At 42.5% G+C, this 72089-nt stretch overlaps 1 protein-coding gene across 2 annotated transcripts; it reads left to right on the top strand.

Annotated features, from left to right (window-relative positions):
- Positions 1 to 47657: 47657 nt before the first annotated feature.
- LOC147619271 (SOUL heme-binding family protein) lies at positions 47658 to 69320 on the top strand. 2 transcript variants are annotated; one of them, XM_086772930.1, is made up of 8 exons: positions 47658 to 48017; positions 48442 to 48528; positions 49484 to 49554; positions 49633 to 49734; positions 49840 to 49944; positions 50035 to 50167; positions 50401 to 50510; positions 68957 to 68992. In XM_086772930.1, the coding sequence occupies exons 1-8, from the start codon at positions 47705 to 47707 to the stop codon at positions 68975 to 68977; spliced, it is 942 nt and encodes a 313-aa protein (XP_086629056.1). In that variant the 5' UTR covers positions 47658 to 47704; the 3' UTR covers positions 68978 to 68992. The 2 variants fall into 2 exon arrangements, with proteins under 2 accessions (XP_086629056.1, XP_086629055.1); XM_086772929.1 differs by lacking the exon at positions 68957 to 68992 and adding an exon at positions 69016 to 69320 and having other exon boundaries at positions 47664 to 48017.
- Positions 69321 to 72089: the final 2769 nt, after the last annotated feature.

Below are 72089 nucleotides of genomic sequence, written 5' to 3'. Positions count from 1 at the left end.
TTCTAGAAATTGTTCTCCGGCTTCATGATCCCTCGAGTGGTAAAGTGGCCTGCAATATACTGATTTGTATCATTAAAAAAAAAAAAAACTGCTTTGAACTTCCGTTTTTAGGGCATTAATTATTTTGATGATGGTCGACTAACCGTTCAATATTTATTTGTTTCTAACGCTTTGAACTTCCGGTTTTGGCCTAATTCAGATCATATGGACAGCTTTAATGGCAGACAAAATGCATCTTCGAAGCAGATCGCCTTGAAAATATTACGGGAATGGTACTTCTTTCATAGGCTGTTTGTGTCTAATCTGACTGGTTGTGGATTTATTTATTTATTTATTATTATTTTTTTGCAAGTGTGAAATTTTGTGGACAGAAACATCATGATTTCTCTTTTCTATGTGAGTCCACAAAGCACATGTTTTGGGATTTGAATTTATTAGGTATTCCCTATACCCTCTCTCAGAGCTCCTCAAAATGGGAACACCCTCTCAAAGCTACTAAAATTTCAAAGGAACCAGGATGGGAGGCTCGTCTATGACTACTGCAAGGAGTACATGGAACACATCCTTCACCTCCATGGGAAACTCAAGATTGACGACCTGATGAAGTAATTGACCAATTCAAGTACATCAATTGTTCAAGTATTGTCTTGAAAAATTGGTGTCAATAAAAAATGATATTAAGTATTGAAAAAATGAAGCATGAGAGTGTCGGAGAAGACGGTTAGCTGGGATACTACCGAGATGCCTGTAAGACCCAATAAGAAGGCACGAGGTCCGGAGGAAGGCCAGCGAGGTCTCGACCGATATTAATATTGAAAGAATGAGGCATAGGAGGGCCAGAGGAGACGCTTAGGTGGGATACTACTAAGACGCCTGTAAGACTCAATGAGAAGGCATGAGGTCCGGAAGAAGCCCATGCGAGGTCCCGACCACGTCACATGTAAGTCCTAAAATGAGGCATAAGGACTAGAGAAAGAGTCTTGCACTAGGGATACTACCAAGATGCATTAGTAAGACCCAATGAGAAGGCATGAGGTCCCGAGGAAGCCCAGTTGAAGATCCCTAAACTGATTCGCCTATAAGTCCCAAATAAAAAGGCATGAAAGCCGGATTGAAAAGCTCAGTGAGATACTTGTCGAGACACCCATAAGACCCAGTGAGAAGGCATAAGGTCTGGAGGAAAAGCTCACTAAGTCCCCTACTACTGAGTTGCTTGTAAGGCAAAGGAACAATCAAAATATAAATCAAAATGGAAATATTAAAAGCATAAGAAAATGATGTGGAATTGTGCTGGAGTTCTTGTACTTGCTGGGCATGAAGGGCTGTGAGCTCGTGGGTGTGAAGGGCTGTGAGCTCGTGGGTGTGGAATTGTGCTGGAGTTCTTGTACTTGCTGGGCATGAAGGGCTGTGAGCTCGTGGGTGTGGGTGACCTCCTTTTGGAGTTGCTCTTTACCTTGTTCCAACTTTGCCTTGAGGTTTGTATTTTCTTTGATTCTCCGAAAAATGGTTTGGCTCTAAGGACCACATTATTGCTCTCCAGTGCCTTGTATCTGGTCTCTTGCTTCTCCGTGGCCTTCAAACTTTTCATTATCACATCCCAATGCATGGCCTCTACTGATGTCAAGTGGTCCTTTAAGGTCCACACTTGTGTGTTTGACTCATTAACCTACTTCCAAAGGGCAGCGTTACGATCATGCAGTATGTGTGTTGTGAGGAGGTGGCAACGCCATACTTTTTGTTCATGCTTCCATGGTGCACTTGTGCTTGTGCTTTCTTCGAGTCCAGTATGTGGTAGGTTCAACAGCTCATCCAACCCTTCCTTAGTGTCTTGCATGAACTGTACATAATCGACGTTCTACAGGAAGGAAAGTTGGGGTAGTCTTTCTTCATCCTCTAGACATTTTCTTTTGCTCGGGCTTGATGGCTCTGCACTTCTTGGTCGTTTTCCTATATTTGTATGGGCTGCTGGATCCTGCATTGGAGCCGTTGCTATGTCAATGCCTTGAGATTCCTTAGCCAGCAGCATTGATGTTGCTGGTTCTGGTTCTATCTCTGTAGGTGTGTCTGCGAAGGCTGAATCCTTATGTGGGGACAAGTTCGTGAAGATCACTTGTGCTCGGCTAGTCAGGGGAGTAACTTGCTGCGTTTACTCTTGAGTGGCATGGCTGTGGCTTGTTGCTTCCCAGTATGATCTGATTTCCTGTGCCAGCTCAGCCTCTAGTCTGTGATTCTTCAGCTACATCGGGGATGACGTCCCTCATTTTTCTTTATGCCTTCTTCTTCTTCCCTTTCTTTATCTCCTTCATAATGGCATGGGTCTCCAACTAGGACAGCTTGGCCCTCTTGCATTTCTTTAGCTATTGTTAGTGTTGGTTACTCTGGCAACAGTGCCAGTTGCTCTACTGGTTAAGGCTATGGGAGAGGCCTTTTTGCCACATGATTAAGGACTTGGGCCAGCAAGAACTCGTTGCATATTTTGGACTGGTGGGCCTTTAGATAGTTCTCCATCTCTCTACGAATGTAATACGCCCAGTCCTCCTCCTTTTCTTCATGCACTTTAGTGATCCTGTTCAACGAGACCGTGTTTTAACGATCCGTTGGCTTCACCATTATCAGTGACATGGCTCTGCAGGCTTTCTCTGTAACCTCATCTCGGATATTCTCGTACTCTGCCCCATTGGAGTTATACGAACTCTTCTTCAGCATAGTGTCCAAAGGCATTTTGTCGAATATGTGGACATTGACCTACTGGTGGGAGCTACAGAGCGTCATGGATGAGTTCTTCTGATCAAGAGCTACTCTGTTATGCCGTCGGCCTTCCTGATGGTGCCACGCTTGGTGCCTTTGTCATAAGTCTTGATATATTCGGCACAGAGCTCCATGTCGATGTTCCTTGGAAGTATTTGCACCATTCTCCCAAAGCCAAATTTCTCTAGCTTTTCCTTGACCTCTACCTCTTCCAGGATTTGGAGGCACTCTGGGCTGTGGGTAATGTAGTGCGACCTTTCCGTGGGCCGTAAAGAATCTGCTTGCTGATGATGGCCCCATGGAAGGCTTGGGCATATGGGCCCAAGTAGTTTAGTTTTGGTACCCGCACTGGTTTCTTCTTCTGACTTGCTGGAGAGCTTGTAGTGCTGGCTTGGGTGACGGTGGGGGTCTCTACGGCTTTTGTTTCTGAGGCCGACATCTATACATGAAAAGAACATCAGTCTCTAGATTGGTGGGGTGGGTATCATTCCTTTTCTTTTCCTTTCTTTTCTTTTCTTTAAAAAAAAATTAATGGTAAAATGGTTAGTTGAGATGAGAAGAGTGTTAGCGTAGGAGCAATAACCAAGGTGTGTTAATTATGTTGTGGCGTGAAGGTGCAGGATCTTGGTAGTTCTGTGAACCTGCAGGTTGTGAGAAGTTATCATGTGAAAGGTGGTTACGTGAAAGGAAGATCCGTGAGATGGAATCCCGTGAGATGTTAGTTTCGTGAAATGAGGTTTTGTGAGAGTTGGTCACATGAAATATGGTTACCTGAAAGGGAGTTTCGTGAAACAGAATCCTGTGAGAGGTGGTTACGTGAAAGGGAGTTCCGTGAGACGGAATCTCGTGAGATGTTAGTTTCGTGAAATGAGGTTCTGTGAGAGTTAGTCACGTGAAATGTGGTTACGTGAAAGGGAGATGTTAGTTTCGTGAAATGAGGTTCTGTGAGAGTTAGTCACGTGAAATGTGGTTACGTGAAAGGGAGTTCAATGAGACGGAATCCGTGAGATGTTAGTTTTGTGAAATGAGGTTCCGTGAGAGTTAGTCACGTGAAATGTGGTTACGTAAAAGGGAGTTTCGGTGAAACGAAATCCCGTGAGATGTTAATTGCTTGAGAACTATAAGTTTCGTGAAACTACAGTGCAGCGTGAAGTTGCAAGTTTTAGTTGTTTCGTGAGAACTATAAGTTTCATGAGACTTCAATGAAGCGTGAAGTTGCAAGTTTTAGTTATGTTATCATTTTTTATGTTTTTGTTATCAAAAGATATAATGCGTGCAAGTGATGATACCATAAGGGATTATTTAGAACAAACACCAAATTCGGATGATACTAATGTACATGATTGTTAACGAGAAGATATTGATTGAACATAAAAATCAAAATCAAAATAAAAAGGAAAAAAGAATATGAAAAGGAAACGAGAAATGGTCCAAGCTCCCACCTTAATCAATGACTGTCGATTATGGTTGGAGAAAAACGAGGAAGACGATGCACAATGATTGAAGACGGGAGCTCAAAGCGCATAGCGATGGACACAAGAAGCGAAATGACGAAAAAGGAAAGAATTTTTGAATTTATAACACAGCCGTCGGACAGGGCGGCTACCTTAATGAAGAAAGCCACGTGGCGTCTTACGATTGGCCCGTGAAAAGTGATCGTTTCATGATGTGAACCTTTTTTGAACCAGTTTCACGGTGTGCACTGCTTTGAATCAGTTCACGGCATGAACTTTTTAGGATTGGCTCACGGCATGAACTTCTTTGAACCAATTCAGGGCATGAACTTTTTTGGATCATGAATGTGCAAGATTAATACCTTCTATTTTTTTCTTCATGCTCAGTCATTCAAACATGCATTAAATGAGTGGGTTATACCTTGGCACTTCTGTTGTTGCTACAGGCATTTTAGTTCCATGTGGGAGTTTTTGATTCTTCCTTCCATGCAATTGAACAATGTTATTACTGGGTCCTGTGGTTGGGGGCTTTTATCCGTGTCCCTTTGTTGAACTTCTTTGTTTATACCTTTAGGGTCCTTGTTCAGATCTTTGATTGAAGTGGTTATTACTGACATTGCTTTGGCAATCCCCAACCCATCTTGTTTAGTTGTCTTCTTCCTCCACACCAATGTTTGTGTAGCTTTAGCATTGGTTGGGAGAGCTGATGCTATATGCTTTTACTACCCTTTCCTTCGTTATCGGAACTGCTTGTGGACGGGGGCCATTAAGTGGGGTTTGGATACCCACACTATCGTATTGCCTTGGTAGTATCCTTGCGCTCGTAGTATATCTTTTCAGACCCATTGCTTATGAAGGCCATGTGGGATGATGGTATGTATGGAGTATTGCCAACTTGTTTGTTGTAAAGGCCAAGTCTCATTTTTGGCTCCTTTGTGAATCTTTCTTATTGTCCCCATATTATCCTTCTTCTTCTTCTTGTGGGGTTGGTTTTTGAGTTGAACCTTGGGCACCCACTTCTATGTACCCTATAACTTTAGGTATTGTTTGTTGTGGTACTGATGCTTATCTGTTTTATGAGTTAATGTTACTATGCTCCGTGTTGTTCTTTCGTCAATCATGATCTGTTTCCCTATGTTTGTCAGGCTCCATAATAAGGGTATGGACATGACATTGTTGCTCTCGTTCAACAGCACTATCCTCTTCTCCCATTGGATATTGCATTTGCTGGCGCAAATCCAGGATCATCCTAGAATCATTTCCTATTCCATGGAGCCTGCAGGCATGACAAAGACTTTCCCAACCAAGGAAATGTTAACACTTAAAAATCCCTCACAGCTTTTGTAGTTATCAAGTGTACATTGCATGCTTGTGCATTAGTGGGTTCAAGGTGTGGTCTATCTAAGGCTTCCCATGTCTCATATGAGATCAAGTTATGACTTGATCCCATATCTATTAGTGCAATGCTCGTTGCATGGCCTTTAGCTATAACGAGTTCCACCTTGAGTCGTGTTGGCTCAACGTTCAGGTCCTCCTCGTCCACGAGAGTCAAGGAAGCCATGTTGACATGTAGCATTCTCTTCTGGAGTAATTGTTTAGCTTTGGCCTCCCTTGCCTTAGCCTCTTCTTGAGCTTGCTGGATTTTTTCCTTTGCGAGTTGTTTTTGTTGTTTTAAGAGACATTCTTACAAGATCATCTTCTAGGTTAGTGGTCCAAAATAGTTTTTGAGTTTGCTTCCATTGACGTAACCCTCTGTCTGTATGCCATTAATTGCCTCAATTCTAACCGACCCCTGAGATGTGATCTCAGACACCCAGAAGGGTCCTAGGCCTCTGTATTTAAGTTTCCTTTTTCTGGTGCTTCCTACACTATACATGAGGACAAGGTCCCCTATTTCTAGTTCTTTTTGTTTCAATTTTTTGTCGAACCAATGCTTCGTGCATAGTTTCGACCATGAGTCCATGCGATGCTATCAACCTGGTCTCATGAAGCTTCTCTAAGTCGATTAGCCTTTCAGCTAATGCATTCTCTGTCTGACATTCTTGCACTGCAATCCTTAAGCTCGGAACTAGGTATTCTATCGGCATTACTGCCTCAACACCATAAGCTAGATGGAAGGGAGTGTATCCCGTTGCTACCTTATATGATGTTCAATATACCATAGGGTTGCTGTCAGCTCATGTTCCCAGTTCGTTTGACTTGCTTCCAAGGTTTTTGTCAAGATAGTACACAAAAGTTTTTTGTACTCTCTACTTGACCATTAGCCTATGGATAATAAGGAGATCATTTCTTATGGAGCACTAAGAATCCAACAAGTAAATGATCAATCACCTCATTAATGGGTAGCCAAACCTCGAGATAATTTGCTCGTATAAGAATTTTGATGTTATTCATGCATCAGCTCGCTTTGAGGCTCTTGCTTCTACCCATTTGGTGAAATAGTCTGTGGCCACACGATCACATACCAGGCTTGTGATGGATGTGCTGTGAGACTAATAGGTCCAACAAAATCTACTCCCCATTTTTCGAAGGGTTGTCTTACAATAATAGGGGTGAGCGGCATCTTGTCCCTTTGTTGTGGGATAGCAAAACGTTGGCATTCTTTGCATTTTTTGACAAATTCTATGGCGTCTCCGAATAACGCAGGCCACCATAATCCTACTTGAAGTACCTTACGAGCCGTGATCTTTCCAGCAAAATGTCCACCTGTTATCCCTGAATGAGCTTCATCCAATATCGTGACAAACTCATCTTCTCTCACATGTCTTCTTAGTACATTATCTTTACCTAGCTTATATAGTTCTCCTGCAATCAATTGATAAGGTGCAGCAAGCTTGATAAGCCGCCACATTTTATCTTTGTTCAAGGGTATTTCCTTTATGGAAAACCATAAGCTAAATAATCAGATATCTTCTCGCTCCATTCGGATACCATGTCTAGTTTGAACAAACAAGCATCAGGGAGGTCATCATCATCAACTCCAGTTGTTGGTTCCCCATTTAGAATTCTTGACATATGATCGGCTAACACATGATGTGTCCCTTTGCTTACCGTAACTATAAAGTCGAATTTCAATAGTAAAAGCAACCATCGTGTGATTCTTCCCATGGTGCAAGGCTTATTCACTAAGTATAATAAGGCTTGATAGTCCATGAAGAATACGAATTTGTTGGCCAATAGGTAATGTTGATACTTCTTGATAGCATAAACCATGGCCAATCCTTCTCTCTATGGTGGTGTAGTTCACCTCTACTGCATCATTTAATTGACGACTAGCAAAGCAGACTGGATAGTCCAATTTGAACTCACCGAGCTGGGCTAGTATGCATCCAATAGCAAAGTTTGATGCATCAATATGCACATGAAATATGAGGTCCCAATTGGGGGGTCGTAGAATTGGCATACTAGCCAATGCTTTCTTCTCAGTCGATCATAGGCTTCCTAGCATTCCTCAGTCCATTCAAAGACAATGAGTAGCTTGTACAATGGCCTGGCAATTTTAGCATAGAAAATGATGAAGCGATGGTAATACCCAACGTGGTCCATAAATCTTTGCAAACCTTTGTAATTAGTGGGTGGCGGTAGCTCGAATATCAATCTGACCTTCCTATCATCAGTGGATATACCATTCTTTGAGACATGTGTCCTAATATCACACCATGTTTGACCAAAAATTGGCACTTTAAAGGGTTTAGGGATATATGATATAATCGACATCACTCGAACACCTTCCTTAAGAAGGCCATATGATTCGCCCATCGAGAATGTGCACACAGATCATCAATGAATACCTCCAACCACTTCTGCAAGTAGTCTTTGAAGGTTGTGCACATCAATTGTTGGAATATTGCTGGGGCATTGGTAAGACCGAAGGGCATGACTTTATATGTGAATGTCCCCCACATTGTACTGAAAGTTGTCTTATGCTGGTCTTCTGATGTTATTAACACCTAATTTTAGCTTGAAAAATCCATCCAAGAAGCTGTAAGCTTCTTCATCACTAGCCACTCTCTCTAAAACATGGTCCGTATATATATAGGGTAATGGATAATGGTCTTTCCGAGTAGTTGCGCATGGTCCGTATATATATAGGGTAATGGATAATGGTCTTTCCGAGTAGTTGCGTTGACCTTTTTAAGATCAACACATACCCTAAGTTTCCCATTCTTTTTTGGCACTATTAACAATTGGTGACAACCAATCCATGTGCTCGATTTCATACATGAAATCCGCAACAACAATGAGTTTATCTATTTCCTCCTTTACAATTGTCGCATACTTAGGATTCATTTGGTATGGTTTCTGCCTGGTTGGCCTTGATCCTTCCATGATTGGAATGGTATGTTGCACTATCTCAGGTGGTACACCCTTCATCCCCTTGTAATTCCAAGCGAAACAGTCCCTAAATTCCTTAAGGAGGGCAATGAGCTCCTCTTCTTCTGTCGAAGTCAAGTCCTTAGCAACAATGAATACGAGTATGGCTTCCTCCCCTGGTCCCGCAATATGAACTTCCTTAACCTCCGTCAGGCCATCGTATGATGTGGATAGCTCATCCTCCTTAACCCTTGTTGCCATCAGTCTCGCGGTGGACCACTTTCCGTTTGTCAACAGTGTAGGTTTTGAAGTGGTCTGGTACTGAGAACAAGTCTGGTTTATCCTCATTCTCACTTTTTGTTTTAGCCACCATGACTTTTCTAGCCTCATGTTTGGCTTCTTTTGCCAAAGCTTTATTCCGTTCTCGATGCCTAGCTTTCGTAAGCTTAGGTGTTTCTGGGTCTTAAAGAGTGACTGTCTCCTTGTGTTTTCCTTCCAATGATATCTTACTCAACTCCTCATCCCAATCCTTGGAAAACTCATCGTTTACCTTAGTGGCTTCAAGGTATCTCAGCCAATGGGCATCTGTGGGTTTTCTTCGTAATAGGGTATTTTGTCGAGCAATATATCATTTTTGTTTTTGCCATCTTCTTAGGCATTGAGTGCTGGTATGGCTTTGTGTTATAGTCCCTTCTATGCTAGAGGTCTCCTCTTCTGATTCTTCATCAATGGTGTGATAATTAACCATACAGACAGAGGTCGTAGGGATCTTTCCAGATTCCACATATTGGGTCCCCCTGGGTTGCATCACATCTATGGTAGCTAGCACATGCATCCATTTTTCACTGAAGTCCGGAGGAGGAAGTGATGCATACATTTCTGTTTCCTCTTCTTCCTTGGAATTTTCCACCGTGGGCTGGCATATTTGTATAGATGTGGTCCGCTCCATTGTGACTGAATCATTACCGAACAATTGCCCTTCCATGGGGTATGCTTTTCATGTTCTCAAATCTATCTTTAAAATTTGTGAATCCCTACGCACATAAATGTGATCTAATGCCCAATCATGCACCAATTTGGATTCTCTCATGAAGGGTCTCCCTAATAATATGTCATAAGAGTTGAGCTGGTGCAGGAACTCCATTACCACAAAGGTATGATGGTAATGAAATGTAAAGAGTTTAAGTGTCACACTCTCCAAAAGTCTAACGGGTCTTGAAGATGTTCTGTCTGCCATTTTAATGATTAGATCGGCCTTTTTAGATCAGGTTTTCCACAGTTCTCCCAGCAACGTTTTGTTATGATGCTAACCCCCCACCCCACCATCTAGGAGAACCAGTGCATGGTATCCGCCATGATGACTCAGGATTGTAGCATTTGTGTCTTCTCTTTCGTAATAACGTCCCAATTGATTAACTATCTTGATGACTCAGGTTTTCCTTGTGTGTCTTAGGGTTCTTTCTACCAGAGGTGGCAAAACCTCCTTTGTAGTATAGTGTCTGCCTTCAACCCATTCCTTTATGTCTGTCCATAGGGTTGGTGAACTGCGTAACAGTTGCCCCAATGGCATTTGCACAGGTGTGGACAGTACAGTCGCGAGACTTCCTATGTCGCTGGGTTCTCGGGAGATTGAAGGTTCTTCCCAGGTGTGTGTCTCGTATTCATCCCTAGGGAAGGAATGGATGGATTCACCCAGTGCATTTTCCTCAAACATCCTGGACATTGTGTTTGCTTGAGATCCCTCTTTTGTTACTTCTGGAATAGGAATAGGTACGTCCAATTTCCTTTCCCTTGTTAGCTCATTTTGTGGATATCCCTGACCCGATTAGCCCTTAGCTTGGCTTCATGAAGCCATTGACATTCTTCTACTAAGGCCCTAGCGTCTTCGAGCTTTCGTATCTCCTCATCGGCATTGGGGTACTCACCGACTCCTTTTGGAGTTGATGGTCGCTCCCTTTTCTCCTCTAGGTCCGGCTTTTTGTGGTTGATCCCTTGATCCCCTTCTTCTCTCGCATGGGTGGAACCATTGTTGATCATATCTTCTTCGGATCCATCTTGGATTATGACCCTTGTGTCACCCGTACCCACTTCTTTCACTCTTCTCTTGGCAAGTTCTGGAAATGGTTGTATCTTCTCGGTTGATCCCTTGATCCCTTGATCCCCTTCTTCTCTCGCATGGGTGGAACCATTGTTGATCATATCTTCTTCGGATCCATCTTGGATTATGACCCTTGTGTCACCCGTACCCACTTCTTTCACTCTTCTCTTGGCAAGTTCTGGAAATGGTTGTATCTTCTTTCCCCTTGTCTCCCAATTGGGCTTGGGCTTGGGCTTGTTCAAGACATTGAGTGGTGTGATATTTCCAAGCTGCACACTAATGGTTTGGATGGTGGCCTAATTAGCAGTGGAACCACTTGCGCGGTATGGACAATCCTTTATCAAATGATCAATACCACATTTAGTACAAGTGAGTACTGGCATGTCATTGGGGTGAAGCAGTCACTTGTTGGGATTGGTGAAAGAGTATGGACCACATTCTTGTTTGGACACTTAGCGATTTGATGCAGCCCTCCATAGCCAAAACATTGTAGCGGTCCTCTCTTCATGCTCGAGTTTAAGTTCTTACCCTTTCACTGTACCATGGTTTGAAACAGAGGTCCTAGCATGTTATTCTATAGGACATAGAATTCAGGTGTGACCTCTGCAGCTTCCTCAGAGTACTCTTTGCTAAGTTCTACTTCACGTACCATATCAATATCTTCTAATGGCTCTTCAATCAATACTTGGTTGATTTTAGCCTGTGGTGGTTGTGGTGGTAGAACTGGTGGTGGTAGAGGTGAAGTGTCTTCTTGTATCCAGAACATCCCCCTAGGTAAATAGGAAGAGTTGGGTTGTCTTGCAGCAGCAGTGATTTGTCCAGGTGGTGCTGGTAAAGCCAATGGAGCTCTAGGTGCTGGCAGTTGTGCAATAGTTTGGAATCTTGGATATTTGCACATTGAAGTGTCATGATTCCCTAATTTTACACAGTGTGCACAATAGAGTAACGGCCTTGCTCTTAATTGTGGACATTCGGTGGTAGTGTGATTCAATCTATACATAGAGCACCACACAAATTCCCTACCAGCAACGGTAAAGATGGTTATGCCCATGCCTAGATGTTTCTCTTTCCTCCTTTACCTTCAATTTCTCTAGTATTGCATTACTGAGCTCGTCCACAGTCATGTTTCCGACTTGCTTGCCCCGAGCTCCAATCTCTTGGTGACTTGAGGCACGAGAAGTCGTCGTTGTTTACCGAAGATATTTTGACATCTTCCGGTAGTGGCAATTCCAGCATATTATCTTCATATTCAATTGCTAGTTTGCAACATGCATCTAGAGTGGCTAGTCGGGCTAGTATCAGATAATCATGCATCTTGTGTGTGATATGCCCGCAGGTTTCGCATGTGGATTCAAAAATCTCTACATGTTGGATAGGATCTCCCTCCCCATAGAATTTTTAGACGAGTTTGGAAATGATGTGTGGCTTCATCTAGGTGGTTCGAGATTCTAGAGCAGTGCCTAGTTCCTTAACCATTCCTCGGCCCATCTCTGCAGCAGCCAAATTCAAGAGATCCGTCCTTGTGGCCGCATTAAGGTCAATGGTTGGGTCCACCCTTGGTCTGTGAGGAATTGCTTCCCCTCTACCTAAACCTCGTCCTCTTCCCATATTGGCTCTTCTAGGTATCTCTGGTCTATGGGATGGTCTTGCCACTGCACCTTGCAGTGGCTCATCATTAGTTGCCTCTGCACGTCTTTGCATAATTAAAAGTTCCATGTCCTGTAGGAACGTAGGATGATTGATCATCTGCTCAATATCTTTTTTGGTGTACAAATAGTCCTCTACTTCACCCGCAGCTCTTGCTAGATTATCCCCTTCTTGTAGGGTTACAAACCCTTCCTTAGCTCTAGGCTCTTCATTTATGGGTTCTAAGTTTGGATTTTCTCCCTCACTTCTTCCCATGACTATCTCCGGCTCCTTACCCCGTGATTGGAGGAGGTCAGTACCTCCCATCTCCTTTTGTTCCGCTCTCGCCCTTAGAGTATCGAGCTCTTGTTTCCTTAAGCTCAACTCTCGTAGCTATCGTTCCACCTCGATCCTTTTTAGATCTACTCTACTTCTTCTGAAGTGGGGAAGAATACTTAACCCATCCTAGCTGCACTTTCCATGTCCTGTCTCATTCGAGGGGTGCCGGTGTTTCGATAGTCTTGAATTTGACATTTGGATGGACACTTCTTGCCTTGGACCAAGTCCAGCGCTAGTTGATGGACCCATGAGCACAGATTGCACTTCTTCGTCACATGACTGATTTGGAGACCAAAAAATCTACGGGCGATATCAATGATACCACTGGATCTGGTTGGGGAGGGTGGTTTCTCCTCTTCCCCAAACCCAGAGTACCTCAACCCTTCTTCCATGGACTTTTCACTACTAGTTTCACAACGGTGGTCAGGTTCCTTAAGACACTCAAGTGAGTGCTTACTGAGTGACTTGAACCCACACTTTTTTGAAAGGAAGATCTTGGGTAATTTGATGCACTATCGTCAAGTGTAAGATCATCTCCGATGAGCTTTCTAGATCTTAAGTTCATGTATGTATGATTTGATAAGCTACTTTGATGACCCAATTAAGTTTTGATCAGATTCTGTCGATTAGTTTCTAAGGCCGTGAGATTGATAAAAACAGTTCACGGCGTGAAGTGTCACAAAACATTTCACGTTGTGAACAAATTTCTGCACTTCACGTGTTTAAAAATTTTTGCTCTTGGGGTACTCCTCGTTACCTTGTTATGGGTGTCAATATTTTCAAGACTTCCTTAGCCTTTTATCCTCACTATACCAAGCTCGTGAGTTGGATTTGATTAAGGTGTGAGATTGTAGGAAAACATTTACGTCGTGAAAATATAAGGTTTCACGTCCTGAAAAATAATGGGTTCACACCATGAAAGTTTTCTAAAATGGTTAACGTCGTGAACAAAAAATGGTTCACGTCTGAAGAGTTTTGAAATAGTTCATGTCTTGAACAATTTTCTGCACTTTCACGATTCTTGATTTTGTTAGACCTCGTGGCGTCGGAGGTGTCAGGATAAGGTTACTTATTTTGGCAAAGTAATCCCGTGATTTGTCGTATTAATCGCGGCTCTGATGTTGGGAGCTTGGCGTGAAGCTACAAAAAACGGTTCATGGCGTGAACATTTTCCTATAGTTTCAAGTGGAAACTTCTCGCATCGACTAATGTGATTTTGGGTGCAAAATACTTATCCAGCAGTTCATAAAATGATTGTGCCACGTCTAAGGAGTGGAATATAAGTTCAAGGCACAGACAATGGCTCCTTATTTTTTTTTGGATTTTATGAATTTTTAGAAAAGAAGAAAAACAAAACACCAACTTGCTCATTCACGTTAATGCTTCCAGTGATGTTGATATCAAAATTAACTAGAAAAAACAGTGAAGCTCTATTCTAAGACCACTCCACCACACATACACACAACAAATACAACCAATTTCACAAGATTTTTTACTCTCACATAAATCTTATCCATTCATTTCCTACATAATGCACTACCAGAATGCAAAGGCATTCATGAATCTTATGCAATGGGAGCTAAAACTCCATGAGGAAGGAAGAAACAAAGGTGTTTCCCCAGTAGCAGCGCCAAAACTGTTATAAGCTACCACACCTCTAAGAGGGAACTCAATGTATCACCTAAAGGATGAGCAATAGATCACACTTACCAATGTTTCGAACTTGAGTCCCTTGAGGCCTCCAAGCTCACTTGTTAAGCTCCAAACCTCCATGCTGTCACCGTAGAGTTGCTCACATTGTCGCATAAGGCAATCACTTTCTCTCACTCTCCCACACAAGCATAGAAGAGGCACAATGCTAGAATACTCTTTCTCTCAATCTCTCTCAAGACACAAAGAAGAGCTCTCTATAGCACAAAGGGGGATTGTGTCTTTTCATTATGAGAAAATGCCTTATATACATTTGGCCCTTATTCACACTTGGGTGCCTAAAACTTACTTAACTAGGCCTTGGGTGCCTAAAACTTACTTAACTAGGCCTTGGGTGGCTAATATCGCATAATGTATAACTTTTATAGTACCGTTTCTTGACACTTATTAATGTCCTTAATTGGAGGAGCATACTTGTTTATCCAAAATAGGATTAACAAACATGTCCAGAAAATGGTGCATCATGACAATCATGAAGAATTTTGGCCTCTTTAAAAGATGATTCACTAGACACACAAAGTCTTTCATTATAGTATAAGTTCCCCCCATAACCAAATGATATTTTTCCTTAACCCTCTCAGATGGATTCTTGGCAATTCTCTCTAGGATGCTCACATAAAAGGTATCTCTCTCAATTTAAGCTCTAATGTTTTCCATTATGTCCGACGACCGAACGATAGTCAAGGAATTAATCAAGAGTCACCTATTCAAAGCATCAGCCACCCACCTTGTTCTCCTTACCCTCGATGTATTTGATCTCAAAATCATATTCGCATAGGAGGTCGATCCACCTCCTTTGCCTATTGTTTAACAAAGGTTGAGTGAATAGATATTTTAAACTTTGATGATTAGTCCCCCGAAGTTCAAACTTCACACCAAGTAGGAAATGTCTCCAATGCTTAAGGGCATGCACAATTACGGCCAATTCGCGGTCACGGATAGGATACTTCTCTTCATGGCTCCTAAGTTTCCTTGACTCATATTCTACTACTCGTCCATCTTGAGAGAGAACACACCCAATTTGTGCTCCACTAGCATCACAAGTTACTACAAAAGGTTTACCCATTTTTGGTATTTTCAAAATATAATTCTCAGCAATCTTAGCTTTTAAAGTATCAAAATCTAATTAACACCTTTCATCCCACTTGAACTTTTTTTCTTGTTTGGTGAGATCGGTCAATGGAGAAGCTATCTTAGAGAAGTCTCTAATGTGTTTTCTCTTGAATTGTGCCAATCCTAAGAAGCTACTCACATCTGTCACACACCTGGGTCTTGGCCATTTCATAATCACTTTAATCTTCTCAGGATCTATGTGGATACCCTCCTTAGAAATGACACGGCCTAAATACACAATCTTGTTCTTAGCAAAGAAGCACTTGCTTATCTTTGCATACAACTTGTGATCCCACAACTTTTGAAGTGCTTTCCTAAGATGAATTTTGTGATCTTTTTCATTCTTTGAATACACAAAAATATCATCTATGAATACAAGAATGATATCATACAAATATTCACGAAACACATTATTCATTAAACACATGAAAGTAACAGGTGCATTAGTTAATCCGAAAGGAAGAATGGTGAACTCATAATGCCCATACCGAGTCCTAAATGCTGTCTTAGGAATGTTCGCTTCTCTGATGCGAATTTGGTGGTATCTAGATCGCAAGTCAATCTTGAAAAAGAAAGAGGACCCACTTAGTTGACTCAACAACTCATCTATGTGAGGTAAAGGGTACTTATTCTTAATGGTCTGCCTATCCAACCCACTATAGTCAATGCAAAGTCTATAAGTCCCATCCTTTTTCCTTTGAAACAAAACCGGACTACCCCAAGGAGAAACACTAGGTCTAATGAAACCATTTTGTGTCAAGTCATCCAACTGAAGTTTCAGCTCTCTTAACTCATCCATATTAAACCTATAGGGTGCCCTAGAGTAAGGTTGGGTTCCTAGTTTTACCTCTATGGCATGATCTAAGTCTCTAGGAGGAGGCATCCTAGGTAGGTCATCCGAAAAAACATCACGATATTCATCGAGAAGTTTCTTCACATACTCGGGATGGTCTTCCTTCTTTGTCTCTTCCTTAAGCTCATTGGCAAAGATTAAGAATGTCTCTCACACCCTTACCTAATCCCTCTCACACCCTTACCTAATCCCTCTCAAGAGTTTCATGGTCGAAACTAAAAAGGCCTCACTATTCCTCTCTTCCCCTTGAATAACTTGGGTTTTTCCCTCCTCACTAGCGAAACTCACAATCCTATCTGCATAGTTAATGAGGGCTTTGTTGGAGGCCAACCAATCCATCCCAATCATTGCATCACACTTACCCATCTTGATGGCATTGAAGTCTCCCTTACACTTCCTTCCCACACACTAAGGTGAAAGATAAGTTTTCCAAGAACCCTTGGGTGTAGTGAGTTTTCCCATTGGGCAAGTTGGTCGGGCCTCTTTACTTGATTTCCTAATCTTAAATGTTGTGATTTCATAAGTTTTGGAGAAATAAAGCAATGACCTGAGTCAATTAAAAATTGAACATCCTGATTTCTAATCTTTCCTTTTATTCTTATCTCACTGAAGCATGTGACGAGATGCAAAATACATTTCATTATAGGTCTAGGCAGCTCACCTTGTTCCCCCGCTTCCTCAATTGATTGGATCCGTCTTGGATATGCTTGCATCTTCGGTTCAGTTCCAAAATTGAATTTATCTTTGTTCGGGCACTCAAATGTGCGATGTCCCCGCTCCCTCCCCACATCTAAAGCACAACCCGAGCCTCCTTGCTTGCTCAATGAACTAAGGATCATTCTGCCATGCTGCTGGTTTTTGGTTCTTTTGATTCCCAACGTTCTCATTATTGGACTGATTTTGATTTCCATAATTTTAAAAATTTGGATTCTGCCTACCCCGTTGATTATAGGGTGCAAATTCTTGGTTTTTTTCACTATCATGATTCCCATCCTTTTGTTGCATATTATACCCTCCTTGAAACTTGGAATCGTTAAAAAATTCAGATCTATGAGGAATACCTGAGTTTTGAAAACCTTGAGGATGATGGTCCGTTGGAATTAACCGTGATTTTGTTGTCTTTCTTTGATTGTATGCTTCCATCCTTTCAAAATTTTCAGCTTTGGATACAACATCTAAGAAATCCCATGATCCTATTCCCTTCATCATGTAGAGGAGGTCCTCCTTCAAGCCCTCTACAAATTTGTGAGTAAGAGCCTCACCCGAGACTTCATGTGCATACTTGTGCAAACGAAGAAACTTCTCCTTATACTCATCGACAAAAAGATTGTGTTTTCCTTCTTGAACCTGCTTGAAATTGTAAAATTCCATCTTCTTTTTCATATAATAATGTGGAGAACAATACCTCTTTTCTGCTCAGCAGCTCGAAATTCAGCCCCAGTAATTAGCCTTTCCCTCCTCATCGAATTCTCGAAGGGCAAAGAAATCCTCCAATTCTTCAAGCCAAGCCTCAAGATCTCCTGTCTTCTTTTCATCTCATCAAATTCTGAGAGTTTTGCTTTCTTTGAAAACCTGCTTTAGGGCAGATTCGGCCACATCTTCCTGTGCTTTTGCTCTTTTTTGATTTTCTGGATTAACATCGGGAGGAATCTCTATATAAATCCCCGCAACACCTGAATCATTCTCATTCTGATTTGAAGAGCTGGCTACTACTTTTCCTTTAATTTTGTTTAATTATGTGGTCAATTGTTCAATACGTTAAGCGTGTTCGGCTAACCTTTGGTAAATTGCATTATTATCAGTCATCTTCCAAGCACGATCAAGGATGTGACTGCTCTAATACCACTTGTGACACTCCCACTCAATAATCACAATGCAATTCAAGAAAAATAAAATTTTGCATAATCTTATTTGAGATAGAAAGAGAACAATTTTGAATATATCGAGAAATCGTACAATAATTTGATATGATGCACTCTTGAAGGAAAGAGTTCAAACCACCCGACCACCCCCGAGCTATCTCACTCGCACTCTCACTCTCATGAAAATCTCGCACAGACACTCGCACTTGCACTCTCAATCTCTTCTTCGATTTTCTGATTTTCTGTGTATTCCACTTGTTCATGTTCCAAAAGCCAGAAGTAGTCCCTTCTGGATCTTTCTCGATCCGTATGCCATAAAAGTGTGTTCGGGAAGCTTTCTTCATATACGAGGTCATCATTCCCATGAGATTACGTTTTTATTTTATTTTTTTAACACTGGGAAAACAACCCTTTTTCGTGGTGCGCCATTTGTGCCTTAGTGATCCGATGAGGATGCTCAATAGCTCATCTCGAACATTGAATCCTTCTCTTCGACTTTGCATCTCTTCTTCCGATGCTAAATCTTCATTCTTGATCTCCGTTTAGGACCTGCAATGTCTTGACACAAAAATCTAAGCACATTTTTAGGACAAAACCACTTAAAACCCACTTTGGAGTCACCAAATGGATATGAAATAATGTGAATCACAAAGGTTTCACTTAAGCAATATTGTTCTATGTACAAAACAGAAAAACTCTCTCATACAAAACTTTGCCTAATTCCACCTCTAACCTAATAAAAAAATACTCACAAAAATGACTACTTGAAAATGACCAAAAACAAAAATTTCCTGCAACACAAAATTTTGTCAAAGCTTGTTAGGTGTCCTAACAAAACATTCTACACACTTTTTACAACAAAAATTTATGAAAAATATTTATACGAAATTATAAAGCGTCACAGCGGACTTTCCAACCATACACATGGAGCAAAAGCAAGTGGCTACATCGACGTAGATGGTATAGCACACTTGAGTGTCCATGGATGAGATTCTTTGGACACTATTCATATTCATAATCAATATGTATATGTTAATTGGGACATGTGAAAGATCCCGTGTGCATATTTTATTTTTCAAGACGTGCATTTTATAAGGTTCAAGACTCACACCTATTTTTAAAAGAAGTGTTATGGCTCACCCTAACCCCCCTTGAAATAACAAGAGATTACTTGGTGAACCACAACTGTCGTGAGGATCTTTTTAATGGCCGAGCTCGTAACCCTAGAGGTCTCCAAGCTCTACAACTCCTTGAGAAGCAATTCCACCATGCCTCCTGCGAGCATTGTCACACCGCCGTGTTGCACTATGGATACTCATCTCTTCTCTCACCTCACTTCACTCACACACACTCACTAGCATGCATTAGAGAGAGAGATTAGCAAGAGGATTAGCAAGAGCAAAACTTAATTGCACAATGGAAGAGTATGTTGTATTATGAGAGATATTCACTTATATACATGGCCACAAGTGTGCACACTCACTTAAACTGTGGCCGACCGGGCACTTTAGGCTCATAAGAGGCTAATTCTATTACAATGACTACTCTCATAATATATCCATGAAGTACATCACTTAGGAATTCATCCTAACTTTGCTACCACACACTCTTGAAGCGGGAATGGCCATAAATCCTCTGTCGTCACACCATTACAGGTGCTCGTCCAAGTTGTAGCTTTGGACACTATTGCTTCATATCTTGAATATATGACCCTTTGGTGTATCTATCGTGACTCCTTGATGTAAGATAATGGCGATAAATCTTGTTAACCCTAGAATTGAGTTAACATCTCCCCCTTCTTAATGGCAATCGCATCCTCGTGATCGCGTTGAAGACTTTTTTGTGGGGAGAATGGACAAGCTTTGTTAATGACTTTGATGTTGAGTGACATTCAATGGTCTTTCTTCCTCCGAAAGGAATAAGAAAAGCTAGTTAGTGATGAAGAGGTTAGTAGTTTATTGGGAAATTCCTAATGGGGGTGGGGAATGGGGTTTTTTTGCGAGAATGAAGAGGTTAGTAGTTTATTGGGAATTCCTAATGGGGGTGGGGAATGGGGTTTTTTTGCGAATGATCGCATTTTTATATTTGTGTGAGCATGTTTTTTTTTTGTGCTTTTTGCTCACTTTGTTTTTGGCAATCATAAGCAAAGTTACATGTGATATGTGTTAATGGGGATGCTAAGAGATGCATAATAATCGGAGAGAAGAGAGGGAAGAATCCGGAGGAATGTAGACTTAATCATTAGAACGAGATGGTGATTCTCAGTTTCTCATTTGATTCATTGAAGATACATTCATCATTTGAAGAAATTGGCCTTCAATGATGTCCCTTGGTGTGGCCGGATTCTTGTCAAATGTTGTTGTGAGTAGGACATGTTCCTACTTTCTTCTACCCATGTGCTTTTTATGTATATTTAAGTGCTCTTTTGAAGCATACATACATAAAGTACAAGAATTGAGTCATATAGACTCTTATTAAACTGCTCTATGTTGAAGTAGCCACTTGTTGGAGAGGATTGAAAGAATTATGTCGACTTGCAAGGCTAATATAGATATCTTCACTAAGGATTGAAGATTTGTGGAGATGGTTTTGTCGTTTGGAGAGGTTGGAAACTCAAAGTAAATTCCAAGTGATGGGTTGTACCATTGACCAAGCCTTCGCCCACCATCCCCCCTATCCAGAGATGTACTGGAAGTTGTCGATGGTGAGGTTTTGGTGCAAATATTCTCCAATGCATGAGTATGGATATGTACTCATGCAGCAGCTGCTACATTAATTTAGCCAAAAGAATCGTAAACTATAAGCTTAACAAATATATAATGGCTATTGAGGATTGTTGGAAAAGTGTTAATGCGTGAGATAGCTTAATCCGTGATAATTTAGGTTCTTAAGCCGTGAGACTGTTAATTCGTGTGAGAGTTGAACTTGTGAGATTACAGGTTTTTTGGTTGTGAAGGGATATTCCATGAAATGGTCTAATCCCATGAAAGTTAATCCCGTGAAATGGTGTTTCCATGAAAATGCAAGCCGTGAAAGGGTAATTCCATGAAATGGGTTAATTTTGTGAAGGATAATTCCATGAAGGGTAATTCCATGAAATGGAATTTTGTGAAGGGTAATTCCGTGAAATGGTCTAAGGCCGTGAAATAAAATTCCATGAAAGGTAATTCCGTGAAAGTGTTGATTTTGACCTCAATATTTTTTTATTTAAAATAATTCTATGGGTCAGCTAGGGCATGACGTGCGAGCAATAGGTTCTTGTGCACTTATGTTTTACATCTAGAGGGGTGACAAGAGCATTGCGAGTTTCTCTTTGATGCGCTCATAAGTATCCATTACAGACGTGGGTATTGATTCTTGAATTTGTTGCTCAAATATTGTCGAGGCGGTAGGTAAGACTGTTGGTTTGTTACTTGGGCAAACAAGCTCTTGTGTAGGTACTGAGTGCACGAGAGTGGTTGAGTGACTTGGTTGGTGTTGCTTGGGCCTCCATTTTTATCGAACTTTAGGTGAAGCTATTGGGATTGACGTCCGTGGTGAGGTTTTGTTCACATTGTTTGATTTTGGCAACCATATGATGGGATTACCATCATCGTATCCTTGTGGTTGAATCACATGCATAGGCACCCATCTTTGATGAACATTATAAACTGGTGGCTGATGTGCTTGGTGCTGAGGCTTCCTTCTTTGTGCAATCTTAGGGGACTTTGTGATGCACTTGGGAATCCAAGTTCTAGTATTACTTTTGGTAGTACCCTTGTGCTTGCAATAATCTTTTTGGTATCCACACTTGCTGACTTGGTTGAGTTCTTTGAGGAACTCGCATAGGCTTTTGTGGACGGTGTTGTGGAGTAATTTTCTTTTCCTTGGCCTCTGAGTGCTATGTTGAGGAAGAGGTTTTGACTGTTGAGGAACCCAAATTTGATTGGCACCTTCATAATAGCCTTGAGCTACAAGTAGCTGCTTCTCCACCCACATCTTGATACCATTAAGATACCTTGATCTTGGCTGTCTGGGTGGAGTTTTATTTTGGGTTGATGTGGAAGGTTTAGGGCCCTCCTTCACATTGGTTAGTGTTGAGGCTACAGGGTTAAGACCCATGGGCATTGTTGACAATGAGGTTCGAGTCTCTTGTAGAGTGGCATTCGAGATGAGGATTTCGAGCATGTGGTTCTTTGCTTTGGTGAGGTTTGTCGAAGAGGCATAGGCTCCGAGGATTTTCCTTTGAATTCCTTATTACAGATAAATGGTTGCGCGAGGGAACTTCTTTAGGAATGGCTATTGATTGTGAGGCTTTGGCATCAAACTTCATCGGTGAGGATGGAGTTGAAGGAGTGATGCTTTATCGGAGTCAGCCATTGACACAGATGGTAGGTCATTGTGTAGAGGGAATTCTGTGGAAGAGGCTTGTAACCTTTTGCGTTCATCATCATAGAAATCCATTAAAGTTGGATCCTCTTCCTTGTAATATGGTATTGTCAACTTTTTGTCGTTGAACATCATGATGACTCTATCGCTAGCAAAGCACAGTGGTGCTTAGGCAGCAATAGTCCATTTATGTCCCAAGATCAAATTTGCTTCCAACACATATTCAACTACAAAAACCTTTCAAGTAAGGGGGTTAGTTGCAATATACATTGTACGTTCAAAGTACCCCAAACAAGGCATGTTCAAGTCTTGTGTAAAGGGAATTCTTTCAGGGTGAGCCATGAGTGTTGATTGACCTAATAAATCTTATAACTCAAGGGTCATGAGATTGTGTTCTCGTGGGGCTGTGATTGAGCTGTGGTGATTTTATTTGAAATTTCTAATCTAACCAAAATCCTAGGAATCTTTTCAGTAAGATATATTGGAAGTTCCAGCTCCTCCAAGGTCTATTCCTCCCATAATAGCAATTGTACATTGCCTGCAGGAGTGTTCAAGGTGACTGTTTATATGGATTCATCTATAGAATACGAGTCATGTGTCCCAATTCCAGTAAAAATGACATCATACTCAAGAGAATCTAGGGTAACATGGAATGTAAATTTCATACCTCCATCTATTGTTTGAGTGTCATAACTAAAGTAACCTAGAACTTCAATGCTTTGTCCATTGGCTCCTCTTGCAAGACCATTATCTGAGGGATAAGTTTAGGTTGTCCCAATGACACCCAAGTGTCTATTGTCATAATGTTATGACTAGCTTAAGGGCTAATCAATGCGCGTTTTGCGCTTAACATCATTGCCTGTAGGAAAATCTAACCATACCATGATAAAATCTTCTAGAGGAACCATGGATGTTTCAGTTTCAGATCCCGTTTCTATTTCATATTCCCACTCACTTTCATCCTCTTTTTGGCTCTCAACTTTTTCAAGAGTTCCCAATGTGTACACTGGCACACTTGGTCCTCTAGCAATTCTAAATGAGGTTTGTTTTGGACACTTGTGAATCCTCACAGTCCTATTCTATGGAGCTCCTTATATCTTGGTATAGCTCATGTTGAGCCCTTAAAGGTGCAAGTGCTATGATATGCTGGCTTCACCATGAGAGAAGAGCATTCCTCCAAATGAGGTTTTGAGAGATTGCTTTAATTTTGTAAGGGAATTATTGAATTCCTCACGTGCTTTATCAAGCGCATAATTTGTGCAATCTGTCACAAATGACTCTTCTGTGTAGACAGTATGTCTTCCTCTTGAAAGTGGAAGTGGTACTCCTCTGGGCTTTGTATTTTGGTTGCTTTTTTAGGATTGGCATTATGAGATGCAATCACAACCGGTGATCCTGTAAGACATTCAACCAAGCTAAGCATGCTCTCATGAGCTTGCTTTTTACGTTTCAAATATGTCATGTGATCATTATTATCAATTTGGGATGGTTGGGTGGGTTCTACTTTCTTGATTGGTCTGTGAAGTGCACTGAGTGATGAATCAGAACTTGTTTCATCCTCACTAAGTGACGTACTAGAACTTGTTTCATTTTCTGACTTTCTTTGGATTGTCAGTTTTTCATTATGTTTGTCTATATGCGATGAGATCGAATTTTCTTTTGGACTTTTGTATCCTGTGTCGCACACATGGGTTTTGTGGTTTGTGTGGTGGCTTTTGATGTGGGTGCTTCTGCATCATGTATAGCTTTTGGCTCTTTTGGATTTATGTCCTCCACATGCTCCTTTTCCGTGTCCTTTAATTCAACCTTGGTTTCAATAGTTCGTTGTCTCTTGTTTTTCTTGGGTTTAGAAGGTTTTGTTTTTTGTTTTAGATTCTGCTTTAAAGCATGTTCTTCTACCCATGTTGAGGTAATGTATTTTGTGTTCTTTTTTATCGTTTCTCGTGCCTTAGCTTATAAGCGTGTAAGCACATTCAAAGGTACCATGGACAACTGTCCGTTTTGTACACTTAAGATGTTAAGAGTTGTATTTTGGGAGACAAGTTGCATTGAAGCAACTCGTCTTGGGCAATCTTGGAACATGTGATCAATGCTACATCGTTCACACATGGGTTGCAAAGTGTCAGTGACTATGGGCATGCACGTATCCCAAATTGTGCAGTCTGTCACCTTGTGAGGTCCACAACAATAGAAACATGGAAGTGTTCGATTAACTGCTTCCTGAGAGCAGTTTCTACCCTTTGGACTATTTCTGTTTGGTGCACGGGAGATGGAGGTTTTAAGTCAATTGTGGATGAAGTCGGACACTTTTTAGCATCATGGTCAAAGGTTTTAAGTCAATTGTGGATGAAGTCGGACTTTTTAGCATCATGGTCAAAGGTTTTATAATATATGCAGTATAGCAAAGAGGTGCCTTGTATGCACAATGGGGATTGGGATGGTCATAGTGATTGCACTCAACACAAGGCATTTCATTCCTCACTTGTAGAGGCATTAAGGATGTTTGGTTTTAAAGGAGCTCATCTTCTTTTAGAGATGTTGATTATTGAAAGCTTTTAAGTAAGGCTATATAGAATTCAGGGAATGACAATTCCGAGACCAATCGTCCTTTAGCCATTGCTTCACTTAGTTTAGATGAAGAACAACTCGTAGCATGATTGTCTTCTAGCATGTTGTCATCTAAACATACTGTTTCTTTACACCATTGATCGAATGCTTCCAGATTGGATACAATGATCAAGTTGTGTAAGCTGTTATTCTTTAAGCCCATCATGAAACATCTCTTTAATTGAAAATCGTTTAATTTTTTCTAGGACTCACATCGTGAGTCCAAGAGTTTTATCCATAGTATAAAGTCTCAAATGGTATCGTTGGGTTTACGTTCAATTGAATAGAGTTCTTTTGCTGCACTCCACCGACCACCTTGTCTTGAAAAACCGTGGCTAAAGGCTGTTTTTAAGGTTCTAAAGTTGGTCTTGATCACCGGCATCAATGTAATAAACCATCGACTAGCTTTTCCCTCTAAGCATAGATTCAACGCATGTACCTTGGTGGGACAGTTGGGATTTCCAAAGGCTACACATCTCTGTTCAAACATCTGTATGAATTGAACAGGATCTATTATTCCATCGTATTTATCCATGATTTTGGAAATTTGTACGACCGTATTTCTGTATGTCACTGAGGCCGTATGTGAGTGATATTGTTGGAAGAGTCCTTGGACTACTCCCCTTCCTAGACTAGTCAGTATGTCCAACGTGTGGGTATCCACGAAAGAGTTGGTACCTATAGGATTTGTGGAGATGTTAGGTAAAGGACCAAAGCCCGGTGGGATTGAAGTGACATGGATAAAACCTGATGACATGTTTGTTATAGGCATGGCCAATGGTATTGGGAGGTGCATTTGGGGCATAGATCTCAATGGCTCGAAGATGTCAGCCATTGGGTTCAATCCTTGTGTGATCTTTGGCAATCCCCCTATCTTTGCCATGCTTGATTGCCTCTGAATGCTTCTTAATGTGAACAAGCATACTTTTTTTTTCTTTTTATATTTTCTCATAGCCCATTACGGCCTCAAGAGGCCTGGCGTTCTCTTTGTTGGGTCAAACGGGTGTCCGTCCGCCTAATTAGCTTAGGCGCTATACACATTTGAACCTCTTAGAGATATTTTTTCGAAAAAAGTGCATGCTAGTAACTTTCGAGATGGAAGAGGAGGTCCTAAAACCTATTTTTCATCAGTGTTTCAAGGTGAAAAAAAATTTCAAGAATTTTTTTCCTGTTTTGTAGCACGTTTGAGGGTTTTCAAAGAAATTTTGAAAAACTCTATATGAGAGAGTTATAGTATTTTTAGAATACTACAACTTTGTTTCCCTGAGTCGTCCGTGATTTTGTCTTTTAGAATCTCAAAAAGTAGCTCGAATATGATTTGACATCGTTTTTGTGCTAGTTTTTACGATTTTTCGTGCTTTTCGGGTTGCTTTTTGCCTCGATTTTTGGGTCTAATTTTAAGGCTGCTAATCCGAAGACAAAACGATCGATTTTGACGTCAAATAGCCAAGTCCAAAGTTGAAGAGCTTGATGTCAACTTTCCAATGAGTCATAGAGCGCCTTCATCGGATGTACGATTTAGGAGATACGGGCCGCCAAATATGAGTGATTTTCAGAGTGCCAATGGACTCCTTTCACATCGTGAACTAGCAGGGTGCAGTTCACAGCGTGAAGCGGACTTCATAAATTTTATCATTTTTTTAACGAGGGCATGAATGAAGTGTTTCATGCCATGAAGCGGACTTCACGAAAAAGTTAAAATCATTTTTCTTTTCTGCCACATGAACGAACGGTTTCACGCCATGAAACCTTAGGGTTTCACACCGTAAAGTGGACCTCAAGAAAAAGTACCGCGTGAACGAAGGGTTTCGCATCGTGAAGTGAACCTCAAGAAAAAGTACGATGTGAACGAAGGGTTTCACATCGTGAAGCGAACCTCATGGAAAAGTTAAATTCTTTTTTTTAAAATTTTTTTTTTTGCCGCATGAACGAAGGGTTTCACGCCGTGAAGCTCACTTCACGAAAAAATTAAATTCGATTTTTTTTTCGTCGTCACGAGACGTGAAACCTTAGTTAGGCCATGAAAGTGCAAAAATGGTTCACGACGTGAACCATATTTCGATCTATTTGTTTTTTTGGCATGGAGGCCGTGAAAGTGCAAAAATGGTTCACAACGTGTGATCCATTTCTCGATTTTTTTTTTGAGCGTGGACTAGGAGCGTGAAACCTTAGGCTGTGAAACTGCAGAAATGGTTCACGACCTGAACCATTTATATATATATATATATATATATATAATTTTTTACAAAGTCTAGTACAAAATATAAAATTTTTTTAGGGAGATATTTTTTGAATTTAAAATTAAGGAGATATGGACATTTTTCCAAAAAGATAAGGAAATAAAAAAGGTCAACCTTTTTATGACACCCCTTACATCCTTACATCCTTTTTATGACACCCCTTACATCCTTTATAAATGATCCCCAAAATGGACAATTTGACAACTCATGAGCATCTACTCATTGAATTCTCATTATCCTTAATGAGTTATGTAAAAAAGTGATTAAAAATTAATCAAAAATTAATCATTTCACTAATTTTTCTCTCTTTTATACTAATCAAAGACTAATTAAAAATTAATCCCTAATTAATTCATACAATTGAGCACATCATTGGGTAGAGCAAGAGAATGATAATCTATGTGCATCAACAAATGTGTAAATTAATCTAAAATAAGAGATTAATTAGACTTTTAATTTTGGTCTCGTCTTTTAAGATAAAATTAAGCAAAGAGTGTCGAATTTCTCTAATTAATAAAGAAATTGATATAATTAGCTATTTTGATACATCTAGATGCTCTCAAAACACTAAAAAATACTAATTTCAACTACTCATATGATCAATTTAGATCCCAATTAATACAATTTTTATTTTTTACCTCTTAAACAAGATTAATCACCCTTAATGACAAAAATCAATCCATTAAAAAAATAAGTCAAATTCAAAGATTTTTGATGATTTTAAGAAATTTTTTGAAAGATTAAGCTACTCCTAATGCTTGCTAATACTCTAATGCAAATAATTTCAACAACAAACACACAATTAAGCTAAAATTAATGATTTTAGTTCTATGTTTAACACTAAAGAGAGCTAACAGTCACTAGAAATTACATTCTATTGCATTGTTTGTTGCAATGGATACAAACTAAGCCTAATACAATCTATGTGCAAGCCCTAAGAACATGAAAAAACACAATAACAACAATAAAAACAACAAATTAAGCTAAAAATATTCTTTACAAAAATAAAAAGAGAGCTATTCTACACCAAATCACACACAAATCACCATTAAATCCACATCTTTTTCATGGAAATCATTAATAAAGACAATGGGTAATAGATAATACGTGGATTAAAGGAAAAACAATGGAACAAGCCAAGGGATGGCTCCCCCCAGCGGCGCCAAAAATAATATCGCTCACCCTAACCCCCCTAGAAACACATCCAACAAGAGATTACCTGGTGAACCGCAACTGTTTGTGAGGATCTTTCCAATGGTCGAGCTCGTAACCCTAAAGGTCTCCAAGCTCTACAACTCCTTAAGAAGCAACTCCATCATGCCTCGCGCGGCGTTGTCACACCGCCGTGTTGCACTACGGATACTCGTTCCTCTTCTCACCTCACTTCACTCACACACTCACTAGCATGCATTAGGGAGAGAGATTAGCAAGAGGATTAGCAAGAGCAAGACTCAATTGCACAATGGGAGAGTATGTTGTCTTATGAGAGATATTCATTTATATGCATGGCCACAAGTATTCACACTCACTTAAACTGTGGTCGGCCAGGCACTTTAGGCTCATAAGAGACCTAATTCTATTACAATGACTACTCTCATAATATATCCATGAAGTACATCACTTAGGCCTTCATTCTAACTTACTACCACACGCTCTTGAAGCGAGAATCGCCAAACACACCATTACGGGCACCCATCCAAGTTGTAGCTTTGGACACTATTACTTCATATCTTGAATGTATGACCCTTTGGTATATCTATCATGACTCCTTGATGTAAGATAGTGGTGGTAGATCTTGTTAACCCTAGAATTGGATTGAAAAGAAGTCTAGCTTGCACGCTCAAGAAAGCTATTTTTAAAGTAAGCTACTTTTGAAGAAAGCTGCTTTAGAAGAATATCAATCTTGAAGAAGTCAACATTTTTGTAAAGCATACTATTTTTTAGCCTCAAAAGGTACCCATGAAATATATTTAAGTACTCCAAGAGGAAGTGTGTGGACGCACTCGTGTGTGGGTAACTTGGACCCAATATTGTGTCTTGAGTATTTTTTTTGTTTTATTTATTTTCAATATTTTATTTATTGTAATTACTATTATGGGTTCTTGTCAACCTCCCACAACAGTTGTATCGTAGCCAAGAGTGATTGCAATTGATTGAAGTGGTGAAGAGCTAGTGGACAAACAAGTGAAAGAGCTTGGCCAAAGGTAAAATGTTTTATACAAAACTTAAGGTTTTCCAAGAAAGGCATATTTTTATCCAATGGGTAACAAAAACCCATAAATCTATAACACAATGGTCCTTCCAAGGTGGAAAACCACTTGTTCATTTTGAGAACCGCCTACAAAAACTACCTCAAATCCAAAAACGATTTTTCTATTTTCAAGTTCTCTTCTCCCACCACCAATGGATTTCTCTAGAATAAAACCACCTCAAATCCAAAAATGATTTTTCTATTTTCAAATCCTCTTCTTACCACCAATAGATTTCTCTCACCCTAGAGATCTCGAAACCACTATTGGTTAAATTTCTCTCAATTCATCTTCTCTCTCTTCAATAGCGCACGACGATTTATTTTTTTCCTAAATTGCTTCAAGAAAATACCACCTACGCGCTAACACGATTCATTTTACTTTACAAAGCTTAGAAGCTTTACACTTAAAATATTTTAAAATTTTGCTTTTTTCTTTTTGGCTTACCAAAGGCAAAGGCTTTAGTGGGGTCGATTTTACAATTTTCCTCAGGGAACTCTCGAGAAAAACTATGATTGAATATTTAAAGCCTTGGGGTTCTTCTAGGAAGAGTGATGATAATTGGGATTTGTAGTTGGATTCTGTTAACCTATGGCGGACATTGAGACGTATTACTTTTTACATCATATAATTATTTTACGTATTCTGAGTCATGGACCGGGCTTGTCTCGGCACCACATGTAAAGGGTAAGGAGATTGGGTGATCGGCCGATGAGAGGCGCACCTCGAATTTCATCAGGATAAGGGTTAGGATCGGCCGGCCATGCGTGGGCGCCCATGTGTGAATGGCCAGGTCACATATAAAAGTCAAATGTAACCTAAAACCTCTCATTCTCTGAGTGTTGAATATACAAGGAGTGCTCTTGCTTCATCTTCTCCATCTCCTTCTCCAATGTGTGTGTGTGTGTGTGTGTGTGTGTGTGTGTGTGTGAGAGAGAGAGAGAGAGAGAGAGAGAGAGAGAGAGAGTGTGTGTAGCGATTGAGCATTGCGTGGCAGCACGGCGGCGGCGAGGCGGTAGAGCGGATCCTTCACGAAGAGACAGTCTGAGCGATGAGTGACATATCATTGCTCCCTATTTTGAGCTTGCTGGTTTCCTAGTTGTGTGCTTGCAGTATTCGTGGCTCGCACACACGGTGCTTGGCAAGTCGCTAGCTCCGACACGTGTGCGGCAAGAGCGCACATTTTTGGCGCCGCTGCCGGGAATTGCCCTGCACCAAGCTCCAAATGCAGCTTGGGCTGCTGTTTGAAGTCTATTTTATCTTGTAGAGTCGCAGAGGGTGCCGCGGGCGGCAAGCGGCCAGCCCAGGTGCACATGAGCTAAAAAATTATCCTCAAGATTTTTTTTTCTAAAAATATTTTTTAAGTTAAAAATAAAATAAAATAAAATAAAAAATTAAAAAAAATTAAATCAACCCAACCTGCGTGGAAAGAAAATTTTTATTAAAAAACCCCCAATCGACCTCGACCTCGGTCTCGGTCTTTTGATATATATATATATATATATATATATATATATATATATATATAGAAGAGTGAGCCTCCATAGAGTGAAAGCTTAAGGGGAGTGAAGCTCTATATATAGTCTACCCCCCCAAGGAGTGGAGTGGGCATGTGGGACAAAGCCTTCACCTTTCCCTCCACAGGCACCCTTGGACTTTCTAATTTAAGCCTCACACCTAGGTACAAATAGAGTGTTCTGAGAGCCACGGAGCTCCGGATAGGCGAACACTGTGCTGTAAAGCACACTAGGACCCCTTGAATGATACGCTTGTCTTGAGCTATCACACGCCTTTCGACCATAAGTAAGGGGGTAAAAACGGGTTGAAAACAAGACCAAAACAAGTAAAAACGGGGTGCGAAACACCTGAGAAACCACTTGTGTGGGCTTTAAGGGTAGTTACCAACGCCCATAGGATACCCACGTCACATGCATCTATACTCTGGTCGGGTGCTAAAGTCTGAGCAACTAGAAAGCGTTTCAGTTTACGCAGGCTCACACCATCCCTCCATGTTAGCATCTTGGCCTTCAGTTGGAACCCAAGGAAGTGCAACCCAAGATCCACGAATAGCGGCTAGTGACTCGTCCTTTGACTTTGAAGTCATGGAAGGGCATCCTACCCAGAACTCTGAGGAAGCAAGCCAAAACGTGCCAATTTGGGCCCCACAACCTGGATCTAGCATGTTTAGTCGTCTAATAAAGACTTTTAGTAGAGCTACGCGCTCTGAACCTACGACAAGTAAAGCAAACGAAGGAGGTGGGGAAGTAGATTCGCCATTCACATCTCATGTAGACCCTGCCCTCCCAAAGAGTGTCCATATGGATATTCTACCCACTTCATTTAATGAAGGCCCTACTGAGCTACCACCTTCTGACGCTCTTCTTAAAGTAGAGGCCCCTAGAAGTCAAACCACAAGAAGTGACATTGCGTCCACTTCGAGAGAACCTTTTGGCACGCCAAGTTTAGATGGGATATTTCTCAATGAAAATTGGGAATATGACCTACACATAGAGACTCTGACTGACCTATACACGGGTTACACATACCATGTAGGTTGGTTAGAAGTCATACGATCTACATCTAGTGCCACCAATCTAGATGAACAACAACAAATGATATGTGAAGTTATCCATAGAATTATCCAATTCGAGAGGCAGAATAGGAGAGTGAACCTAGTTTCAAATGGCCCTATGAGATTTTTGGATACGGGCAAGGCTAAACAACCAACCCTGTCACAATTGGAGACTCCCTCGGTGAGTCCCGTAGATCCTTCGTATGTTGTTTTGCCTGGAGTCTCAATGCAGGTTGCACGAGCAATAACTTTAGCTTTCCAACTTTGGCTCAACTTTCCATTAGGAAATCCACAATGTCTACTCCGATGATGAGCATGACGGAAAGTGCACCCGTTACCACTGTAGTTAGTACAACACCGCTACCTAGTGGTACAATATCTACAACAGTGCGTACCAGAGCATATCGACCATATGTACCTATTGCTACTCATGCTCATGTACCTATCGCTACTCATGCTCATGTAGCTCCTACGCCTCCTGTTATGCCAATGGCGTATGCTCCACGAATGCCTTATCAGAACCCTTATCCAAGAGGAGCTATGCCTAGTCACATATCATATCCTGCGTCAGCTGCATACATACCAAGATCAATGCCAACTCCTGTCAACCAAGCCATCCCAGAAGTGCCTCCACCAGCTATGCTTGCTCACTTAGGTGATCTAGCAGCGTTCACTCAAACGATCGAACGATCTATTGCAGAAAACATGCATGGCATACCTGAGAGAGAGCTTAGAAGCAAGGCGGTACAAGTTGCCAAGCTCACTCAGAACTTCAGTGGTGGTAAACGAAGATGTTAGGACGCACATTGAAGTTTTTGAACACGTGTGTGATTCCTTGGAAGAGCACAATGAGCTACATAAGTGTAAAGCCTTAGGCTTAACCTTGAGTGGAAAAGCCGGAGATTGGTATCGAACTTTAAGGGTTGAAGAGCGTACTCACTATCCCACTCTCAAGAGGTTGTTCTTGAAAGAATACATAGTGCCCAAAGCAAAAGGGTGCCAAGACAAACGCAGGACCAAAGCCAAAGGCAGCTAACCAGTTGTCTTTGATAGGTACGTCAATTACTATACTTTCTCGCCCTAGTACTTGTTCTGATTGTCTGTTCAATTCTAAAGTATTTGGCTTGCATGATCTTCTCCGAGTTTATGGAGACGTGAATGGCCATAAGATTCACATTCTTTTAGACCCTGGCAGCTTACACAACTTTGTTAACTACAAACTTGTGCAGAAATTGAGTCTTGATACGACACCCAGCGATCATACCTATGAGGTACGCTTACCTGCGGGAAGACAAGTTTGGGATCGAAAGGTGGAGATGCTTCCAATCTAGATTCAAGACTACAAAGATACTCTGGAATGCTATGTAATGCATCTAGAAAATGTAGACTTGTTATTAGGGATTGAGTGGTTTAAGACTCTTCAAGTCCAGATAGATTGGTCTAGTCATATTTTTTCTTTTCAGCATAGGGACACCCAGTATAGTATTTTAGGTGATTGTATTCATCCCTCTCAAGGACTTTTTGTAAATACCATTGATTTTGGAAATATAATGGATTCTTCTTTGTATATCGCTTTCCATTGTGTATTGATTCCACGTTCTTCCTTTCTCATCCCTTCCTTGGATGTAAATGAATTAAGTGTGTTTGAAAGCAAAGAATTACAGAAGATACTTGATTTGTTTCAAGACGTATTTCCTAAGGAACTACCATCGGGTTTACCACTTGAACAAGCAGTAGGTCATCGTATTGACTTATCCCTGGTGCTCATCATGTCAGTATTCCACCTTACAGGATGAGCCAAGCTGAGGAAGATGAGTTGGCTAAATAACTCGAAGATTATTTGAGGATGGGCCAGATCCGTCCAAGTAAATCACCTTGGGGTGCACCTGTGTTGCTTAGGAGAAAGAAGGACAATACCTGGAGAATGTGTATAGATTACAAGAGATTGAACAAGCTGACCATTAAGAACCGTTATCCTCTCCCTAGATCAGATGACCTGATTGACCAGTTAGCAGGAGCGAAATATTTCACGAAGATCGATTTATGTACTGGCTATCACCAGATATGTATTCATGAAAGGCATGTCGAAAGAACCGCCTTTCGGACTAGGTATGGCCATTACGAGTTTCTCGTATTACCTTTTGAGTTAACCAATGCTCCAGCCACTTTCCAGGAAATGATGAACGATCTTTTTCGTGAACATTTGGAAAAATTTGTGGTGGTGTTCCTGGATGATATTTTGATATATAGCCGTACTCTTGAGGATCATGTTAGACACCTCACGATTGTCTTATCTATTTTAAGACAGAATCGACTATATGCTAAGTTAAGTAAATGTGAGTTCTTTATGACTAACATCATTTACTTGGGACACAAGATCACAAGAGATTATGGATTGAGCATTGATTATGACCGAGTTCAAAAGGTTCTGGACTGGCCTATACCGCGAACAGTGAAACAACTTCGTTCTTTTCTCGGTTTTGTTATTTTTCTCCGAAAATCTGTGCGGGAGTACTCAGCTCACACTACCGATGACTGACTTATTGAAAGGTCGTGGACGTAAGTCAAATTAGCCTATCACTTTGAATAACGATTTAGATATGACCTTCAGACTTTTGAAAGATAAAGTCAAGGAAGCACCTATCTTAGCATTACCTGATCCTAGTCGGCTTTATGTTCTTGAAACTGATGCCAGTGACTATGCTATCGGAGCTGCTCTATTTCAAGATGGTAGACCGGTTGCTTTTGAAAGTAAAAAGCTAGACGACACTCAATCTCCTTGGCCAACCCTTGAGAAGGAGCTTTATGCTGTGATTCATGCTCTCAAGGTTTGGAGACATTATTTATATGGCTCCAAGTTTGTGGTATTGACTCATCATCAGTCAATCAAGTATGTGTGTGATGCGGATGATTTGAGAGGAAGGAAAGCTCGTTGGGCGGAGTTAATACAAGATTTTGATTTTGAGATCCGTTATCGGAAAGGGTCCATGAATAGTGTTGCAGATGCGGTTAATCGAATTAGAGAGGTGAATTCTTTGTCATTCACCGAGATTTCTACTAACTTATTTCAGTCATTGAGAGGGCTTTGCAGGACTGATAGTTATTTTGGTCCATTTTGGCAAAAGATCCAGGACGGGAGCTCATTGATTGACCAAGACTCAATGAGGTGACTGAGCAGTCTACCATTCAGGCCAGTGGATAATTCGGAATGGTTTACTATTCCGTAATGACAAAATTTGTGTACCACAGATCCCGAACATTAAGTCCAAGATTCTTAAGGAGTGTCACGACGCCCCTTTTGCTGGATACCCTGGGGTACACAGGACTTTATCATTAGTGAAACACCCTTTTTATTGGCCAAAGATGAAAGGGTATGTAGAAGATTATGTTCTCAAGTGTCAAATCTGTCAGGCAAATAAAGCTGAACCTTTAGACAGGCTGGGTTGTTGCATCCTTTGCAAATCCCAGGTAATAAATGGGAAAGTATTTCCATGGATTTTATTGCCGGATTGTCAAGAACACATCAAGGCCACGATTCTATTTGGGTTGTGGGTTGACAAAAATGGCTAGATTTTTACCGACCCGGAAGACTATTACAACTACGCAATTAGCACGGCAGTTTATCGAGCAATTGTTTAGATTGTACGGGTTACCGCAGAACATAGTCAGTGATGGGGGCTCTAAGTTTATGAGTGATTTTTGGAAACTTGTTTTTGAGAAGTTGGAAATAACTTTGAATTTGAGTTCCTCAGATCATCCTCAATCTGATGGCCAGACTGAAAGAGTGAATCAGATTTTGGAGGATATGCTTCGAGCATATGTATCCAAAAGACAGAGTTCATAGGAGGATTATCTTCCTATGTTAGAATTTGCATATAACAGTACTAAGCATATGAGTACAGGTTTTAGTCCTTTCATGCTTATGTATGGTTTTCAACCTAGATCACCCGTTCAAGACCGAGACAGATTTTATTCTAATAGACATCATTCACCCAAAGAGTTCTCTGAAGGAACGATGGTGTATTTGTGAGTTCCAAAAGATTCCGAGACTTTACGGACAGGTCGATCTCCGAAATTATCCCCTAGATACTGTGGACCATTTCGTATTACACGACAGATTGGTTCAGTTGCATATGAATTAGATTTACCTTCTCATGTGAAAGTTCATCCTATATTTCATGTTAGTAGACTTAAGGAGGTATTGGGTGGAATAGATCAGTTAGTTACTCCTCAAGAAATTATAGATGTCGAGAACATGACATTTGTTTCGCACGAACCTGAAAAGATTCTTGGATTTCGTGAAAGAAGATTGCGTAATACGCTTATCACGGAATACAAGATCAAGTGGAAGGATCGTGTTGAGGAGGACACTACATGGGAGACATTGACTACTCTTCAGAGAGATTACCTTGGCTTTTTAGTAAGCTCAGGAGTGAGCTCTTAGAGGAAGGGGAGTATGTCATGTGCACAGTGTGTATCTACCGTGTTCTACACGCATGCAAGACTAGTTTCGAGACTTGGGGAAGCTTGGAGCTAGGCAAGTTGATTGACGAGCTGAGTTAGGGATAGACTAACGGGCGGGCACCCAAGTACAGATGAGCGGGCGTCCAAGTGTGTTTGCTCGATGACCGGCCAAGAGCCTATAAAAGGGTGGCCAAGGTTAGTTATTGGGACATAGAGAGTCTCGCGAGTTTGTGAGAGCTCAATGGTCTTGGAGCCTGAATCTAGTGCAAACGTGCACCTGCTTTATGCACCCGAGGCCGGCAGCAATCTCGAGGCCCGCGAGGGTAGCTTCATGGCAGTATGGGACGTCGCGAGGAGAAGATTGGTCGGTACGTCAACCTAGTTAGCTCAGCTCGTGGCTCGGTGGGGACAGCCAAGACTGTGGGCTTGCCCACGGCTGTCATGATTGGGAGGTGAGTCAGGCCTGCACCCCCTTGTTTGTTTGTTTGTTTGCAGGTTTCGAGTCTTGTACCAGGAACGATCACGAGGAGATCCTTGGGGATTTGACAATGAAACTATCCAGCTGAAACAGGCTAGGGGTCATCATTAAACCATCCAGTTGAAACAAGCTGGGAATGAGCATGAAACCATCCAACTGAAATAAGCTGGGGTCAGCATCATGAAACCATCCACCCAACTGAAACAGGCTAGGGTCAACATGAAACCATTGGGCTTGTGGTCTGAAATTTGATTAGAGTGTAGGACTGTCACTCTAGAATTACTCATCTCCCTTGCCAGCGATCCATATACATAGCATCTATCTAGTCCGGCTTTACTAAAACAGGCTGGGGTCAGCATGAAACCATCCAGATGAAACATGTTGGGGTCAGCATGAAACCATCCAGCTGGCTGGGGGTCAGCATGAAACCATTCAGCTGAAACAGACTAGGGGTCAGCATGAAACCATTCAGCTGAAAGAGGCTAGGGATCAGCATGAAACCATCTAGCTGAAACCATTTAGCATGAAACCATCCAACTGAAATAAGGTGGGGGTTAGCGTGAAACCATCCAGGTGAAACAGGATGGGGTCAGCATGAAACCATCCAGTTGAGGCTGGGATCAGCATGAAACCATCCAAGTGAAACAGGCTAGGGTCAACATGAAACCATCAAGCTGAAACAGGCTGGGGGTCAGCATGAAACCATCGAGCTGAAGTAGGCTGGGGTCAGCATGAAACCATCCAGTTGAAGTAGGCTGGGGTCAGCATGAAACCATCGAGCTGAAGTAGGCTGGGGTCAACATGAAACCATCCAGCTAAAGTAGGCTAGGATCAACATGAAACCATCCAACTGAAGCAGGGTGGGGTTAGCATGAAACCATCTGGTTGAAACACGCGAGGGTCAACTGAAAACAGGCTGGGGTCATCATGAAACCATCCAACTAGGCTGGGGGTAAGCATGAAACACTCACTGGCTAGGGTAAGCATGAAACACTCACTGGCTGGGGTTAGCATGAAAGCATCCAACTGAAACGGGCAGGGGGTCAACATGAAACCATGGACTCCCATCCAGCTGAAACAGGATGGGAGTCAGCACGAAACCATTGAGCATGAAACAGGCTGGGGTCAGGATGAAACCATCCAGTTGGAACAAGCTGGGGTTAGCATGAAACCATTTAGCTGAAACCATCAGGCTGGGGTCAGCATGAAACCATCCAGCTTTCATGCTACAGCCTATTTTCTGAATGTGGACCATTATGGGCTTGTGGTCCAAAATCTGAGTAAAGTGCAAGACTGTCACTCTAGAATTACTCATCCATATACAGAATCTATCTAATATGGCTTTGCAAATTTGAGGGGGTGCCAAGTCTACTAGATCATGGAAGGTCTTCATCTTCATCCATTCTTCAAGTTCCTGGCCTTTAATAACTCACCCGAGACCTTGAAATCGGTCAAGTGGGGATCCGACCATATTGAAGTCACCAACCACTATCATTGGGAGGTCTAGTACCATGAGGGAATTCCACAAGGCCAGTCTGGTGCTAGTTGGCCCAGAAGCGTATATAGACACCACATAATAGGGGTGGTCGGTTTCTATTTTCATTGCTATCCACAGCGGTTATTTGGGTCTCTAATGCACCGCTTTATTGCCTTTTCCCATTTCCTTTGGATTCCTAGTGCTACCCCACCACTACGGTGGGTGTGTTCAGTAGAGAACCACAAGTGTATCTTGGAGATTCTACTAAGGTTGGTTCTCAGATGGGCTCCCATATCTTTGACCTCTTGCAGGCAAATTCAATCCAGATGGAGTTTCTCTTTGAACAAATAGTACCTAAACTGGTTTGCTTTTTGGGGGTCGGTAAGACCCTGCATGTTAAGGGAGAGTATTTGACTGAACATTATTTTCTTTGGGATTTGGGGATAGGCTTACTTCTGGCCCACTGGAGTCTTTTTGACCCTGCTATCGGAGATTCAACACCATCTTTGAGATTCTCCTCTTTACGGAGGCAATCTCTTATGGGGGGAGGTGTAGGGCTGAGGAGGGGGTGTCCAAACGATGCATTGTCAAATGTGTGTGATCACTCTCCAAGGGCTTCCTAAACTGGGGAACAATACTAGGCAGTCTCTCTTCTTCGGGCATGTGGTTGAGAAGGGGCTACTCCTCCCGGAAATCCATTATGTCTAATTCCCTCTCTAGGTTTCTAGGGATGCCTTCCGCATGTTGGGTACTTTGTATGGTCTCTTCTTCACTTTGCTCCATCTCGGCTATCTTCCGGTTGGGTAGGGTCAATTAGATCCACCAGCAGGGGTGCAAACCTGTTGGCATTCCTGGTCCTTTGCATGGGCTTTGGGGGGGGCATGGTTGTTCCTGTTGCTCCTGTTGCCTTGTTGGAACCCTTCCTTGTCCCCATTAGTTGTCGCGCATGCTGACTTGCTAGAACACTTCCTTGTCCCTATTAGTTGCCTTATGGGGGGGGGAATTCTCTTTACCAGGGTTGGAGGGGGGAGTTCTCTCCGAGTAGTTCCTAATAAAATGCCCCTGCCTGTTGTGCAGTTCAACCATGAGTTCCGGAGATTTTTGTAGACTATGGGTTATTCTAAGACCAAGTCCTCTCTCGCCAAGTGGATGATCAGGGTTTCTGAAAGGTCAGACCTCAAGTCCATTTCGATTAGTGCTTGTGGGTGCTAATGGGGATTAAGGTCCAGATGGGGTCTTTGACCTAGTAGTTTAGGCTCCACGATCATTCTCAGAACGAGGTACAGGTGGTGAAGGGGGAGGTCCGGCAACTCAACCCACGCCGGGCTTCTTATCGGTTTTGGTCTGTTTGGGGAAAACTAGGGGGTCCATGTGAACAAGGAGAGAGGGGTGTTCTTTATCATCCATTGGCTGACCCCAAGGATGGGCAGGGCCATGCCCTCATCTCTGAACATGAAACTGAAATAGTTGTTCAGAGATGAGGGCCATGCCCTCATCTCTGAACATGAAACTGAAATAGTTGTTGGACAGGTACTGAATCTGATCTATAATCACCCCTCTTGAGAGCCAGTTGTTCAGAGATGAGGGCCATGCCCTCATCTCTGAACATGAAACTGAAATAGTTGTTGGACAGGTACTGAATCTGATCTATAATCACCCCTCTTGAGAGCCAGTTGTTTTTTATCCACCCCCTTATCCACCGATGGTATTGGGCCGTGTGACAAAGGCCAATAAGAACCTTGGCTTGGTAAGAATCAAGGCTTTCCTTTACCAAATGAAAGGGAAGGGAAACCAAGATCTTACCTGCTAAGTCTCGATGATTCTCCAGCTCAGGACTTCTATGGCCTCCACCTTCTTCATGCATATAAAAGTTTGGCGACCTCAGGAGAGCATCGGCCCCTTGTGAAAGATCTTGAGAAGGTTTCCAATTTGTTCTTCTTCCAACACCTCCTCCTGCTCCATTGTTTGATGATCGGCATCATAATTTTGGGAGGACTTCATTGACATTATAGTCTCTCTCTCTCTCTCTCTCTCTCTCTAATACATTGCAAAAAGTCGGGAGGAGAAGAACATTCTATTATCTTATTGGATCTAAAGATCAAACTACCACTTGCATTAATCTGTCAAGAAGGTATTTCTCTTAGCTTAATCTTTCTAATACATTGAGCTATACTTTTGGTTACAAGCATTGCCAAAAAACACCTTGTTTTGACATGATTTGATCTCCAATATGATGTGTATTATCTTTAAACAATTTATAGTTTAGCATAATGAAATTCTTTGTTTTGACATGATTTTATCTCCAATGTGATGTGCATTATCTTTAAACAATTTATAGTTTAGCATATTAATCAATTTGATTGTGTATGTATTGATAATGTAGTCTTAAATGTCCACAACGATGGATGGGCTAGTTGGAGATGAGGATAGTGATAATGCCAAATGGGATCTAAACAAGGAGCCATCATATGCTATACATACAAATAGGGCTAATGTGGACATGCAATTGAAGAATATAATGATAGAGCATATGGTGAGACAAGTCATGGTGCGGTCATCAAAGAGACACCACCCTTCTAAGGCTATGGTGGACTACATGTGTCTTAGAGGAGGTGGACCTAAACGAAGTGGAAAAATTAAGAGGTTACGTACATCCAAGAAATGTGGATGCACTTTCAAAGTACATCCAAGAAATGTGGATGCACTTTCAAAGTGCAAGTGGAATACATTGACAGCAAGGATGAAGTGTGTATTTTCATTAATCCAATCCATACAGGACATGAACCAAGGACATGAACCAAGCACAAGAAGTGACTTATATCACTTGCCACTTCACCCATCTATTATTGAATGCTGCACAGAAGATTTGTTTGATGTGGGAAGCTCTCGCCATGTTGCAAAAATGTCCTTATCTAAAGAGCGATATCATATGGAGAGAGCATCTACTCTTGGCTATGCTATCTATAGGTTCTTCATGATTCCCAAAGAGGTTTCTTCATTGTCATATCGAATTCGCACTGAAGGTACTTTCTTGATCTTTGTTCATGATTAAATATGATAATTGAGAATGATCATTTGTTTATGAGTAAATATTGTTAGATCACAAAGAGTAATTATTTGAGTGCACCAACATGATGCAGGTAAGGTTTCAAAAGATGATAGGGAGTCAATGTACATGGAGGCTTTAGCATTGAAACAACAACAAAAGGTAGTGTATTCTAAACTTCATAGTACTTTCGAGATCTCTACCATATGTGTTGCATCTTGGTATATCACACATTGTTGTTATATAGGTGTTATATTGCCAACCTTATAATCCAAGTGCAAAGGATGCCAAAGATAGGCCATTCATCTTGGTTTTTCAAGATGACTGGATGTTAGAAATGGCTTTACGTTTCTCTAAAAACAACTCATGGGCCATAGATAGCACTTTTAAGACAAACGTATTTGGGTTACCCTTATATCCTGCAGTGCTACCAAATCAACTTGGTATTGGCATACCAATTTGGTTCATGTTGTGCACATGTGATGTGGGAGCCCACCATGAAGTCATTGCCTTGGAGTTGACACTGCGGATTGTTTTCTCTAGAATGGGTCATGTTCGTCCTACCGCACTTGTTATTGAGATAAGTCACAGCAAGAATTAGAGGCTATACTCAAGGTGGTGAATGAAGATCCATATTGTTGGGAATTTCAAGAGAATGGAACAATGATTTAGATTGCATGTCATGTCTTGCTATGTTGGTTCCATACCAAGAAGGCTTGGGTTGAGAATCTTAAAGCCAACACATCAAACTGGCATTCTTAAAATCACCTGTCGACACTCTCTACCACCCTTCTCATCACCTATTGCAATTTTTTTGTTTCTCGCTCCCTTTTGTGGAGCAAAAGGCACATGCACATTTTCAGAGAGTCTCAAACCCTAAACCAAAAGAAATAACAATTTACGAATTTTAAAAAAAATAAAAATTTTATGCAATAATATTTATTGAACAAAGGCTTACTGGGGTAGTGAAAACATTTGCTCTCATGTCATGGACATCGGCATCTCCCACCGCATTCAAACCAGCCTCATCATTGTCTTGAACATCGACCTTGTCACCATCATTATCGTCCCTCATCTCATGGACATCAGCCTCTTCTTGATTTAGTACATTTCTCCTCTATAAAACCTTATGAATATTAGTATCTAAAACCTTATGAATATTAGTATCTAAACAAATGCTTTATGCATAATTTACCATTGAAGGAAGACTAAATAACTATATGTACCGCGGCATTATAGCCTTGTGCAATCCTTCTTTGCATGCTGGCAATGCGAGCAAGCATTCCCTTCTCCCACTCCTCCATCCTTTTCTTTACATAAGCTTCTTCCCACTCCTCATATGAACTCTTTTCTTTGTCATCCTTTAACTCCCAAAGAGAGTGTGCTTTTTTTACCACCTCTTTGTGAAATTTCTTCTTTGCATTTTTAATCTTTACATCAATGTTTGTAAAACGAGCTTCACATTGACGAGAGGATTGTGTGGGTAGAAGCCTAGGGGGTCTCTTTTGTTGTCTTGGTCTACCCATGGGACGCTTTGGAATCGTAACATCAAGCATATGATCCCTTTTTAGGTGACGTATCATATCTACTCTTTTACTATAAATGATATGTCTTTTGAGAAAATGTTCCGAGGCACGACACTGACGAATAACATGCCCATTATCTCTCATGATCTCAACATAAAAGGGAGATTCCTAAAAGGAAAGCCACATGCATAGTTACGAGTGACTCACACTTTATTCTACTATTATAGAAGCGACATGAAGTCATAATCTCAAAGACCTTGTACAAAAACTAGATTCCACTTTCTTTTTAAAATTTTAAAGATCTCTTACAAATTACACAAATGAGACTAACCTGTGTTTGCATAGTGCCACAAGAGTAGCCTTGGTTGACGAAGGTAATTTTTGAAAATCTGCAACTACATGAAAGGGACATACACATATATTGAGGTTTTTGCATACCACTTACATGTTAAGCATTCATACATACAAAAGACATACACTAGTTTTTCATTATGTTGTTTTTCATTGCAAGTTCTACTAGTTGATATGCCCTCTGGACAAAGAACAAGATGGGTGAGCCTACAATAAGCAGTCGAGTTGTACAAGTGTGGTCCAATGCCAAACTCGTCGATTTTGAAGGACAAGGGTGCTCGACAAAAATCCATGCCATCATACGGATCATATGTGCTCCGATGACTTGCGTATGATGTTAGAACTCCTCTCTCTCTCTCTCTCCCTCTCTCTCTCTCTCTCTCTCATGCTACACGCATGCATATGTTTGGCCATTCTAAATATGGGGAATCCACAAAGCAATAGGCAGTCCTACGATGATAGAAGCTACACCTATCTCACAAGAATTAGAAAGGCAATACGAAAAGGAGAAACAACAAAGTGTTGTTCGACGTTGGGTATTCCAGACTAGTTGCTATCATTCATGACTACTAACGCAGATTGCCATGGACCTATCTGCCACCCTTTCATGGATTGTTGGCACTTCTAATGGTGATCAGGATTGTTTCTTCTGAGCATTTATGACCCCCCCTCACCAAAAAAAAACGTACATTGCATGCAAAAAGCTAGAGACGCTTGCATTGTTGTACATTTATTGTATCACTTGTAATAGTAAGCCATGTCATGCACTATGTGTCCAACTCGAAATGAAGGAGACGGAAAGGATTCCAATGTGGTGTACAAAAGGTCACATCAATACCATATCATCCCACCTTGTTTTCAAATGGTGAGGGCTCAATGAGAAGTTCAAGGTTTAGGAATGACCATGAACATACCCAAATGATTCTCTCTCTCTTCACACTCTCGTGGAAACATTGGTTGCATCTTTCGAGAAAGGTGGGGGTGTTGAAAATGGGAGGATCTTTGTGGGACCTCCCATAATTGCCCAAGTTTCAACAATGTGTCATTGGGGTGATTGTTGAAAGCTTCACACTAGCAATACAATGGCTTAGCCATCTCATGTATATAAAAAGTGTCATAAATCCATTCTTGTCATACCTTTTCAAACGAGCAAGGCTTCTTATCTTGTTAGTCTTACCCTCTTGTGTGGAAGGTGTTCAACACTTTCTCAACTTTACGTATAGTCCCTACCCCTAGAAGGTGTTTAGTATTTTCTCTTTGACTTTACCTAGTCCCTTCCCCACTACCATTTTAAAAGGATGGATACTAGAATCATTTATTGGATATGGTATCAAGTTCTCCATATCCAATAAATTATGATGGTAAAATTGTAAATAGACTAGCAAGTATCAAGTTCTCCATATCTCATAAATTATGATGGTAAAGCTATAAATAGACTTCATCGATGCCATCCCAATTGTGATGTTGCCTAGCCCACACTTAGAAAGCTTGTCTAATTAATGTGTTTAAAAGAACACCTTGTTTGCAAGTCAAAATAAACAATTGTACAAGTAAAAAGACCAAAACAACCTACCTGGCTGGCGATCAAGCGCAGTCGAGCGGTATCTTGACGCAGGCGCACTTGGCAAATAGAGCTGCAGAGCAGGCGGCAGCTAATCGGGCAGCAGTCCCCTCTAGCTTGCCAGTCGGGTGCCTCACTAGTCCCCTCCAGCTCGGGCAGTTTTCTCCAGCTCGTTGCTTCACAACACCAATGGTGCTAGCAATAGTCTCGGACATACCTCCTGGGCAACTGACTCGCCCAAAAACCTGCTCATATAATGCATAGATTCCCCATGTCATATCTGCTAGTATGCCAAGAGACTGCAGGCGCTGAAAGAGCCTCTCTCGTGGTACTGTGTCAAATGCCTTGCGGAAATCCACAAAGCAGTAATAGATCTTTCTCTTCCTCACTCTGGCCTGATCAATCATACATCTCAAAGTGAATACATGGTCAGTGGTAGAGAAAGCTCTCCTGAAGCCTGCCTACCTTGATGAGCGTAAACCTGTTCGCTCAGCATATAAGCTAAGCTCTTGCTCCAACACTGCACCACCAACACGTGGCCAACCATAACCGTCCTGTAGTTGCTTGGATCGAGCATATCCCCTGTTTTGTGGATCGGCACAATGGTGTGCATCGTCCACAAACCCTCTGCTAGTGCCTTGTTAAACAGGTGTGCAAGAAAAGGAGCCAAAGAATCTACTGCATATATGAGATGCTCACCCTGTAGGCCCATATGGTCGGCGGCCCGTCCATGCTGTAGGCGGCGGATAGCTTCCTTTACCATCGAGTGGGTAAAGAAGCTAGCTGGTAGGTTGAGGCTCTTATGGCTGAGGTATAGGTGGCTACTCTGGGGCATGGTATAGGCCCTCTGCATATGTGTGCCATGTCTGTGGGTTTGCAATGGGTGTCGGTGTCCGGGGCTCTCTGAAGTGCCACCATGAGATAGGGCTATCTCTACTCATGAAGAAATGGAAGATCTCTAGCTCCTGTATCTCTGCGAAGGCTCGCCTTTTGCGGCGAGTAAGTCTCCTCATCTCTCTCCTCGACTCCTACTCTGTGATGGCTCCCAAGGCTCTCTGTATGCGGAGCCGTGAGTATAGGGCTCTGCACTTGTCTCATCATACCATCTGTTCTAGGGCATAGTCCTAGATCTCGCAGGCTCTCCTGAGTGGACACGATGTGGGAAGCTCTGTAATGTAGCCGTGTGTAGGAGTGATGCCAAGTGGACTGTAATGGTATCCATAGGTGCCAGGGGATCCATGAGTAGGAGCCCATCCACTACTTTGCCAGTGTATATGTCTGCCATGTCATGTGTGAAGTAGATGGTGGTGTGTGGCATCGGTATGTGGGGGACTGGTGATACCGGTGATCCGGCTAGTGAAAATGCCAAGTATGTATGATCTACCCCCATAGGACGAGGTGGGATGGAGAATGAGGTGACAAGCTGTGATGCCTCCAAAGAGAGAGAGAGAGAGAGAGAGAGAGAGAGAGAGAGAGAGAGAGAGAGAGAGTTAGAGAGAGAGAGAGAGAGACTCGTCTCAATGTCTGTGGAAGACCAAAAACTTCTATGAAACAAAACACATCACATTGCAAGTAGAAAGTAGAACATCATATTACATTCTTACCATAATGGTCGTGCCAAATCTCTGATACTTGAAAGGAAATGGAAACATTAAACCAAACTAAAATCATGACACAAAGACATCTTATTGTTCGTTTACTATGCCACAAATACATCTTATTATTTGCTTACTATGCCACTAGGACATGCAACAATTATAGCATCATGAGATTAGGGTCGGCTGTACATGCACCTCTTGAGAAAACTTGCAAGGGGCACCACCTCTTCCTCCTACATGCCACCACCTCTTCCTTTGCCTTGGCAATGATTTATTCTTTAATCCTCATTTATGAAACAAGATTCAACAAGGTGGGCATCCTTAAGTAATCAAGGAAATTGAAGGCCTCCAAAGTGTGGATTGCAAAAACGAGCTTACCCCAACACAAATGAGGCAAAAGGTGTCCAACTCACTAAATTTTAAGATACCCAATGGTCCTACAGAAGCCACCCTTAAACCCGAAGAAGATTGAGGGCATTGCATAAGCTCCTCTAGCATGTAAATTGCTTGCATTAAACCAAACAAAAAGAAGCTTGCATTAGACTTACAATGCCCTTGGCATGTTATGCTTGGCATGGCCCACGGCCCATGAGAAGGTTCAGACTTCACACATGTCCAACCACAAGATGGACATCCTTGACCACTTGGTTGATTGTCTTAGGTATGGCAAGCTCCCGCCTTCAGATGCAAGCATCTGCATGTCAAGGAGCTGTTGGCATCATTTGCAACCAGCCTTTGTTACCTTGATCGATCAAGCCACCACGTGACGAACCACCTTGAAATTCTTGAACACATTCGAGATTATAGAAATTCCAATGGATGATGCTCGAATGAGCCCTACACTCTAGCCAAAAACCAACTTTCTATACCTGTATATCTCTATATTTTATAAAAAGAGAGTTTCACGAAGCTGTTACATGGTCGAAATTGGGACCAGTTTGGAGGTTTGAGGAGGGGTAGGCTCCTACCTGTCAAAGACGGTGAGGTTATTGGTTTATTATTACAATCCTCGCGTGGCCTTATCGTGAAGTCAGGGAGCTGCCAAGTGTAATGCTACTCTCTCTCTCTCTCACGTACACACCAAAGCCCCCCCCACCACAGACACGGAGGCATTATTTTGCTGTTCGCATACCCGAACCTCAAGGCAGGATGGAGCTGGCGAAGGGGGTTAACTCCAGCAGCATATCAAAGCTTCACAATATGGACATGGCCACTATGAATGCTAGTAGCAGGGGTAGTAACGGCACGACCATTTTCCCTCTACCGCTCCCGTTTGCAGCAGCACGCAATACGATCAATAATAACGTTCGCCTCTCCTTGCTCGTGGCCCTCTCCTCTCAAGCTGCCCTTCAAGCTCAGCGCAGTGAGTACTTCGTTTTCCCGCCTTTTTTCCCCATTTGGGTCTTGTGTGTACTTCGTTTGAAGACACTGAAGTAACCCCTCCCTTTTTTCTTTTTGGGGAGAAAATTTAGTTACTTTTTCTCCATCCTTCTCCTGAGTTGATAAGCACTTGAAGCCTGAAGGCATGGAATTACCCTTTTTTGTGAGAGAAATAATCATACTTAAAAAATTATAATTAAATTCATTTGGGTCTTTATTTGGCTCTTTTCTTCTTTTGGGCCTCTCTTGAGTTACCCCTATTCTGTGAGGTGGATTAAAAAAAGAAGACGAAGAAGTTTTTAATCATTCATTTGCCATGAAAACCATTATTATATGTTGTAACAATTCGAACATAACCATAATAATTTACCATTTTATTATTCTGTTGTAATGACTGGTTTTGTCAGATTTTCAAAGCTTCACTTCAGAGGCTATCAAGTATGTGAATCCAAGAAGGGGTGAAGCAAGGAGTCTGGAAGAGGCATTGATGTCTGGTAAGATTTCAAAAGAAAGGTTCACCATAGGCCTACCTTGCTTAGGCTGGTTACACCCATTTCCTCCCAATTTTTGTTTTGAATAGCTAATCAAACCGCCTGAAATCAAAACTTGGGCACTTACCTCTAACACACCAAAAGTTGCTTTCTCTCTACTTGCTGAAGACGAGGATGCCGCCTGTTGCCCCATAAAAACTGTAAGCCTGGGCAGCCAAAGGAGTCTGGATATGGGATGGGCAGGCAGAAAAGAACTAATCAACACCACCCTTGACAAGAGGGTCCAGTGTTCCACTTTTTGCAAGGGCATTTTGCTGTGTATAAAGCATGCCTTGTCAAGTTACAACTTTTCAAATAGTTTGGTTGACAACACATGCCCATGCTTTGGGCAGGTAATGGAGAGGAGGATGGCTATGTGTAACTAGCCTTACCTTCGTTCAAATAAAGCTGGCGCTACATATGCCTATCCTTGCCTGCCCATAGGCTGCCCATAGGCTGGGCAGGCATTGCTGGCCAAATATGGAAGGTATTTGGATGTCCCCAGCACGATTTTTACACACACAGATGGCTGCAAAAAGGGCTTCAGGCTGTGGGGCCCTGCCACAAAAAAGTGCAGGTGTCTTTTGATTGGATGAAGGATGGTTATCCACCATGCCATTCCTGGTGTTTTGTGGCTTCTCAAGCTTTTGAAAAAGATGGGCATGAATTGGCGTCCTAGTCAGCAATGTAATAGATGGGTGGATAACCTGTGTGGGCAAAAGATTCACGCCTGTGCTTTTCATCCAGGCATCCAGATTGCTTCTCCAGGTTGTGCATGATGGGCAGACCTTCCATGTGCAACCAGTGGTTGTGGCAGCTCTAGTTTTTTCGAAACAAGATTTTATATGTAGGGAAAAAATTCATTGTTTTTATTCTGACACAATAGTCTGGATGCTCACATTCCCATGATGGCTTGCAGTTCCTGACCTTGAAACCATTCCCTATCGAGTTTTAAGAAGGGAGGAGAGCTATGAAATCCGGGAGGTTGAGGTTTGTTATTACTTTTCTTTGCCTATGCCTTATCAACAATTGGTGGATTTGTGATGATATACATTGTCTTGCATTCAGTCTTATGTTGTGGCAGAGACTGTTATGCCTGGGACGACAGGTTTCGACTTCTATGGCTCCTCTCAGGGGTTCAACACCCTAGCCGCATATCTTTTTGGCAAAGTATGCTGATAAAAATAAGTACTTCTGTACATTTGAAAATGCAATTACAAGTTCTTCATGAGAATGTGCATGGTTGTTAACATGGTTTTCTTTCTTGGAATCTAGAACTTGAAAAGAGATGAGATGGAGATGACGACACCCGTACTTGTTTCAAGAAGCCAGTCTGAAGGGGAAAAGATGGATATGACAACCCCTGTTATATCGCAACAGGTTTGTTATGTGTCGATTTACCGGAATCTGCACACTCGCTTCTTCGTAATCCTGGTCATTCATGCTTTCTCTCAATGTTGCATATAATAGACAAATGGTGGACAATGGAAAATGGCCTTTGTGATGCCATCGAAGTATGGCAATGATCTGCCGCTACCAGTAGACAACTCCGTTACAATCCGAAGAGTGCCATCGAAGGTGGTTGCTGTGGCAGCTTTCTCAGGTTTCAAATTCAAGTCTACTGTGTTGCTCTTCATAGTAGTTCTCCTGCTTTTGTAAATATTACATTGTGGAGGGGCCATCTTTTGTTCTTGCAATAGAATGCTTGATGCTGTCGGGTTTTGACTCATCATGCGCCTGTTGTGTGATTCAAAATTGAATTTGATTTTTAATTGTTATGATTGCTGTGCTCTTTTTCTAGTTTTTAACTGCAGAGAATTTGTTCTTGCTTTTTAGGGTACGTGACAGATGAAGAAGTAAAACGCCGAGAACGAGAGCTCAGAAAGTTACTAGAGAAGGACACTAAGTTAAGGTTGAAAGAATCTGCCCAGGTGGAAGTGTCACAGGTGTGTTAAAACTTTGAACAACCTTTGTGTCTTCTCAGCTTTATACATGCACGTACATACATGCAGCATGCATACATACACACTCCTTAAAAGAAACATTCACATATTCGAAAGACAAATATTAGCTTTTTTTGTTTGACAAACCCCCTTTGGAAGTTGCGTCTCCTAAATATCAAATTTGAAGGACCAAGCCTGTAGGTAAAGTTTTCATATCTTTATGAAAAGAACTTGCTGAATTGAGTTTGTAAGGCACTAATTTAAGCCTTCTAACTATAATCCATCCAGGTCACATTCGAACTCTAAGCTCAGTGAAGCATGAACTTGAGTCCAAAGGAAGTATGTGAGAAGGTGGCTCCTATGTTCCACCTCTCCCTGTTTTGCATCTTGTGTTGAACAGCTGAACTTGTTTTTGCTGAATCACAGGTGGTATTTAGCAAGCGCACAATCACTTGGATTGTGATCACAATCATGCTTTACCAAAAACATATGCCTGGAGGTGGATTATAACCCTCAGATAAGGCATTGACATTAGTTTTTTTTTAATTTTAAAATTATTATTATTGGGGTGGGGGGGGGGGGGGTACACTGGGGCTTGTGATGCCAGAATATGCAGCGGTTGCCTTGGGTGAGTAAAGGACCTGGACTCCCAAGTACCTAGGAAGGTTACTTGTTTATCCTACATAATTTTTTGAATTGTCTTAGTGGCATTCTCAATGCCCTAGGGGTGTATGGATGATGTTTGTCCATATGAAACAGTTCTCTGCTGGAGGGTAGCCATGCCCTCTCTAGTCTCTTTGTAGTGCACCTGCTGAATGTGCCAGGCTGCAACGCTGTTGACAAGCTCCCACGGTGGGTCCATGAGGGTCAGTGGGGTTCAAACCACCAGTCTTTGTGGTAGTGATGGTGGTAATCCAAAGACGTGTGAGTATCACACGTGGCTATCGCTGTCCTTTTAGAGAAGGGCTGGTTTTGACTCTATGGCCCATGCAATGGTGCCCCAAGTGAAAAGGAATTGCTACACTGCCCATTGTGAACTGCAAAGAATCCTTCACCAAATGTGTTGTGCCTACGGGCAAGCCCAGAGGCAATGTCTTTGAGCCCTTGAGGTGGTTGTATCTAGTGCAAGTGGTGGATTTGTTGGCTATTGCTAGACAAGTGTCCTATTGGATATCAGTGCTGCACTCTCATGTTGTAATACCGGTAGCTCATGTTTATATGACGCTTGTTATAATGAGGAGTAGCCATGGTTGAGCATTCTCGTATTCACATGGGACGGTGACCCCAAGGCTAGGAAAAATCCCAGAAAAATATGCAAAATAGGGGTGGCCAGCCCACAATCAAGGGCCATACAAGAGGGACCAAAAGGACACCAGAAATGGGCAGAAACTGGGGATGAATGTGCTAACAAGCCGGTCCTCCCTTACTGATGGGCTGATGTTCCATGCCATCTTGGTTGGGTGGTGTGGCCATTGCTTCTCGCCCATAGGAAGTTCCAGATGAGCCGCTATCCTTGCCTTATGCATGAGGCATGAGCATGAGAAGGACCATCAAGACGTGATGTACCACAAGGAGGTGAGGAGGGTCTTGCAACCCGTCTTGGCCGAGCATAGCCAAGCTGTGTAATCTAGTGGGAGCTCTTGAAGGGGTTAAATTGTGTGCGTTAAATTGTGTGCCTTTATTTTTAGTGTTTAATTGCAATAATAGTCATGTGTGAACCCTCCCGATCGGTTACGCCAACCACCTAGCACGCTTTTTATTTACTAGCCCATTACAGATTTTCACTACCGTGAATGTGAATATTCCCAACAATTCCCCCTGTAGTGGTAATGTGGTAATGCGTGTATGTACAGAGTTATGTCCCAAATGACAGGAAGTCCAAGACTTGTCGGAAAGCCTTGAACTTTACTCGTGGTCGCTCTTTTTTCTTTGCCCTTGAAGCTTGGCCCATTGTTGACGAATCATCTACAAAGGATGGATGTCTAGCATTGGCTTCATCTTCATGCTTGATTTGTGGCAGCTGCTCTATACTCAGCTCCACAAGGATCTTCTCTTCTAAGGTTCCCTCCTATACTTGCCCACTTCAAGCATGTGTTGTGCTCTAGCCACAAGAACCTATATCCAAAAGAAACCAGAAGGTATGCTCTTCTACAGGTGACCAATGGTATGATGATGGGAATTGGTTCTTATGGACACCACATGCCCTGAATGCTACAATGTCATGCATACTAGATTTCCTTATTGCAACTTCTTGGTGTGTACAAGAAGAGCCCCCCTGTGATGAGAGCTTCAAAACACCTTCAATGGCACCAACATCACTGCGAAATGTTTCAGCCCTGAAACATATCACCTCGAAATGGGGCAGGAAACATCGAAACGTTTCACACCCCCCCTCGACAAGTGCTTACTGAAACGCTCAACTGAAACGGCTACACACACACACACACACACACACACACACCCCCAACATACATACATACAGACATAAATATGTACGTCCACACATAAATATGTACATACACATATAAATACACACATATAAATATAAATATAAATATAAATATAAATACATGTATTTATGTATATATTTATGTGCGTACGTACATATGTATGAAATAATCTGAGAGAGAGAGAGAGAGAGAGAGAGAGAGAGAGAGAGAGAGAGAGTTGAAACTGAGAACACGAAACGGTGTTTCAGAAATGGCGTTTCAAGGTTTCATGAAACGCCAATGGCACCAACATCACCGCGAAACGTTTCAGCCCCGAAATGTTTCACCTCGAAATAGGAAACACTGAAACGTTTCACACCTCAACAAGTGCTTACTGAAACGCTTCACCGAAACGGCTGTCAACACACACACACACAACATACATACATACATACACACATAAATATTTACATACACATATAAATACACACATATACATACATACATATAAATATAAATATAAATATATGTATTTATGTATATATGTACGTGCGTACGTACATATGTATGAAACAGAGAGAGAGAGAGAGAGAGAGAGAGAGTTGAAACTGAGAACACAAAACGGTGTTTCAGAAATGGTGTTTCAAAGTTTCACGAAACACAAAACGCGTTTCAAGCTTCAGCGTTTCAAGATTTCAGCCAAGCTGAAACGCGTTTCGTGGTGGTGACCATGTTCAATGCAGATAAGAAAAAATGGAAGTGGATGCCACAAGGCCTGGAATGTGTTTACAACACCGGGGATCTGTAAGGTACACTGAGAATATACTGGATTTAGGATGTCGCGACCGAATGCACCAAGGTCTAGATGTGCACTTAACTGAACTTTGTTGCTTCGAGAGGTGCGCAAATCCAGGATGTTCTGATCGAAATGCACCAAGGTCTTGATGTGCGCTTAACTGAGCTTCACTGCTCTAGAAGATGAGCACCTAGCTGCTCCGAAATGTGCGCTATACTAGCACTGAGAAGTGTGCTTCACAGCACCACGATTGCACTAAACAAGAGTGCCTGGGATGCTCCCACTCCACTGATTTCCCCTTATAAACAAGAATCTCTGAAATTCACAAAAAATATGCCTTTGATTTTCCCAAAAAATTGATATATGCAAAAAAGCCCCAAAATTGTGTGTACCTTTGTGTAAACAAGATGTTGGTGTGTACTGATCCTACTCTTTTTTTTTTCTTTATGCTCACCAGAAAGTCATAAATATACTGAAGCCTTTTTTTTTTCCCAGAAAGGAGACTTCTATTAAGTATGATAAATTTTACAAAATGGAGATTTCACACTAAGCAAGGTGGAGATCTCAACCAATCAGGAACCTTGTGCTGCCAATAGGGTCCCGAATGAGAGGATGTGAAAAAGATATCAATGTCCCACTCTCTCATAAACTGGGCGTGCTTCCTCTCCGCAGCTCTCGAAGATCCCTGGATTCTGGCCCAAGTAGCCATAATGGTGTGAATAATATCACTCCAAATCTTGCAAAGACACTGAGAAACAAGAACGGGAGTATCCTCAATGGCCTCAATGCATCTAGCCTTTGAGATATTCCAGGCTGAGATGCTAGCAATAATCTTCCAAGAACTGTCTAACCTCTGTGCCGGAGGGACAAAGTGTGAAAGTGGCAAATCTTGAAGACAACACTGCCGAGCAACTCCTTGCCTAACCAAAATGGCCAAGCTCCTGTCAGTCCCCTCGAACCTCAGCTGAGGCCCAGACTGTGTCAACCAAATGATAGAACCAAAAGAAATGATAGCATCCCTCTTAATCCTACCAAAGACGTGTGCAATCGCAGACCAAACCCTCTGTGGTTCCCTGCATTTCCCATAAACAATGGTAAACTGACTCCGAAACTCCTGCACATCTAGGGCATGCTGGGCAAGCACAAGTAACAGACCTCCACTGATTGGTGGCCAGACCACCATGAAGGGAAACCCAGATAAAGGAGGAAATCTGTGGCTTCCTATAAGAGTGCCACAATCTCCGCCAAAATGCCCTCTGAATGTCAATCGAAATGCCGTAAGACTTCCAATGGGGTCTAAGAGTAGGGACACTCTGAATGTGTCCCAAGATAAGCTGTCTGGCATTCCGCATCATATAAAGGATTACAAGCATCCTTCCACTCCCACTCATCGGGGTCCAAGGCAAATGTCTGATAGGGCAGCTACCATACAACCAAAGGCTAACACTCTCTGTGATCATGCCTTTGGGGGGGGGGGGTCAACAAAGACGTGCTTCCCTAACCTGCCAACAACTCTGACTGGACGAATCTGGGGGCCCTTAATAAGGTCCTGCACATCACATCTCTCTAGCTGCCATCCATCCTGTACAGAAAAAAAGACCGATACATCATCCTCCCTAGGCAAGGAGATACCCATAACCTGAAGAGGAACGCCTGTCCCCAGAGAAAACCCCAAACCAAGAATGATGACGACCTTCCAAAAAAGATCCAGTAATCCAGTGGTTGGGAATGGCTGCATCAATCTGTGCAATCCTCCGGCTAGAACCTCTCAAGTGCTGCGTGATATAAAAGGGTCTCCCAGCCAGCCCAGAGAATATGCATAGCTGCCCCAAGAGGCCTACCATGCCTATCTAAGATCAAATCATTCCATAGAATGGGCTGCCGGTTAGCTTCCACCGTTGAACGCGGGGGGATGTGTACCAAAAAACTCCTTAGGCAGTCCCGGGCCCGTAGGAGGGACCTAACCAGGGGGGATGAAGTGAAGCGGTGAACTACATCTGAAAAAATAAAGCGTGAGCTGAGAGTCCGATCACCTCCGTGAACAGGGACACACTTCGTAATCTGGTGCATGAGAAAGTCCTTCCACGGCTCAGTGAATGGAAGAAAGCTCTTAACAACAAGCTTACTGTGCAAAGCCTTACATTGCACCTCGGGGTCAATGATATTCAATCCCCCTTCCTGCTTAGGCCTTATAATGGTTCCCAAGCAACTCTGGCCCTGGTGTGTGCATTTCCATCAAGCCTTGACCAAAGAAAGTTTCGAATAAGGCGACGAAGCTGGCCAATGCAGCCCTTATGAAAAATCCAACCCAAAGCAATAAACCAAGATGTGGCTAGCAAAACTTGGTTAACCACCAAAGCTCTAGAGGCCTAGTCGAGCTTCCTCCTACTCGAGTGATGAAGTTTGCTTTTAATGCTTAAGAGCACTGGAGCAAACTGTTGTGCATGGGAGATGTCAACGCCCACCTGACAACCAAGGTATCTGGCAGAGCATCCTCTCTCAATCCAAGTAAGACCAACATATGCACCCCAATCTGCAAGAGGAGAATCATTGATCCAAAAACCAATTGATTTATGCCAATTGATAGTAGCTCCTGCTGCCAAACAAAAGGCCTCCAAGGTTGTCCAGAAAGCACATAAACAAGCATGTGAAGCCTCAAGGAACAATACCGTATCATCTGCTAACTCAGAGTCCAAAAACTCTTCCTCCGTGCATCAAGGCAGCCTGAGACCCACAACACCAGGGGCAACCCGAAGAACTCAGCTACAATGAGGTACAGTAAAGGGGCGAGGGGACAGCCCTGCCTCACCGATCAGGAAATCTGAAAATGCTCGCCACGCCTCCCACAAGCTAAGACAATGCTATGAGCCTCCCTGTATAGGCAGGACACCCCTCTGATCCAGCTTTGGGAAGACCCCATATGTGCCATAGTGCCCTAATCCACTCTGTCATAAGCTTTTTCAAAATCAAGCAAAAGAATGGCAAGAGGCTGCTGACTGGACTTTGCCCACTTGACAGCTTCCCTGAAAGAAAAGATGTTATCAAATATACTCCTTCCTTGGAGAAACTCATTCTGTGTATCATGGATAGTCCTTTGGAGAATCGACTGCAACACTCAAGGCTTTAGCTAAGATCTTATATGCAGATCCAAGGAGAGTGATGGGCCTCAATTGTTTAATGTCAGTCTTGTCCCCACTCTTGGGGATAAGGTGAATCAGCCCCTCCGTGAGGTAAGGCGGCATCATACCCGATAGCCACATTTCGTGAAGGGCAACAGTGATAGCATCTCCAATATGATCCCAAAAAAGAATAAAGAAGGCGGGAGAAAGACCATCATCCTCTGGGCACATTTCCACATTTCCTGAAGGGCAACAGTGATAGCATCTCCAATATGATCCCAAAAAAGAATAAAGAAGGCGGGAGAAAGAGCATGTAGTGCGTGAAGGAATTCATCCTTCGAGAAAGGGGCATCCATGGAAGAACACATAGCATTTGTAATGAGCTTGGGCATGCACTCCCAGACTTTCTGCCGTGCCACATCTCTCGGAGGAGAGGGCACCTCTGCAGTCAACAAAGACCGATAAAAATCTGAAACAATACCCCTTACCTTGTCAGGCTCAATCTGAACCTCACCCTGTGAATCCTGCAAATACGTCACAGAATCCCTGCTATGGGAAAGCCTATGTGCTGAAAAAAATCTTTGTTGCATTTGCTACCCATCTGAGTCCAAAAAGCCTCGCTCGCATGAAACGCGAACTCAGCCCTCCTGTCCATGGCCAATTGCAACTTTGCTCTAACTGTGGTCAAGAGGTCTGTAATCCAAGACGCATGTGGATGCTCTTCATGTTCCCTCTGAAGAGCAGCAATCCTATACCTAATAGCTCTCTCCTTGTCCAGAGCCTCCTTCTTCTTGGACAAGGCACCGCTATGATAATGATGGCTGGTCCTCTCAAGAGCCAGCGCAATATTATGACGAGGATCAGGACCATCACAAGATCTCCATATCTCTCTGATCTCAAGGGAGATGTCAGCATCTAGATAAAGATAGTCAGGGATACGGACACAGGGAGAGGCCGAGCGAGCCCCAGGCTCCTTGAGACACAAAACGATGGGGAAATGATTGGATTTGGTGATGCCAGGCGTAATAGCAATGGTGCCTCCTCTGTCCAGGGACCAATCATCCACATAAAATCTGTCCAGACATGCAAAGATGCTCTCAACCCCGCTCCTGCGATTATGCCAAGAGAAAGATAAGGAATTTGGCCTTCTCTAGAAGTCATCCTCAGTCCAGCAATCCCTGCCAAAGAAAGAGAGCGTGAACTTGTCCCATGAGGCTCGCTCCAAAGGGTGTAAACCCCCTTCGCGTCCACCCTTCTTGTCAGAAGGTTGCTCAACCATATTGAAGTCTCCTCCCACTATCCAATGATCAACCTGGGGAATGACATTTGTAATGGTGTCCCAAAAGGCCACCCTTTCACCTCTCATGTTAGGTGCATAAATATTCAAGATTCCCAATTTCTAACCCTCATGCATGATCAAGATCCATTGCGCTCTAGCAGAGATGATAACACCGTGCCCAATAACATGAGGCATAAGAGATGCTGCCACACTGAAATGCAAACACCCTCTCTAGTCCCAACAGTCGAGGACGAGAAGGTGTGGCCAGAAAACATCTTACCAGTTTTGCCACACTGAGATCTATCCAATTTGTGTTCCTGCAACAAAAGTATATCCATAGACCCTCCTGTAACAGCAGGGTGAAGCTGGTCCTTCAGAAGGCGCTTCCTACCATGGGTGGGAAGCCCTCCAAGGCCCTGAACATTCCATGAGACGATTCTCATGGAAGAGAAGAGGGTTTGACCCCCGATCTAAGAAGACGATGGGCTGCCTGAGGACGCCTCCCATAATGCTGGAGGACGGGATAATCCACGGGGCAAAGTCCACTGACATGCCCTTGTCCAGGGCCCTGCACAGAACTTGCAAATGTACGAGAAACTTGTGCGCCCTGCGGGGCATCAAGGGCAATGGCATGATGCTGAAAATCCTGCAATACATGATCCCCACTGCGCTGAGCATCCTGCATATCGCCCCCTCCAAGTAGAGAGGACTCAACAAAATCATCATGATCTGATATATCATCTCCCTGCAAAGAAGCATGAGTTGATACATCTCTCTACCCAGAAACATCATCTATCTGAGGTGCAAGATCCGAGGTCTTCCCATCAATCGCACCAGGGGGGCGGGTGTGAGAGATAGCTCGCCACACCTGGCGGACTGTAGGACGGGAAGGATCCAAGGGAGGTGGTGCCTGAGAAGCACGCTTGCGAGGCCTCGTGCAACCCCGAGCCCGAGGGCAATCTCTAGCAAAGTGACCGTGTTGGTGACAAACGTGGCACTGATCGGGTTTACCTGCAATCTCCATACGTTGCTTCGAAAGACCACTAGGGCCCGGAAGCAAAACATAGTCCTCAAAAAGCTCACAGGCACGGGCAAGAACCATGACCCTGGGGACAGCATCCGTCGAGGCAGTAACCACCTGGACAGACGATGTCGGCAAAGTGTGGAGGGGGGCACTTGAAGAACCAGCCCTAAGGCGGACCCGATGGCCTCTAGCATAGGCCAATATGCGCGAGGAAGACCTGGGAATCTGAGAGTAATCGGGAAACGGTTCCGGTCTTCCTCAACAGGGTCAAAATAGCTGGAGTAGGGAAGAAAAAAAACCTTCCTCGGGCCCAATGGCAAAGGGCTGCCCTTCAAAACCTTTGAGGCTGCGTCCTCCGAATTAAAATCCACCTGGAAGAAACCTCTTCCAAGCAACCTGACATCTCGAAAGTGTGGAGCGAGGTCGGAAGGCAGAGCCGCCAGGACCCAATCTCGAGCCTGGAGACGGGAAGGGTGAGATCCAAAGATTCTGGCAATGAGGGTCGTTTTGGAGTCTTTCTCGATTTCGGTGAAGAGGACCACGAGCTCGTCTTTGGAAAAAACAATGGTTCGCCCGGCCGAGGGAGAATGATTAGCCATGATGCTAATCGAAAAAGAAGGCCGACTTGAACCTGGATGAGGAGCAATCCGAACCAAGGGGAAGAGGCAGGCAAGGAGGCCTATACTGAAGCCTTTGAATAACCGGCATTGCCCACCTTGTGGCTGTGTAGGCAGCAGAAGACTATCATGATCCAGACTCCAGAGAGAAGCGGGGGCGTGTAGGCAGCATCAGCACCTCTGCGTATCTGCAGAAGACCACCAGGCAGCAACACCGCTTCTGCCTTTATGTGTTTCAGAGATGTTGTAAACCTCTGAGCAGCAGTAGTAAGTGTGCCTCAAGGCTGACCAACAGTAGACAGATTGCATTTAGAAGACCTTGAGGGGGGTGCAGGCAGCTGACAAGCAGTAGCAACTGTCGCCCTCCAAAAACAGCCAGGCGGCGGCACTGGTGGCTGAGATAGGCGGACTCGGGTGGCTCAGCTGGAATCGGCAGACCTTTTCCACTCGCATCACCCAGGTTGCCCGGTGGTTGGCCGTGTCACCTGAACTAGCAGCGGTGGGCTCTGAGGTGGCGGCTCCTCTCGGCTCTGAGATGGCGGCAGTGGGCTTTGAAGTGGCAGCTCCTGGCTCTGAGATGGCAGTGCTGGCATATGTGGTGGGTGCTTCCCTTAATCCCCTTGATAATCCTTATTAATCATGTTGATAATCATGTGCTAATTGTCATCTTGTCTCTCCCTCTCTAGTCGTGCCTCACCTTCCACCAGGGACTGGTATCAGAGCACAGTTGCAGAACGCCATTAACTGCTGCAGAACTGAGAGCCAAATGCCACCCTAGAGCCGACATGTCAAGGCATGATGCCAAGTGTCCGTAAGAGGCGTCACCTTTACACATCATTGCTTACATAAAACCCTTCTAAGGGGATGTTCCCACACATAAATGGACCTACACACTAGTGGCTGTTCACACACACTAGATTGCTTTATATAAGCCCTAGTTCACACACAAACAAGTGCTAGTTTACACAACCACCTAGCACCCTTTTTATTTACTAACCTAGTACACATTTTCACTACCATGAATGTGGAAATGCGGTCAACTAACGGGCACAAGTGTGGGGCAATATCTTCATGAAGGTGTGACTCTTGGTTGGAGAAGGCCTTGGTCTCTTCTCCATAAGCCGGACCGCCAACGTCAAGGCGAGTTCTCATTGGTCCAGTCCCCATTGGCCCAATGGAAGGGTGAGGTGCATCCACTCAGATAGCATGGGGAGGTTGAATGATTGCGGCCACGTTAATCCGCTGCTAGCAATTGTCTCTCAGTGTATCCCTTGGTCCTCCATGCACACACATCATAAGCCTCTAGCCAACAATGGTGGGAGCTCGTTAGCAACATAGCAACCTAGCATGTTTGGCAGGCATGCTCCAATGAGACTAAAGAGGGCACGGTCACCCTTCTAGCGGGGATCATCCACTTCATGTGGATAGACATCCACCACACCCTCCATGGACTAAAGAGGGCACGTGCCGGTCACCCTTCTGGCAGGGACCATCTGCTTCATGTGGACATACATCCTCCACACCCTCTATGGACTTTGGGAATACGTACAAGGCGATTCGGAGATTATGCGGCAAATATATGCAGCCTTCCTATGCATTTGGACCTCGGTTCCCTTTCTCACCTAGGGGATGTATATTTTGGCATGAAATGCTCCCACTATATACCCCCCCCCCACCCCCCAAATAAAAAATAAAATAAAAAAAATAAAAATAAAAAAAAAGAAATAGTGTTTCTACCTCTTTAGAGGGTTGTAATCGGCAGATTCTCTCTTTTTTTAAAAAAGTGATGGAAGGATTCTTGAAGAAAAAAAAGTTGGATTATACAAATGTGCAAAGGCTTTCTACTTGGGGCATACATGCACACCCTCACTTTTGAGTTCTTCATCATTGCCTCATAGCATTTGTGCCAATTCATTGTATTCTTGTCCAGGTGCCCAATGAGCAGCCAAGTGCAGACAACATTTTTATTATTATGGTGTGAACACCCTAGATTAGTGTTGGCCAGACAACGAGCCCAAAAGTCACTATAAATAGAAGGCTATGTCTGAGGGTCATTTATTGTGCTTATTCTTTCTATCTTTAGTGGTGCATTTGCCCTATCAACTACTTATTTGTTGCACTAATTCTTTCTATTTGCTACATCCCTTAGTGCTAGGCTTCATTATGGCTGAGTCTGCCTTGTATCTCCGGAGGTTTGACAGAAACTCAGTACGAATGGCTGTGTGTGAATATATGCTGTGTGTGTGTGTGTGTGTGTGTGTGGAGTGCGTGTGTGAGAGCATATCTTGATACAGAGTTCTACACCCACTATTGGGCACTGATGATGTTAGTGGGGATGTCGTAGTATCTAGTCCATACTATGCATAATGGAGTTGATAGTTATTGTCATGACCTTGTGAAATGGGTGCAGCATAAGTGTGAGCATGGTGGTTGGTGAGCAAGATAAATATTTAAAGGTTCATATTTGGGGCTAAGGTTTATTGACCCGTGTGTGGACAACCCCAAGTGTGAAGGGGGACCAAGGAATTAAAGTTCAAAAGGTTTTATAACCTTGGGTGGCCCCTAGGAAGGTTTTAAAAACCTTGAGTGGTCCCTAGGCTATTTATGGGGGGGTAAAGGGGGGTATGTCATGACCCTGTGAAATGGGTGCAGCATAAGTGTGAGCATGGTGGTCGGCGAGCAAGATAAATATTTAAAGGTTCATATTTGGGGCTAAGGTTTATTGACCCATGTGTGGACAACCCCAAGTGTGAAGGGGGACCAAGGAATTAAAGTTCAAAAGGTTTTATAACCTTGGGTGGCCCCTAGGAAGGTTTTAAAAACCTCGAGTGGTCCCTAGGCTATTCATGGGGGGGGCTACTCTACTTTTTGAGCACACGCCTCTCTCTCTCTCTATCTCCTGCTTTTGGGAAAAAAGGGGTTGGCAGGCAGCGCTGAATATAGGCCTGGGAAAACAGCTACAGGGAGCTCTGCGCTGCTGGTCACAGGTTACTTTTTGGAAGGGCTGCAGGCGGGCTGTACCACTGAGGCTACAGGGGAAGCCTAATACTCCTTTACGCATGCTTTTAGGAGATTGAGTTTTCATCATCATTTCATCCACATACAGATGGGCAGTCGGAAGAGGCTAATTCCATAGTGTTAGATCTTCTCAAGTGCTATGAGTCAGAGCACAAGCAACAATGGGAAAAGTATCTTCCTTTGGTGGAGTTTGCTTATAACAACACCATCCATACCTCAACGGGCAAGGCGCCTTTTGAGATTATGGAAGGAGGGAAGAAGATACCATCCGTTTTGCACACAAAGTATAAGATCTTTGAGGCTGACTAGTATGTGGATGAACCTTATAGGAGAGTTAAGTTGGCACTCCGAAAAACTCAGCAAAAGCAAAAGAAGGCAGCAGACCGTCACAGGCGTGCATTAGAGTTTGCGTTGGGTGACTGGGTTCTTTTGCGATTTGAGAAAGCTAGGCTCAAAAAGATGAAGGGTAAAGAGCGCTTATTCCCTAAGTTGAGCATGCGCTATTATGGACCTTTTCAGGTATTGCAAAAGATTGGTGAGGTGGCCTATCGTTTGAAGCTATTAGATCACTGAAGGATTCACAATGCATTTCATGTGAGTCTACTTAGACCTTTCCGAGGAGATGTTCTTGAGGATGTATTAGATGAGGCTCAGCCGGAAGTTGAGGAACTTGATGAGGTTCTTACCTGAGCAGATACTGGCACATAAGGAAAGAAAGGTACGAGGTAAAGTTTCCCGTCACTATCTTGTGAAGTTCAAGAACTATTCACCGATGGATGCGAAGTGGATGGAGGAGGGTGAGTTAGCAGATTCACCTTAGGTATTGCAGCTTTATCTCGATGCCTTTGAGTTGGAGCCGGCTCTTGCTACGGCTCATTCAGGTTCAGCGGAGCATAGGCCTGGAGCATTGCCTGATGCTCAAGAGGGGGGTAGCACCTCCACTCCCTTGATACAGATAGGCTCAGATGTCATCTAGAGGTCGCTTGGTGCAGCTTTTGTTTCACCCGAAGGTACTGACAGCTGACAGTACATCTGCTTATGGGACTTCTATGATATGTGTACTAGTCACATTGGATGTTGTGGTTGTGTATTGTTCACAGTGGTATACAACTTAAACTATTACTACACCATTGGTTTGCAGTGAATGTTGTTACATATGCATGGCTTAGAGAGATTGGGACGCTGATCTTGCCATATTGTACATTTCACTTTTAGTTGGATCACATGGTTGATATCTTACTGTATTGGGCAGCCTTTGTTATGAGTGTGGTTCCGCTTTGGATGCCTTGAATGCAATCGAGGACGCTTGCTAGTTTTCAAGAGGGGGATATGTCATGACCTTGTGAAATGGGGGTCGGCGAGCAAGATAAATATTTAAAGGTTCATATTTGGGGCTAAGGTTTATTGACCCATGTGTGGACAACCCCAAGTGTGAAGGGGGACCAAGGAATTAAAGTTCAAAAGGTTTTATAACCTTGGGTGGCCCCTAGGAAGGTTTTAAAAACCTTGAGTGGCCCCTAGGCTATTTATAGGGGGGGCTACTCTTTTTGAGCACACGCCTCTCTCTCTCTCTCTCTCTCTCGCTTTTGGGAAAAGGGGTTGGCAGGCAGGGCTGAATTCACTCCTGGGAAAACAGCTATAGGGAGCTCTGCGCTGCTGGTCACAGGTTACTTTTGGAAGGGCTGCAGGCAGGTTGTACTACTGAGGCTAAAGGGGCAGCCTAATACTCCTTTACGCATGCTTTTAGGAGATTGAAGCTGGCTTCTGTGCTACGCTACAGGGCAGAGACACAGGCCAACTTTTCTCTCTCTTTCTTTGGCTTTTGGAGGACACAACTGGCTGCTGTGCTGCAGATAAAACAGGCGCCTACAGAAGCTTTTAATCTCTCCTTTGCTTTTGACAAGAAGCGGACTGTCAGCTGGGAAGCGTGGACTGTTAGAGGGGAACACAAGGCTGGACAATAGGTTCTCTCACACGTTCTCTCTCTCCCGGCTGCAAGACAAGAGGGCAGGATAGTATGGGGCTTTTCCTCGTGTCTTTTCTCTCTTGTGAAAAGCGACACAAAGACTGTAAGTTTCTCTCTCTCTTTGTGAGCAAGTGGGACTGCAGGAGGTGTCTTATGGAGTCTCTCTTTTCACTGGCTCGTGACTGTTCCGGAGTTGTTCTCTCTGGCCCTTTGTGAGAGGAAGGGTTCGGCAGTTCAGAGGGTGGAAACAGGTCAAGGTTGTGGACTGATTTGGAAGAGTTTTGTGGACTGTTTTCATGGCTGAGTTTGTGGCTATGTGCATGGTTCAGTCAGATGCATATTCAAGGCCTCATGGATGTACTGACTTAGCATATTAGAGGAGATAACAGTGGGGTGTTTTTGGGACAGAAAGCTTTGTGTAACCTCTATGCTAAGAGGTCCAAAGGACTGGCAGATTGGACTTGCAGACATACGAGCCATGAATGGCCATGTAATCATTTAAACTTTTCCATTGAAATTGAATAAAGAAATACTGAAAGGGGCGCCAAGCTTTGGGGCCAACAGGTGTCGTTCTCTTTTATGTGTTGGAGCACTCTAGCTCCTATTTATTTGTTTTATTGGTTGGACTACAATTGGATTGGGTGACTGCTAGTCTACCGCACTTTGGTTTCTACCAGAGGCTAGTTTTAGTTATATAGTCTTGTGGGTTGACTACCATGAGTATATAACATGCATGTTTCTAAAAGGTGAATTTGGGCATGTTTCTGGATTCATCTAGGTATATAATTCAGCCGTACTAGCGGACATGCAGATTTCACATTGTGAAGTTTTCGTCTGAGTTGCGGCCAGTTGATATTGTGCTAATTCTTTCTATCTTTAGCGGTGCATTTGCCCTATCAACTACTTATTTGCTTTACTAATTCTTTCTATTTACTAATTCTTTCTATTTGCTACTTCCCTTAGTGCTAGGCTTCATTATGGCCGAGTCTGCCCTGCATCTCCAGAGGTTTGACAGAAACTCAGTACGAAGGGCTTTGTGTGAATATATGCTCTTATGTGTGTGTGTGTGTGTGTGTGTGTGTGTGTGTGAGAGCATATCTTGATACAGAGTTCTACACCCACTATTGGGCATTGATGACGTTAGTGGAGATGGCGTAGTATCTAGTCCATACTATGCATAATGGAGTCGATAGTTATATAGTCTTGTGGGTTGACTACCATGAGTATATAACATGCACGTTTCTAAAAGGTGAATTTGGGCATGTTCGTGGATTCATCTAGGTATATATACTCTTATGTGTGTGTGTGTGTGTGTGTGTGTGAGAGCATATCTTGATATAGAGTTCTACACCCACTATTGGGCACTGATGACGCTAGTGAGAATGTCGTAGTATCTGGTCCATACTATGCATAATGGAGTTGACAGTTATATAGTCTTGTGGGTTGACTACCATGAGTATATAACATGCACGTTCCTAAGAGGTGAATTTGGGCATGTTCTTGGATTCATCTAGGTATATATATGTGCATGAGGGTCATATCATTCATTCATCATTTATTCATTATTGAATCATTGAGAGTTTAGGAGATGAGCTACCATTGAGTATGTCTATTCCATTGTAAATAAGTCATGCGTATGAAAACATTAGTAGTTAGGACAACTCTACTATATCATGTATGTGCAGAGGTCAAGACTCTAATTAGGTGCTAATCTTCAGATCTATCGTGATAAGTTAATCCTAAATTACTTCTGCAAAGCACCCATGTTACATTGGTATTATAGCACAAGGTTTTGATGGAGGAAGGGTTGTATTGTTTTTCTCATAAAGGCATGGAGATCCATCGTGAAGAACTCCATCATCATCAACATTTTCACCTTAGGTTTGCATTTACTTCTTCTAGGTTGCGTTTTGTAAATTTGTACCATATAGCTCTTGTGTGTGCAAGGGGTGCTGAGCCAAAGGGCAAGGAGGACCAAGCACCATGTAAAGGGTGGATAGAGCAAAAGCAAGGCAGGGCGGCCCATTGGTGATTCCAACACAGCCGAACAAGGGTAAAAGAAGGTGCATCAAGAGGGGACTAGCGGTGGCACCTAACGCAAGATCGAGGAGAGCATAAGAGTGGCTGGAATCAGCCTTCAGCAAGGCTCTCTGTAGGGCCATTATCTGTTGCATAGCCTTGCTGTACTGATCCACAGCACTAAGCTTGCTTAAGAACATTGATGCTAAATAAGCATGATTAAGACAGAGGAGAGAGAAGAAGAGAGAGTATTTGGTGTCATGGTTTTTTTGTATTAATATGGTACAAAAAGATTACATGATGCTTGTACATGACTTAGGGCTATGGTCAGCCCCATGGGGGTGACCCTGGCCCTTCTACATATCTTCCATGGGACAAAGCGTTAAGTTCCACCAATGAGTTTTGAGGCCTTGTGAGGAAGGTTCCCACGTGGATAAAATGTGCACTGCAGGCTCCTTTCCATTGTTCCATCTCAAATCGCGTTTTATTAGGAAATGTGTGAAAAATATGAAAAGGCTCCTCCCTGTCATTGTCTATGGAGTCATTTCGCATAATATCTATATACCTCTGCTGCAGTGATACCTGCGAACTCATTGTCCATGAGTTCTTGATCTGCCTTAGAAGGATGGAGGCCAGTAATACCGATATCAGATGCTCTCAAGAAGTATCATGCAATATCAAAGCATTAAATTCAAGATCTCTGGAAACTTTAGGAAGACGGGGGGATAGACTCAAAGATGGCACAGCCATCATCATTGGAGCTGTGATGGCCTGCATCTGCAGCAGAGGTATATTCAACTTGGAATAGTCCCTGGCTTGCAGGTCGTCTCTGAGGTGGCCACAAGCTGGTCTTCTCACTGCAATGGTGCCTACTAGAGTCATTGAAGCAAGGGAGGTAGATATTAGCTGAAGTTCTGCTCTATAAAAAGAATTTGAGGGTATCCTTTGTAGGGGACACAGAGCGGTTGCCATGGAGTCTTCCTAGGGTGGTTAAATGCTGATAATGGCGTTCACATTGACTAACGTTGGAAGGAAAGAGGGTGCCCAGATGGGAGAGGATGTTGAGAAAAAGGAAGTGGATTTGCATGCAAAGGAATAGAGAGGGGGGAATGAAGAAGGAAAAATGAGGCCCAAAGAATGGGCTGATGAAAGGAGAGGCAAGGGGCGATGGTGGTTAAGAACGCTAACTATGCCGCATATGATATGTGAACTGCGTGAGATCTGAAAATCCTGATCCAGGATAAGTATGTTAAGTACGCTGCTTTTTTAAATACATATACACATGCGTATATACACACACTAAGATGAGCTGATTTCAATAAATACAAAACTTATGCTCATGGGAGCATGTACGATCTTATATATGCCCATTGATTTATCAAGATGAGGCATGAAATTTTCAACCCAATGATCCCACGGTCGGAATTTTTTAAGGGTATGGAACTGCAATAGTAATGTTTGTACTATAGGAATAGGACATAATGTACGAGTATTGAATGCAACAATATAAGGGGCAGAAGGCAAAGGAGAGGTGGGGCTGCGAAACTGTGGAGAAGAGAAGGGTGGGGCCAATTTGGATCGTTGGAGGAAATAGGAAAGAGGGTCCGATGCAGAAGGGGGAAGGCAGATTGGCAGGGTAGAAAGGGAGCTCACAGTGGGGCTAGAGGAAAGTGTCGGGAATTCAGATAGCAATGGGGCTCCACTGAGTGACCAAGGTCATGCCTCCACTTAAATAGATGCTTTTTAAGACACAGTGGTTTGCATCTTGAGAGGGGGTGTAGAACTGACAAAGTTGCTAGGTTGAATGCCTTATTTAAAGGATAGCTAAGCCTAAAGATGGCAAGCAATTGACTATGTCTACATTGGCTGCTCTCTTGCTTTGGTTTTATGTGGCTCTCTCAAAAAGGACATTGGCTTCTCTCTTGCTTTGGCTTTATGTAGCTCTCTCAAAAAGGTGCTTTAGTGTGTACATGTGCAACAAAAAGTACAAGCAGCTTGCATTCCCAAACAAGTGTATGACAACTTCCATTCCTGAAATTATGTATGAAAGTTTTTGCAACCATTGGTAGATGTAAGCTGTCTTAAGCCTCGATCCTTGTGATAGTTAGCTAGTTTTATCATTATTTAGCTGAGATATTAAGGATTTTTATGTCATTTCCATTCTGCTTTGTTTTCATTGAAGAGAGGATTTCGTGAACTATAGAGTGCAAATATTCATGTATAAGCGTTTGGCGGATGCAGTTCAACCCACCGTTTACGCTTCCTTTCATGCGCCGCAATGAAATAGCATTGGAAGTTGTGCATGTCGATTCATGAGTTTGGATATGCTTGTCAAGATAGAATGATCTTGTGCAGGGGGATTTGGAAGGATCCTAGATCTAAGCTAATGTGATGTAAATTTGTAAAGTGAATGACTTGATCAAAAAATCTGAAGGGAAGAGTACATGGGAGGCCATGGAAGTCTCTCTCATCTAAGTGTATTCTAGTGTACCAAATTATAATAGCTGATCGAAGTGGCATAATTCATGTGTGCATGATGTTTGTTCTTTTCCTTTTGCATGTGTGCAGTATATGGTTCTTTTTGGTGTGGAAAGATTATGATGTAAAATGGTCACAAAGTCAAATTTTGTTTCTTTTGTTTGCCTAGTCTATTGTAAAGTTGCTCCTTTAAATAAAAGGATGAGCATGGGAATGGTAACATTAATTGATAGAAAGGAGTTTAAATAATCCAATTGAAAGGATGGTTGTTTGCTAGGAGCCTTGTTTTGGCTTACCTCTCAGTGATTAGAACTTTCAGCGATGATGGTTTCTCTCTTGATGTGTTGATCCAAACTAGTCTTGCACAAGGCTTTTGATAAACTCCCTTATCAAGATTTTTAAAATTCAAATTTTTTGATTCTGAACTTAGTATCTCATTTTAAGCACTTAGGGTCCCTTGATATCCAATTAAACATCCAAGAGAGCATGCCCATGGGTCCTCCGCTATTCAAACAAGCACCTAAGGGAATGCCAACAACATGCCTCAATATGTACTTTCTCCAAGCACAAGCATAATCAATGCTTTGGCCATTAGTTGCATGGTCAATTACACTGGCTCCAATGGTACACTTGCCATTGTGTTTGGCCATTTAGTTTTCAACAATGTGGTTATCTCTTTGAATTTGACTACTTGAGTGGATGATCCCTTGAGAAGTAACTCCAAATAACTTCATTCATTCGAAACAATCAGCTTTGGATGCACCCCTTTAACTTGGTTGCCTCTTGCATTTATTCTTGACGATAATGTAATGTTTCATTTGTCCACTTTTTTTGCACTACATTACATCTTAATGTCCTATTTGAGGTCGAGCATGAACATTAATTAATTAGCACCCTAATGGGTGCTAATTAATTATTGTGTCCTAAGTTCATCATACAAGGCCCAAGTGATGGAAGAACTGCATGCAACCCCTTTGGTGGGTCATATAAGATCTATCTTGTACTATACCTAGATCATCATATACAAGGCTAAAGCGGCATGCAATCCCTTTGGCGGGTCAATTGGGTCTCTACAAAACCTTTAACAAAATAAATAAGAGTTTCTTTTGGAAAGGGATGTGGGAAAAGGTGCATGCATATGTCACAGTATTTGCCGTGGCAATTAAATAAAGATTCAACACACAACAGGGGAGGATTGCTTTAGTCTTTATCTATTCTCGAGGGAAAGTGGACACATATATCTATGGATTTTATCACGGGATTTCCTCGTTCGGGATAGCTTGTTTGCACAGTGGCGGATTGGTTGACACAGTTTATTCCTACCAAGATCACTTAATACGACATCTATTGTTACAAGACAATTTGTGGAGTTTGTATTCAAGTTGCATGGAATGCTTCAACACATTGTAAGTGATAGAGATGTCAAGTTTATGGGTTCATTTTGGAGAACACTATTTGACCTCATGGTTGCCAAATGACTCTTAGCATTGTCTATTATTTGGGAAAACGGATGGGTAAACAGAGAGTTAATAAGTGGGTGTAGACATACTTGAGACTTGTGCCATGATACGTAACATTCATGGAGAATGAATGGTTCATTTTGGTAGAATTTGCTTACAATAGCCAAAATCATGTAAGCATTGGCATGTCGTCTTTTGAGGCTACTTATGGATATAAAGTGAATGTACCAATGGTGATCAACGAAGAAGAGATTGTAAATCAAAATGTAAAAGAGAAGGTAAACTCTTTTACAACAATGTAAGAACGGCTTGAAGAATGCTCAAAGGACTATGAAACAATATGCCAATGTCCATAGAAGATTTGTGGAGTTTAATGTGCGCGATTGGGTGCTTTTATGCATACCAAAATCAAGATATGCATCTCTTAAGAGTAACACAAATACCAAGTTGGTACATAGATACTATGGTCCATACAAGATTGAGAGAAGAGTTGGGTAAGTAGCCTATAAGCTAATGCTATGGACAACTACATGCATACATGATGTGTTCCATTTCTCTTGATGGGTTACCTCCAATGAAACGCGGAAGGTATGATAGAATATATACCAAAGAAGGTGTTGGGCACTAGAGAAAAGGTATTACACAATCATTCTTTGGTGGAATACATCATCAAGTGGATGGATTTGCCCATCGAAGAGGCTTCATGGCAATCCACCTCGATCTTGGAAGGATAATGAGGACATTTCGGGTGCATTTGATGGGCCAAATGAGGAGGAATAACAATGATTTTACTTCTTGAATTTCTTGTAAATCACTGTTTAGAGAGCTTTATACCAATTGGGGATTATGATACTTGCATTTAGAAGTATTGGTAATTGAGGTATTATCATGAAGAGCAAGTTTTGGCATTGTTTCAAAGGCATAAGATGCAGTTTTCAGCCGTTGGAGACGATTTACAACCATGAGTCACATGAGGATGCTCACATGTTGACTTGAAATGTCACCCACTCATATGCTTTGTGGATATGGTGCACAAGCACTTATATGTGGAACTCTAACTAGATGTTACAAGGTTTCGAGGACAACCTATGGGTAGGGATGGTTTGTAAGAAAATGCTAAGGCTAAATTATTAATTGGTCAAATGGGATCATGGACAAAGAACTTGTAAAGGGAAATGGACCAATAAAGGGACCATGATCATGGTCCCATGTGGAGGCCAAGGCATAAGTGAGTGTGAACATGGGGCATAGGTGTATAAGACAATTATAAGTCCTAATTATAAACAACTCATAATCACTTTTGATCAATACTAATCATATCTTGCTTTGCAAGCTTCCATGGAGACCTTCTTCCATGTCTTAGAGTCCATGTAAATG

Source organism: Cibotium barometz, chromosome 33, assembly GCF_041138505.1.
Source record: "Cibotium barometz isolate CiBa-2024 chromosome 33, ASM4113850v1, whole genome shotgun sequence".
NCBI lineage: Eukaryota > Viridiplantae > Streptophyta > Polypodiopsida > Cyatheales > Cibotiaceae > Cibotium > Cibotium barometz.
The sequence above is the reverse complement of the archived record's forward strand: the minus strand, read 5'-3'. Positions and strand labels throughout refer to the sequence as shown.

Coding starts and splice junctions, on each gene's coding strand:
- LOC147619271 (XM_086772929.1), top strand. CDS start 47,705: ATGCTACTCTCTCTCTCTCTCACGTACACACCAAAGCCCCCCCCACCA. Junction 49,735..49,839: donor CCGCATATCTTTTTGGCAAA/GTATGCTGATAA, acceptor CTTGGAATCTAG/AACTTGAAAAGAGATGAGAT. Junction 50,511..69,015: donor CCCAGGTGGAAGTGTCACAG/GTGTGTTAAAAC, acceptor TGGCGGATGCAG/TTCAACCCACCGTTTACGCT.